Source organism: Nicotiana tabacum, unplaced genomic scaffold, assembly GCF_000715075.1.
Source record: "Nicotiana tabacum cultivar K326 unplaced genomic scaffold, ASM71507v2 Un00080, whole genome shotgun sequence".
Taxonomy (NCBI): domain Eukaryota; kingdom Viridiplantae; phylum Streptophyta; class Magnoliopsida; order Solanales; family Solanaceae; genus Nicotiana; species Nicotiana tabacum.
The window spans coordinates 155,336-227,424 of record NW_027438318.1 but is presented as its reverse complement, the minus strand read 5'-3'; the positions used below and the strand labels follow the sequence as shown (position 1 = coordinate 227,424).

At 37.6% G+C, this 72,089-nt stretch overlaps 1 protein-coding gene across 1 annotated transcript; it reads left to right on the top strand.

Moving 5' to 3' along the window:
• The first annotated feature begins 22,771 nt into the window (after positions 1-22,771).
• Positions 22,772-23,656, top strand: LOC107769713 (premnaspirodiene oxygenase-like). The gene has a single exon (XM_075248757.1). It carries the CDS (start codon positions 22,856-22,858, stop codon positions 23,504-23,506), a length of 651 nt encoding a protein of 216 aa, XP_075104858.1. The 5' UTR covers positions 22,772-22,855; the 3' UTR covers positions 23,507-23,656.
• Positions 23,657-72,089: the final 48,433 nt, after the last annotated feature.

Here is a 72,089-nt window from a genome sequence, read left to right as displayed (position 1 = left end):
AATAAAAATGCACAGAATGCGGAGCCCTCACAAAAATATGTGTTAAATACTTAGATTCCGGGACGGACCGTTTAGCGAATTTTACGGCTTTTCCCCAAAATAATAATGCGCTAGTTGCCTTAGGCGCGCCTTTAATAATGTTATCTCCCTAAACTCGGGTGCACATTTATGTGACCCAAATCCAAATCTCAACGAAATCAAAATGTGTCTCTAATCACGGGTACATTGACTGTGACGTGATCTGAGATGCATTTCCATGACATTGCAAATTCATTTTTAAAATAATAAATGGGACGAGCCTCGACAAACAAAAATGCAAATTGCGAGGCCCTCAGTAAATACTTGTTTTAAATTTACTTAGAATTCAGGAGGGCCGCTTAGCGAATTTCGTGGCCTTCCCAAAATAATAACACGATAGTCTCTTTAGGCGAGTGTTTAATAATCTACTTTCTTAAACTTGGGTGTGCATTTCATGCGACCCAAATCCAAATCCCAAAACGTCAAATAAAATATGTTCCGGATTGTGGGTGCATTTCATGTGACGCAGTCCAAAGACATATTTTAAGTGATGTTCACATTCCTTAAAATAATGATAATAAAGCGGTAAAAGATAAAATTTGCACATGGTTCATAATTGTATTTAAAATCAGATAAATAACCCGAATATAACAGTTGAGCGACCGTGCTAGAACTACGGAACTCGGGAATGTCTAACACCTTCTCCCGGGTTAACAGAATTCCTTATCCGGATTTCTGGTACGCGGACTGTAATATGGAGTCATTTGTTTCCTCGATTCGGGATTAAAATTGGTGACTTGGGACACCCTAAATCTCCCAAGTGGCGACTCTGAAATAAATAAACCAATCCCGTCTCGATTGTCCTTTAATTGGAAAAAACTCCCTTGCGCCCTCTCGGGTGCGTAAAAAGGAGGTGTGACAATCAACACTTGGGATCAGTTATTGCCATTTGCGGAGTTTGCTTACAACAATAGCTATCAGTCCATCATTCAGATGGCACCGTATGAGGATTTATATGGTAGACGGTGTAGATCCCTGGTGGGTTGGTTTAAGCCAGGTGAGGCCAGATTATTCGGCACAGACTTGGTTCAAGATGCTTTGGAGAAGGTCAAGGTAATTCAGGATAGACTCCGTACAACCCAGTCCAGACAGAAGATTTATGTGAATAGGAAGGTTCCTGATGTTTCTTATATGGTTGGAGAGCGGGTTCTGCTTCGGGGTTTGCCTATGAAAGGCGTTATGAGATTTGGGAAGAAAGGGAAGTTGAGTTCGAGGTTTATTGGCCCTTTTGAGATATTGAGGCGTGTCGAGGAGGTTGCTTATGAGCTTTCCTTACTTCCTAGCTTGGCAGGAGTTCATCTGGTATTTCAAATTTCGATGCTCCATAGGTATCACGGTGACCCGGCAGTGGCAAGCTCAGTCCAGTTGGACAAGGATCTATCTTATGTTGAAGAGCTAGTGGCAATATTGGACAGGCAGTTTAAAAAGCTGAGGTCAAAGAACATTGCATCCGGAAAGTTTTAATGGCGGGATCAGCCGGGCGAGGAGGCGACTTGGGAGACCAAGCAGGATATATACAGTCGTTACCCTCATCTTTTCACTACTTCAGGTATGTCTCTATGCTCATTGGAGGACAAACGAATGTTTAAGTGTAGGAGGATGTGACGACCCAGCTGGTCGTTTTAAGAATTTACGTCCCGATCCCGCATTAACTGATTTTCCCAAGTTTATTTCTACTATTTTGATTTGCCGAAATGTTTAGTTTTGAGTTTCGGAGACTTTTGGGACACTTTGTGATGACCCAGCCCATCATCACGTGAGCTACTGCCCCGTTTCCCCCATTTTATGCTTCTTCATGTTCCGTTATCGGTATTCGGTGTATTAGAGTTGAATCGGATTGGTTTTGATAGGAAATGAGGCACTTAGTCTCTTTAATGGAGGCTTATTTTTGAAAAAGTCAACCAGGTGTTGACTATTGAGTTAGAGGGCTCGGATATGATTTCCGGTGATTTGGTTAGCTTCGGGGGTTGACATGTGGCTTAGGAGTGTGATCGAAATCGATTTTGGAGGTCCGGAGTGGAATTAGGCTTGAATTGGCAAAGTTAGTATTTTGGCGACATCCGAATGGTAGGTGAGATTTTGATACGGGGGTCGGAATGAAATTCCAAAGGTTGCAGTAGCTTCGTTAGATGATTTTGGATGTATGTGCAAAAATTCAGATCATTCGGAAGTGTTTAGTCGGGTTTTTGATCAAATGCGTATTTCGAAAGTTTTAAGAAATTTAGGCTTAAATACGATGTAATTTGATAGTTTTGGTGTTGTTTGTGGTGTTTTGGTGATTGGAACAAGTTTTAATGATATTTTAGGATGGGTTGGCACTTTTGGTTGAGGTCCCGGGGGTCTCGGGGTGATTTCGGATGGCTAACGGGAATTTTTGAAGTTGGAAAATGCTGCAGAAATGCAGCAGTCAGTGCAGAGCAATTTTGCTCTATGCGATCGCATAGCAAGGGCTGCGATCGCATAGAAGGATTTTTAGGGGCTGTTTGGTTGTTCAATAGGATCGCATGAAGGGGTTGCGATCACACAGTGTTGTCTGGTAAGGCAATGCGATCGCATAGGGCCTGTTTGCGATCGCATAGGGTAATTTGAGACCATGGAATTTTTGGACTATGCGATCGCAGAGGTATGGATGCGATCACATAGAAGAAATCTGGGCTGGACAAAAGGGTTTTTAATAGTGTTTTACCCGCGAGCCTAAGTCTATTTCCTCCATTTTTGAACATCCTTGAGAGCTTTTGGACGAGGATTAAAGAGGGTTTCGACTGGGAATGATTGGAGGTGAGTCTTATGACCTAAAAACATCATTTAACTGTAGATTTAACATCTAAATTCATGGAAATTTGATTAAAAATGGAAGGATTAGGTCTTGACTCTTGAAATAGAAATGTGGGGTTTGAGGGAGCATTTGAGCTCAGATTTTGATAAATTTGATATGTATAGACTCATGGAGAGATAAGGAATCCGGTGATGCGAATTTTGTGATTTTTCGAGAAGTGGGCCCGCGGCTCGGATTTTGCCAACTTCGTGATTTTCGAGTATTTTCGATTGGGTTGTACTCCCTTAGCCTATTGTAACGTATTGCTTGTGGTTTTGATTAGATTCGACGCTCGAGGAGGTTGATTTTCGAGGCAAAGGAGTAGCGAGCTTGGATTTCGGCCTACTTGAGGTGAGTAATGGTTATAAATGATGTTCTGAGGGTTTGAAACCCCGGATTTGCACAATGTGGTGCTATTTTAAGATGAGACACACGCTGTATGATGAGCGTGGGGTCTATTACTACTGGGGGTTTGGACTCGGTCCATCCCGTTTGATGACTCTATTGTACTTTTGACTAAGACTTAATTAATATCATTATATTACGGGCTAGTTGCCATGTTTGGGGCATTGTGCCGATCTGTAGAACCCTTAGGGGGAATTTGTATTGGTTGACCTCACTTTTCTTGTCGAAATCATACCCTCAGTCATGTTCTTAACTGATAAACATAATATGAACTAGCTTAGAAATTGTTAAATCCTAGTGAGAGTAACGTATGGGTTGAGAAACCCGTCCTATCTTAGTGTGCCCGAGAGGCCAAGTCTATATTAACTGAGAGGGGTCGAGAACCCCATTGTGAGGGTATTTGATTATATTGATCAGACTGCACGCCGCAGTAGTATATTATATGGATCGGACTGCACGCCGCAGTAGTATATTATATGGATCGGACTGCACGCCGCAGTAGTATATTATATGGATCGAACTACACGCCGCAGTAGTATATTATATGGGTCGGACTGCACGCCGCAGTAGTTTAGCGCTTGGGCTGAAGGAGACCCTCCGGAGTCTGCACACCCCCAGTGAGCGCAGTCGACTATTCTTGGATCGGGCTGCACGTCGCAACAATGTATATATATATATATATATATATGGATCGGGCTGCACACCGCAGCAGTATATATATTTATCCGGATCGGGCTGCACGCCGCAGCAGTATATATATATGGATTGGGCAGCGCACCGCAGCAGTATACTATGTGGATCGGCTGCACGCCGCAGCAGTACAAATATGAAATTCAGTTATCGTGAGGAGTAAATGAAATGAATACTGGTTTTAAGGATTTTTAACTAACTTCTTCATTTTGTTGCTGTTTTTGATATTCTCACCGTTTAAATATAGAACTGCGTAGTGTTTTTACAAGTTTTCTTTCCGTCAGTCATTATTTATTGTCATTACTCACTGAGTTGGAGTACTCACTTTACTCCATGCACCATGTGTGCAGATACAGGTATCCCGGAGGCATAGTTTGGGCTTTTTGCTGTTGTTCAGCTTATTCCGGAGTCATCGAGGTGGCTGCATGGCGTCCGCAGGACCCAATTTCTCCTCTTACCCTCTTTATTTTCTGCATTCTAGACAACTCTATGTATAAGTTTCTACACAAAATAGTAATAGAGGCTCTAGACTCGTGACACCATATCGGTGGGATTTATAGTGATAATTTTTGGAGTTTTCCGTACTGTTTATCTATTGCTACAGAGTTATAATCATGTTAATTTGGCATTTAATCTTGTTAATTGGTAATGAATTCTACTTAATGAATTGTGAGTGATGAATTGGTCGGGCTTGCCTAGCATCGTGTTGGGCGCCATCACGACCGGGGATTGGGGTCGTGACAAGTTGGTATCAGAGCCTAGGTTACTAGGTCTCGTGAGTCTTGAGCCGGATTAGTAGAGTCTCGCGGATCTGTACGGAGACGTCTACACTTATCCTTGGAAGGCTGCAGAACCTGTTAGGAAAATTCCACATTCTTGAAACTCCTATCGTGAGAACTTGTTGATCCGAATGTTAAACTTCTGTTATTCAATTCTCTCGCAGATGGCGAGGACTCGCGCTACCGGACGAGGTGGACGACCACCAGTGCCACCCATTGAGGCCACCAGAGGTTGTGCAAGTGGTCGTGGATGTGGCAGAGGCAGAGCAGCGAGGGCAGCACCTATTGACCCACCAGCTGCCCCGGCTCCGGATCAGGCTCCAGTTATGGATGCTCCAGCAGCACCAGTTCAGGCACCAGCTGTGCCTATCGTGGTTCCAGGTCTTTAGGAGGCCTTGGCACAGATCTTATCAGTTTGCACAGGCCTGGCTCAGGCAGTTTCAGCCACCACAGTAGTAGCTACTTTGCAGGCCGGGGGAGGCAATCAGACCCCCGCTGCTCTCACACCTGAGCAGGTAGTGCAGGGATTACAGACTCTAGAGGCACCTCCAGCTCAGCCAGTGGTGCTAGTTCAGGAGTTCGTAGTACCAGCTATGTCGGATGATGAGCAGCGTCGTGTCGAGAGGTTCAGTAGACTTCAGCCTTCTTCTTTCAGTGGTGCTCAGGGCGAGGATGCCCAGGGTTTTCTCGACAAGTGTAAGCGTATGCTTCAGACAACAGGGATTCTTGAGCCCAGTGGTATGGCTTTTACTACATTTTAGTTTACTGGAGCGACCTTCACTTGGTGGGAGGTGTATGAGCAGTGTAGGCCGGCGGGTGCAGCACCTTTGACGTGGCAGGAGCTCTCCACTCTCTTCTTGGAGAAGTGGATACCGCAGTCTCAGAGGGAGGAGCTACGTAGACAGTTTGAGTGGATTTACTAGGGAGATATGACTGTGTCTCAGTATGAGGCGGGATTCTCTAAGTTGGCTCGTTATGCCTCATGGATAATTCTAACTGATCGGGAGAGGATTAAGAGGTTCGTGGATGGTCTTAATTGTCACCTACATATCTTGATGACTTGAGAGAGAGTTCTGGGTATTTCCTTCAAGGATGCAGTCGATATTACTCGTGATATTGAGACGGCTCGCCATCAGGAGAGAGAGGAGAGAGAGGCCAAGAGGCCCCGAGGTTTTGGCAGTTTTAGTGGCTCTCCTTCGAGGGGCCAGTTCCAGCAGGGTCGGGGTCGTTCTTTCAGGACTGCTCAGTCAACTTGACCTGCGTACCGAGGTAGATCTTCTAGTCGTGGTTATCAGGGTTCTCAGCAGAGTCATCTATCTCTCAATGCTCTTCCAGCACAGAGTTCATCTTGTGCTCTATCTACTCAAGGTTCTTCCAGTCCGAGTGCGTTAGCTGGCCACTCTGGCACGAGGGGTTCCCTTTAGTACCAGTTCCCATCACCCGGGAGTTGCTATGAGTGTGGAGAGTTCGGGAGTATGCGGTGAGAGTGTCCTCGCCGTGCTGCTAGCTCATCTCTGCAGAGGGGTCATCCCTCGACTTCTGCTCCAGTTACTTCACCACCCGCCCAGCTAGCTAGGGGTGGAGGTCAGGAAGGCAGGGGTCTCCCTAGAGGGGGAGGTCGATCAGGGGGCGGTCAGGACCATTTCTATGCACTTCCTGGCAGGCCAGATGCTATTGCTTCAGATGCTGTCATTACAGGTATTGTTTCAATCGGCCACAGAGATGCCTCTGTATTATTTGATCCCGGTTCCACCTTTTCTTATGTGTCATCATACTTTGCTAGTTATTTGGGTACACCCCATGAGTTTATTGATTTACATGTTCATGTATCTACCCTAGTGGGCGATACTGTTGTTGTAGACCGTGTGTACCGGTCATGTGTGTTGACTATTGGGGGTCGGAAGACCCGAGTGGATCTATTGCTATTGAGCATGGTGGATTTTGATGTCATCTTGGGCATGGATTGGCTATCTCCATGCCGTGATATTCTAGACTGTCATGTTAAGACAGTCACTTTAGCTATACCGGGTGTTCCAAGGATTGAGTGGCATGGCGTGACTGACTATGTGCCTAGCAGGGTGATTTCTTTTCTAAAGGCCCAGCGTATGGTTGGGAAAGGTTGTCTATCATATTTGGCTCTTGTGAGGGATGTTGGAGCTGAGACTCCTAGCATTGATTCGGTTCCAGTTGTGAGGGAGTTTCATGATGTGTTTCCTGCAGACCTGTCGGGCATGCCACCGGATAGAGACAATGATTTTGGTATTGACCTGGTGCCAGGAACTCAGCCCATTTCCATTCCTCCATATCGTATGGCACCAGCAGAGTTGAAAGAACTAAAGGATCAGCTTCAGGAACTCCTGGATAAGGGGTTCATTCGGCCTAGTATGTCACTGTGGGGTGCACCGGTTCTATTTGTAAAAAAGAAGGATGGCACAATGAGAATGTGCATTGACTACAGGCAATTGAACAAAGTAACAGTGAAGAACAAGTATCCCCTACCCCGTATCGATGATTTATTTGACCAGCTTCAGGGGGCAAGGGTATTTTCCAAGATCTATCTTCGTTCAGGCTATCACCAATTGAAGATCAGGGATTCAGATATTATGAAGACTGCTTTCAGGACTAGATATGGGCATTATGAGTTTCTTGTTATGTCCTTTGGGCTGACTAATGCCCCAGCCACGTTCATGCATTTGATGAATTGTGTATTTCGGCCATATCTGGATTTATTTGTGATCGTTTTTATTGATGATATATTGGTGTACTCGCGTAGCCAAGAGGAGCACGCACAGCATTTGTGAGTGGTATTACAGAGATTGAGGAAGGAGAAGCTATATGCAAAGTTCTCCAAGTGTGCGTTTTGGCTTGGGTCAGTGGCTTTCTTGGGGCACGTGGTGTCCAGCGAGGGTATTCAGGTTGATCCAAAGAAGATAGAGGCGGTTCAAAGTTGGCCCAGACCATCGTCAACCACAGAGATTCGTAGTTTTCTTGGATTAGCATGCTATTATTGTCGGTTTATTCAGGGATTTTCATCCATTGCATCACCCTTGACCAAGTTGACGCATACGGGTGTTCCGTTCGTATGGTCGGACTAGTGTGAGAAGAGCTTTCAGAAGCTCAAGACAGCTTTGACCACAGTTTTGGTATTGGTGTTACCATGAGCTTCAGGTTCTTATACCATCTATTATGACACTTCGAGAGCTGGGATTGGCTGTGTGTTGATGCAGGAGGGTAGAGTGATTGCATATGCTTCTCATAAATTGAATCCTCACGAGAAGAACTACCTTGTTCATGACTTATAGTTGGCTGCCATAGTTCATGCTTTGAAGATTTGGAGGCACTATTTATATGGCGTATCTTGTGAGGTATTCACCAATCATCGTAGTCTTCAACATTTGTTCAAGCAAAAGGATCTTAATTTGAGGCAGCGGAGGTGGCTTGAGTTGCTCAAGAATTATTATATTACCATTTTGTATCACCCCGGGAAGGTCAATGTGGTGGCCGATGTATTGAGACGGAAGGCGGTTAGCATGGGGAGTTTGGCGTACATTCCATTTGGGGAGAGGCCCTTTGCAGTTTATGTTCAGGCTTTGGCCAATCGGATGGTGAGATTAGACATTTCAGAGCCTAGTCGGGTGTTGGCTTGTGTGGTTTCTCAGTCTTCCTTGTATGACCGCATCAGAGAGCGCCAGTATGATGATCCACATTTGCTTGTCCTTAAGGACAGGGTTCAACATGATGATGCCAGAGATGTGTCCATTGATGGTGATGGCGTGTTGAGGATGCAGGGTCGGATTTGCGTGCCCAATGTGGATGGGCTTTGGGAGTTGATATTGGAGGAGGCCCACAGCTCATGGTATTCCATCCATCCAGGTGCCGCGAATATGTATCAGGATTTGAGGCAGCACCACTGGTGGAGAAGGATGAAAAAGGATATAGTAGGGTATGTGGCTCGGTGTCTCAACTGTCAGCAGGTAAAGTACGAGCATCAAAGACCGGTTGGCGTACTTCAGTGGATGATTATTCCGGAATGTAAGTGGGAGAGAGTTACTATGGATTTTGTGAGTGGTCTTCCTTGGACTTTGAAGATGTTTGATTCAATTTGGGTGATTGTGGATAGGCTGACCAAGTCCGCGCACTTCATTCCACAATGCACTACCTATTCTTCGGAGCGGCTGGCAGGGATCTTTATCCGGGAGATTGTCCGATTGCATGGGGTTCCAGTGTCTATTATCTCAGATAGGGGTACTCAGTTTACTTCGCAGTTTTGTAGAGCCGTGCAGATAGAGTTGGGTACTCAGGTAGAGTTGAGCACAGCATTTCATCCTCAGATGGACGGACAATCCGAGCGCACCATTGAGATATTGGAGGACATGTTGCATGTCTGTGTTATTGATTTCGGAGGTTCTTGGGATGAGTTTCTACCGCTTACATAGTTTGCCTACAACAACAGGTATCAGTCCAGCATTCAGATGGCACCATATGAGGCCTTGTATGGGAGACGGTGTAGATCTCCGGTTGGTTGGTTTGAGCCTGGCGAGGCTAGGATGTTGGGAACAAATTTGGTTCAGGATGCCTTAGAGAAAGTGAAGGTGATTCAGGAAAGACTTTGTACGGCTCAATCACGTCAGAAGAGTTATGCGGATCAGAAGGTTCGAGATGTATCCTACATGATTGGTGAGAAGGTCTTTCTAAAGGTTTCGCCCATGAAGGGTGTTATGAGGTTTGGGAAGAAAGGCAAGTTGAGTCCTCGGTACATTGGAACTTTTGAGGTGCTTCGGAGGATTGGGGAGGTGACTTATGAGCTTGCTTTGCTACCCAGCCTGTCGAGTGTGCATCCGGTATTCCATGTTTCTATGCTCCGGAAGTATGTTGGGGACCCGTCTCATGTTTTAGACTTCAGCATGGTCCAGTTGGATGATGATTTGACCTACGATGTGGAGCCAATGGCTCTTTTGGGTTGTCAGGTTCGGAGATTGAGATCAAAGGATATCGCTTCGGTAAAGGTGCAGTGGAGAGGTCGGCCCGTGGAGGAGGCTACTTGGGAGACCTAGCGGGAGATGCGGAGCAGATATCCTCATATGTTTGAGGCTCCAGGTATGTTTCTTGACCCGCTCGAGGACGAACCTTTGTTTTAGTTGGGGAGGATGTGACGACCCGGCCCGTCGTCACGTGAGTTACTGCCTCGTTTCCCCCATTTTATGCTTCTTCGTGTTTCGTTATCGGTATTCGGTGTGTTACAGTTGAATCGGATTGGTTTTAATAGGAAATGAGGCACTTAGTCTCTTTAAGGGGGGCTTGTTTTGGAAAAAGTCAATCGGATGTTGACTATTGAGTTAGAGGGTTCAGATGCGATTTCCGGTAATTTGCTTAGCTTCGGGGGTTGACATGTGGCTTAGGAGTGTGATCAGAATCGACTTTGGAGGTTTGGAGTGGAATTAGGCTTGAATTTGCGAAGTTAGTATTTTGGCAAATCCCGTTTGTAGGTGAGATTTTGATACGGAGGTCGGAATGGAATTTCGAGAGTTGCAGCAGTTTCGTTAGATGATTTTGGATGTGTGTGCAAAAATTCAGATCATTCAGAAGTTTTTTGTTCGGTTTTTTGATCAAATGCGTATTTCGGAAGTTTTAAGAAATTTAGGCTTGAATCCGATGTAATTTGATGGTTTTGGTGTTGTTTGTGGTGTTTTGGTGATTGAAACAAGTTTGAATGATGTTTTAGGTTGGTTTGGCACTTTTGGTTGAGGTCTCGGGGGCCTCGGGGTGATTTCGGATGGCTAACGGGAATTTTTGAAGTTGGAAAATGCTGCAGAAATGCAGCAGTCAGTGCAGAGCAATTTTGCTCTATGCGATCGCATAGCAAGAGCTGCGATCGCATAGAAGGATTTTTAGGGGCTGTTTGGTTGTTCAATGCGATCGCATGAAGGGGTTGCGATCGCACAGTGTTTTCTGGTAAGGCAATGCGATTAGATAAGGCCTGTTGCGATCGCATAGGGTAATTTGAGAGCATGGAATTTTTGGTCTATGCGATCGCATAGAAGAAATCTGGGCTGGACAGAAGGTTTTTTAATAGCATTTTTACCCGCGAGCCTAAGTCTATTTCCTCCATTTTTGAACATCCTTGAGAGATTTTGGTCGAGGATTAAAGAGGGTTTCGACTAGGATTGATTGGAGGTGAGTCTTATGACCTAAAAATATCATTTAATTGTAGATTTAACATCTAAATTCATGGAAATTTGATTAAAAGGGAACAATTAGGGCTTGACTCTTGAAATAGAAATGTAGGGTTTGAGGGAGCATTTGAGCTCAGATTTTGGTAAATTTGATATGTATAGACTCTTTGCGAGAAAAGGAATCCGGTTATGCGAATTTTATGATTTTTCGAGAAGTGGGCCCGGTGCTCGGGTTTTCCCAACTTCGTGATTTTCGATATTTTTTGAGTCTTTTCAATTGGGTTGTACTCCCTTAGCCTATTGTAACGTATTGCTTGTGGTTTTGATTAGATTCGATGCTCGAGGAGGTTGATTTGAGAGGCAAGGGAGTAGCGAGCTAGGATTTCGGCCTGCTTGAGGTGAGTAATGGTTATACATGATGTTCTGAGGGTTTGAAACCCCGGATTTGCACAACGTGGTGCTATTTTGAGATGAGACACACACTGTATTATAAGTGTGGGGTCTATTAGTACTGGGGGTTTGGACTCGGTCCATCCCGTTTGATGACTCTACTGTACTTTTGACTGAGACTTAATTAATATCATTATATTATGGGCTAGTTGCCATGTTTGGGGCCTTGTGCCGTTCTGTAGAACTGTATTGGTTGACCTCACTTTTCTTGTCGAAATCATACCCTCAGTCATGTTCTTAACTGATAAACATAATATAAACTAGCTTAGAAATTGCTAAATCCTAATGAGAGTAACGTGTGGGTTGAGAACCCCGTCCTATCTTAGTGTGCCCGAGAGGCCAAGTCTATATTGACTAAGAGGGGTCGAGAACCCCATTGTAAGGGTATTTGATTATATGGATCGGATTGCACGCGGCAGTAGTATATTATATGGATCGGACTGCACGCCGCAGTAGTATATTATATGGATCGGACTACACGCCGCAGTAGTATATTATATGGATCGGACTGCACGCCGCAGTAGTATATTATATGGATCGGACTACACGCCGCAGTAGTTTAGCGCTTGGGATGAAGGAGCCCCTCCGGAGTCTGCACACCCCTAGTGAGTACATGTACCTATTGAGTCGGGCTACACGCCGCAGTAGTATTATATATATATATATATATATATATATATATATATGGATCGGGATGCACGCCGCAGCAGTATATATATTTATGCGGATCGGGCTTCACACCGCAGCAGTATATATATATATATATATATATATATATATGTGGATCGGGCTGCGCGCCGCAGCAGTATACCATGTGGATCGGCTGCACGCCGCAGCAGTACAAATATAAAATTTGGTTATCGTGAGGAGTAAATGAAATGAATACCGGTTTAAAGGACTTTTAACTGACTTTTCCATTCAATTGTTGTTTTTGATATTCTCACCGTTTAAATATAGAACTGCATAGTGTTTTTACGATTTTTCTTTCCGTCAGTCATTATTTATTGCTATTACTCACTAATTTGGAGTACTCACTTCACTCCCTGCACCATGTGTGCAGATACAGGTATCTCGGAGGCATAGTTTGGGCTTTCTGCTACTGTTCAGCTTATTTCGGAGTCATCGAGGTGGCTGCATGGCGTTTGCAGGACCCGATTTCTCCCCCTTACCCTATTTATTTTCCGCATTCTAGACAACTCTATGTATAGGTTTCTACATAGACTAGTAATAAAGGCTCTCGGCTCGTGACACCAGATTGGTGGGATTTATAGTGATATTTTATGGAGTTTTCTGCTCTATTTATCTATTGCTACAGAGTTATAATCATGTTAATTTGGCATTTAATCCTATTAATTGGTAATGAATTCTACTTAAGGAATTGTGAGTGACGAATTGTTCGGTCTTGCCTAGCATCGTGTTGGGCGCCATCACGACCGGGGATTGGGGTCGTGACACACTTAGTCCCTAAATGAGAGCTTAAGTGTTGAAAGTTGACTGTAGTCAGAACAATATGAAGACAACCACGTAATGGAAATCCGATTGTTCCGTTAGCTCCGTTGGGTGATTTAGAGCTTAGGGGCGTGTTCAGATTGTGTTTTGGAAGTCCACAGCTAATTTAGGCGAAAGTTGAATTTTTGAAGTTTCCGGTTCGATAGTGAGATTTTGATCAGAGGGTCGGAATGGAATTCTGGAAGTTGGAGTAGCTCTTTAGTGATTAATGTGACATGTGTGCAAAATTTCAGGCCATTCGGACAAGGTTTGATAGACTTTCTGATCGAAAGCGTATTTTTAGAGTTTTTGGAATTCTTAGGCTTGAATCCGATGAAAAATAGGTGTTTTGATGTTGTTTTGAGCATTCCGAAGATTGGAACAAGTTTGAACTATGTTTTAGGATTGGTTGGAAAGTTTGGTTGAGGTCCCCGTGGCCCCGGGTTCGGGTGGTCAATCGGACCATTTCATGATGTTTGAAGTTCCAGAAAGCTGCTATGTGTGTTGCAGACCAGTTTTTCTTTGCGTTCGCGAGTGGACTCTCGCGTTCGCTAAGGGTCAGGATGTGGAGCTGAAGGTTTGGCCTTCGCGTTTGCGAGGGAGGTCCGGCGTTCGCGAAGGGCTGGGTCTTTGAAGTACGCGTTAGCGGGAAGGGAGTCGTGTTCACTATAGACTGGGAAGCTGAGCCTTTGCGTTCGCGAATAAGAGGACGCGTTCGCGAAGAAGGAAAAATGGTCAATGCCAATTTGTTCTTCGGGAAAGCGAGACTTTGACCGTGTTCGCAAAGAAGGATTTATCTGGGCAGATTATAAAATTTCAAAGTCGAGGGTTTAGCCAGTTTTATCAATACTAGAGTTTGAGAGCTCGGATTTGAGCGAGATTTTGAATGATTTTCAGAGATATCAATTAGGTAATGATTCCTTACTCTTTTTTTCTTGTAAACCATTAATCTAAACATGAATTTATCATTTAATTTCGGATTGGAGATTAAAATTGGGGAAAAATTGAAAGAAAGTTTTTAGACCTAGAATTCGACTTTTGATTGGGAATTTAACCTTGGATTTGGATAATTTTTGTGTGCATGAACTCGTGAGAGTGTGAGGATTCTAAAAATAAAAATTTTATCCGATTTTGAGACGTGGAGCCGAGGGGCGTTTTGGTAATTTTACCTACTTTCGCGTATTAGCTTAGAATTTCTTTGTAGAATCAGTTACTTGAAGTGTTATATACATTATGAAATTGAATTGAATAGATTTGTTCTATTTGGAGTCGAGTACTCGTGGCAAGAGCGTGGTTTCCAGTTTATTTTGAACCTGTTCGAGGTAAGTGGCTTGTCTAACATTGTGTGGGGACCTTCCCCTTAGGATTTGGTATATTTGATAATTGAAATGTCTTGTATGTGAGGTGATGAGTGTGTACTTGTGCTAATTGTTTGAAATCCGGTTTTCATTAAGTAATCACTAGTATGTTTCCTTTCATGTTTTTATTATTTGCACTATTAAGCATGTTGTTAGCTTAGGAAAGCATATCTAAGTGACTTAATTGCTTTATTTGCTCAACCTGCCTTACCTAAATTCTATGCAGCATGTTAGGCTAGAATCACTTGTTGCCTTAATATGAAATTTTACCATTTCCGTATATTTTTCTGTTGTTGATGTGTAATTATTTTGGGTCTACAGATGTGGGATTTCAGTAGCTCCCCCTTATCTGTTTATTTTGGGACTACGGATGTGGGATTCCGGTAGATCCCCCTGCACAATTATATGAAACTACAGGAATGCACCTGGTAGATTCCCCCAGCACTAGGTATTTACATTTAGGACTACGGAACTGGATTCCGATAGATCCCCGCGCACTATGAGTTGGACTACGGGATAGGATCCCGTGAGATCCATTGGATATGTACATATGGGACTACAGGACGGTATCCTAGTAGATCCCCGTTTGTTAATTTGGGTCTAAGTCGCATTTCTTTCCGTGTTTTGCCTTGTCTCTGTAATAGTTATTGTTGCCCTTTTTATATCTTGTGTTACTTTTACTGCTGTATTTATTTATACTGTTCTGTTCTACATTGTCAAACTTTATACTTTATTTAACCTCAGTAGGGCCCTAACCTTCCTCGTCACTACCCGACCGAGGTTAGGCTTGGCACTTACTAAGTACCGCTGTGGTGTACTCATGCCCTTTCTGCGCATGTTTTTCATGTGCAGATCCAAGTATTGCGACTCAATCCTATCACCCGTGAGGCGAGGCGACTGCTCTAGAGACTTCGAGGAACATCTGTCGCGTCCGCAGACCGAGGAGTCCCTTTCTATTCTAGCTTTTAAATATTTGCCCTTCTGTATTTCTTTTCCTTGTTAGATATTCTGGAGTTAGAGTACTATGTAGTGATCCTTAGCTTGTGATTCATGAGTTTTTGGGTCTTGGAGATATGTATTGGTTCTGAGAGTTAAATGTTGTGTATGCCGAGCGGCACTTTTAAACACTATATTATTACTTTAATTCTGTTTTAAATTGTTTTACTTCCGAAAATTAGTTTATCTTCCGCAATTTAAGCTTACCTAGTCGTAGGAACTAGGTGCCATCACGATGGTTCACGGAGGACGAACGGGGGTCATGACATTAATCAAGACACTCTAGCATCAGATCAATTTCCAAGTTGAAAATGACAAAAAAACACCAGTGAGGATAATGACTGTAGCAATAATGTTGATTGGGATGTAGAAGGTCAAGATACTATAAACACAACTTTATAGATCCAAGCATTGAGGTGCAAGAGCCTAACCTATTTTCACTATATGATCCACAGGGTATATAACTAGAAGTTGAACTATCAAAATGGTTTAACATTAAGCAAAATCACATCATGGTGCCTTCCTCGGATGTGAATGACCCAGATGAATAAGCAGTCAGCACTTCTCAAATGCATGTAGTTCATACTTCTTTAATAGCAGAAAAGGAAACAATGAGCATGGAATAAAGAACTGTGAGCCAGGCACTTAGCATTCCATAGGGATATGCAGCAATGCAGGAAGAATGATGCATTACATACGAACCAGACATGATTTCTAGTTCCTATAACTGCAGATATGAATATAGATGGTTCAAAATGAGTTTTCAAAACTAAACTAAAGTCTGATGGCATTATAGACATGTTCAAAGCCGCTTGTTGCTGAGGGATACTCTCAATAAGAAGAATTAACTTTGAAAAAACATTTAGCCTATCAGAGAGCTTGATGCTAAAAATACATTTTTACATCGACACTTACTTTAACCAGGCCTGACATATCACATGTTGTGAACCTGGAAAATCAATTTATACAAAATCCAAATATCGAACATCTTCAAGTTGTGAAAAGAATATGTAAAGGGGAGTACTCAATATGGGCTCAGATTTCTTGCAAAGTCACCTCTCAGATTATATGCATTCTTAGATGCAGATTGGCGAGGATGAACCACAACAAGCATATCAACTACACAATTTATCTAGGTGCAAATTGTATATCTTGCACATCTAACTAAGAAACAGGGTAAATTTCACAAATGGTCGTATAACTATGACTTTTTTTCATCGAAGTCATATAGCTTTGTTTTTTCGCACAAAAATTATAAAACTTTCACTAAGTCACACAAAAATCATAGTGGTTATAATTAAAATAAATTTTCCGGTAGCATTTTCTTATTTTACGTTTTTTTATTTTTTATTTCAGTCTAATAAATAACTACCCAATTAAAATAGAAGAAATATAAGTATATTTTAGCCTCTTCTAAATATAATAGCCGATATATATATATATATGTGTGTGTGTGTGTGTGTGTGTGTATGTGTGTGTGTGTGTGTGTGTGTATTATATACATACACATTCTATATATATTTCGGCTAGCAAATGCAATCAGTTTCAGTCGGCCGGTTAATTTTATATTTTTTCCTTAAAATAAGAATGACCCAACTCAGCCTGACATAATACCCATATACGTAAGTTAAAATAATACTAAAAGTGAATTCTTCCCCCATAAAAAAATTAGTTCCGGATGCATGAGATTCTGGCAAAAAAATAAAGAAATAAAAGGTATAATTAGAAAGCCCTTGAAATAAAAATGCTATCAATTTGAATAAAAATCTTGAAAAGAAAAATAAAAGACAGAAGTATCATGTTTTGAAGGATTTACTGTTTACTGTTAGTATTTTTTAGTTTATATATATGATTATTGGGTCGAGTGGCTAGGTCAGGTTGAGTAATTTCTATTTTAGTTGGATTATTACTTATTAGACTGAAAATAAGAAATATAAACCAACAAAATAAAAAAAATACTACTAAAAAAATTATATTTTTCGATCAGTATGATTTTTGTGCGAGTTAATAAAAGTTTGTGTGAGAAAATATAGTTATGTGACTGTGATGAAAAAAAGTCATAGTTATATGATTTTTGTGTGAGAAAACAAGGCTATATGACTTTAGTGGAAAAAAAAGGTTATTGTTATATGCCCATTTGTGAAATTTATCCTTAAGAAAATACACACAACGACAAGGTTAAGTGTAGAGGCTGAATACAGAGCACTAGCCTCAACAACAGCTGAAGATGTCAAGCCTAGTATATCGAGTAGTTAGAGGATAACCTTTTCTATCTATAAGGATCAAATTAGTTAGATTAATTAGGACTACGCTCTATGTAACTCTACGGCGCCAGTCCTACATTTTATCTTTGTGGATCGAGGAGAAAAGGGGCTCAGCGAGAAGAAGAGTGTACCATAAGCATCTCACGGTAGCATGCTCCAATCCCCTTGCGATATAAAATAGCACACAAGTGTGCAGATGAATATACAAGAAGTCGCCTTCTCACCTCGACTCTTACTGTGTTTGTCTACAATCCTCAAAGTTAACAATATTCTTATCTAAGATTTCCTATCTTGCACAGCCCAAAATAATCTTTAAACAATTTAATTCTTTTTTAGAACTCAGAATTAGTAACTCAACGATGTAAAAAATATAGCATCAGTAGGGCATCACGTTTTGTGCTCCTTAGCTTCAATGAATGACACGGCCAAAACAAATTTCACCTTATTGATCATATTCATCATATCAAGTCTAACTAGTTAGTAATTATTCAATACCATTTTCAGCTTTAAATATTTAAACACAGAAAATTAAATAGCAGCCATACATGATAACGAAAATTGGGTTTCAAGTCTATGAAGAGCGTTTGAAATAATATTTGTCAGTTGTAATCATAAACAATAGTAGCCAAAGATCATATTATCTTGCTATGAATCTTTTTCGTAGAAAATAGTTGTACGTATCACTTAGCTAAAAAATTTTAAGCCGTCACCATTTAAACATTGTATGTTTGGTGATAAAACTTTGTTGTCACTAAGTCACATATTGATTAGAAATAACAAAACGATTGTCGTAATTGTTTATATTACCGGTGAGAAAATTTAGGTTCCCAATAAATGTAAATTTTTGATAAGTTTTCTAATGGGTCAATTAGAACTTTATATTTAATCGGCATAATACATACTTTACCCTCTCGGTTACACAAAAATCTCTATTATATAAATAGGGGCGGCTCAAGCGCAAGTGTGGTCTAAATCCAAATTTTAATATGAGGCCTAATATTATTTAAAATAAAGTTCTGATATATATGTTTATTTGAAGTTTATTCTTCTAGCTTTCTGAGATACAAAGTTGTTAATAATTGTTTTGATTGATTTTTTCTAATAACTAATTGATAATATGATTAACCCGTTAATTAATCTTTCTTGAGATACTATTGATCTTAAGTAAGATTTTATCAATGTTAATTTTGAAAAACTTCTTTTGGTTGAGGCAACTATATATATTATAGGAACTGTTAACATTATTCTATAAGCAAAATAAGCATTTGAAAAATCAAAACTGTTTATTATAATTGAGTATATCCATTAATCTATTATCTTCTACTGGTACTATTTTTCTTAAGTCTAAACCATAAATATGAGCTTGACTATTATGTTTTAAGGAACATTCAAAGTTAAGGCACTACTTTTTCATATTTTGGCCATCTAATGATCTCCTTTTGTTTACCTTCTAATATGAAATCAAAAATATCTTCATATATTTCAAATTGTTCAAATCTATTTTTAGTGAAAAATGGCTTGATCTACTATATATAGGAAGTAATCAACTCTAAAAGATTTTTTAAAAAACTTTGTGATTTCATCATCAACGTTCTCATTTTAATTTTTTTCTACGAATTACATGTTTATTAAGAAATTCAAGTTCTATATTTATCTTAAATGTAATTTTCTTGCGAAAATCATTACAGTTGTAAATCTCTCTTCTCTATTATTTCTTTCATAATCTACTTTTATACTAAAAATATTAAATATTATTTCTAAAAATGCCTCCCTCCCCCCACCCCTCCCATATTTAGGGACCTAAGGCACAAAGCCTTATTACCATAAGGTTAGAGCCGGCATGTACTACACATCCAGACTTATCACTTCGTAGCTAAAACTTCTTATGTGGACAATATGGTTGTGCAACAGGATGGGACGGGACGGGACGACATTTAAGAGGGACGGTAGCGGGATGGGACGAAACGGGATGGGACAAAACGTTCGTCCCATTCCGTCCTGCTAACAAACGGGATGGGACGGGACGGGACGGGTTCGTAGGCCTTAAGTGTATTTTTTTTAAAATGTCTAGTTTTTTGAAAATTACTATGTTTTTAAAGTTTGCAACGGCTAGATTTTTGACTTATTTAATAAACTTAAATGTTACTATGTTAAAATGAAAATTAGAAAACTAAGTAAAGAATTATAAAATATTAAAACAAAAGACTTGTAATGAAATATTCTAGTAATTATAAATTTATAATAGAGTTATAATTTATTTAATATAATTTCAAAGTATTAACTATTAAGTAACTAAGACAATTCATAAATAAAATTCAACACTTAGGGCCTTTTATTTTATTAATAGAACTTTCAAATCTCAAATACAAATATAATTCTTTTGAAGAACACCTAATCGATGTAGCCACCTTTTAGGAAGGGTTCTGTTTGAACTAGGCCTCTTAGTAGCCAATTACAAATTATCATACTAATATTTGTAAGCCCCTATACAGCTTCTTTGTAACTTATTAATAATATCTCTCGGACATTCTGCTGGAATTGGCAATGTTGATTGATGTTCCATGAGCTCCATGTCGTCATCGCTCCCAGTGGTTAGTATCTCATTGTATTCTTCTTTTTCCCTAGTGGTTAATTTTTCAAAACCAAGATTTCTTCTTTCCGAATTAATCCAATATCTTAATAATACGGAAATTTCTAGACTGTCATCCGCTAATGAATGTCTATGATCTCCAATTTGAAATCCTACCACGCTAAAAGCACTCTCCGATGTTACTGATGATGCTTGAATAGCCAGGATATCTCGGGCCATAATTGAAAGTGTTGGAAAACTATTGCTACGCTCCCTCCACCATGACAACAGTTGTTCCTTGCCTTCTTCGTCTTTAATATTTTCTAATCCTTGATTAAGATAAGAATCAAGTTCATCATCAATAGAGGAATCAAAACCTATTATATCATTCATATCTTCCCATAAAACTTCTGCTCTAGACTTAGAAGTAGAGGGAGCAGTTTCACAACCAGTTGTATCCATAGATTTATATTTATCAAATATTGATCTAGCATAAGAATATATGCTAGCTCGGAAACTCGCCTGGACCGCGCACGCAATTTGTGGAGGAATAAAATGAGGTTTTAAGGACTTCGGAACGCAGAATCGAGTTCTAAAATATAAGATGACCTTTTGGGTAATCACTCAAATGCGATATAACCTTTTAGTTAACATAAATATAACCAAAGACCGGTAAAAAGGGAGAATAAGCACATTTACTGTGTATTCTTCTAATCTTTTCTTTTTTGGGTAACATTCACTGTGTATACCTAGTCGTTTACAAACTAGGAATAAATGTAGCTAGAGATAAGTGCATAGAGAAAAGTCTTTGGCACTTGAAGCAAAACAATAGAAAGACTTGTAAACTTAATTTGGAGGCTGATATGGAGAAACAAGTTAGGTATGCCTAACTCACATAGCTAATACTTGATAATAGCCATAAAAATTAAAATTCTATGACTATTTGCAAAACTATAAAATTTCTTTGCTACAAAAATTAAGTAGATAAAGGTAATTCCTCATATTAGCTACAATTGCTAGTAATCGTGGCAATAAATACCTAAATAGCTATAAATTTATTGCTACAAATAAAATATGGTAGCTAATCATAATTGTTTTTGCCACGAATCAATAGTTACTGTAGCAATAGTTACCTCTTAGCCACAATAAATTATTTAAAATAAAATATTGTAGCTAAATAAATATTTTTGCTTTAAGTTCTAAAACGTTGTGGCAATAGTTAAATGATATAGTCACAGATTTATTGGTATAATTGAATTATGTAGCTAATTCTTAGTTTTTTTCTACGAGTTGAAAATTACTATAGATATAGTAACTTTTTAGCCACAATAAAATTTTTGAAAGAAAATATTGTAGCTAAGTGAATATTTTTGCTTCAAGTTATTAAAAGTTGTGGCAATATAGGTTATATTAGCCACATGTTTCTCGCTTTAATAGAATTTAGTAGCTAATCATTAATTTTTACAACGAGTTGAAACTTAATATAACAACAATAACCTTTTAGCCACAATAAACCATTTAAATCAAATATTACCAAATAAATAACTTTGCTTCAAGTTCTAAAAAGTCATGGCAATAGTCATCACGATAAAATGATATAACCACGAATTTATTGCTACGATAAATTGTGTAACTAATCATTAGTGTTTGCCACAAGGTAAATTTTCCATCACAGTAGCAATCTTCTAGCCACATTAAACATTTGAAACAAAATTTTGTAGTCAAATAAATATTTATCTTCTTATTTTAAGAAAATAAAATAGTTAGATAATAGTTACTACTATTTGCCATGAAAAAATCAATAAATACAAATTTAAAGAGACGATAAGTTTACAAGTACTATACTTTAGTCGTACAGCTATGATTGTCATTGCAATAATAGTATTTTAACCACAATAAGTTATATGTACAAAATTTCATAAGTGAATAACTTTTTTTCAATGACAAAAATAAGAGTTGCTCAAACAATATCAAGTTATAAAAATTTAATTTTAACTATAAAAGTTATATTTTTTCCGAAATAACATAAACATCAATGAGCACAAGAAGACTTCAAAGAGCGATGGTGAATCCGGATGTGAAGGTATAATTGGTGTACTGCTAAGACTTATGAAAGAGGGAGGCCTTCAATTTCCAATCACTAACGACAACATCAAAGATATCATTTATGTACGTACTATATACTGCATATTTCTATCTTCATTATTAGTACTCTTTCAATTCTATTTTTTGTGGAGCTTGTTTTTATTCTATTCCATAAAGAATGACGTATTTTTATATAAGAAATAATTTAGCTTTAAACTTCCTATTTTACCTTTAATGATATGTTTTTATAGCCACATGAATTTCATGATATATTTAATACCACAAGTTTAAAAATTATTTTTGTCTTTCTTAAAGTTTGTATCTAGTTATATCGTGCCATATAAAGTGAAATTGATGAAGTATTATGATTTATCTTTAATACTAACGTTCTCAAATTGCATAATTAATTTTTGTACTTAAAGAGTCACTTTAGTTAGCTTTCAATTAGGACAACTAATCTTACTTTCGTCATAAAATTTACACATTTGAAAATTACAACAAATGTTATTTCAATCACCACAACTTGGCATTAGGATAGCGAAACAAGTAGCAAAATAACATGATAATTTTTTTTTTTGGCGGGGGTTTTGGCATTGAAAATTTAAAAGCTCCTTTTGGTGTAGAATAAAGGTAGTAGCACAAACGTAGTACAAATATGTTATTTGAATATTTCAGTAGAAATTTGTCAATAAGTTTGTAAGAGAAATGAATATTGTAACTTGCTCGAAAATGAAGGACATCTTTGGTGCGGGAACAGATACTTCATCAACAACAATTAACTGGGCCATGGTGGAAATGATGAAGAATCCAAGTGTATTTTTCAAAGATCAAGCAGAGGTAAGAAAAATCTTGAGAGGGAAAGAAACTTTTGGTGAAATTAATGTCGAGGAGTTTAAATTCCTAAAGATGGTCATTAAAGAAACTTTTAGACTCCATCCTCCACTACCTCTTTTGCTTCCAAGAGAATGTAGAGAAGAAACAGACTTAAACGGCTACACTATTCCATTGAAAACAAAAGTCGTGGTTAATGTTTGGGCAATGGGAAGAGATCCAAAATATTGGGATGACGTAGAAAGCTTTAAACCTGAGAGATTTGAACACAACTCTATGAATTATATTGGTAATAATTATGAATATATTCCCTTTGGCATCGGAAGGAGAATTTGCCCTGGAATATCATTTGGTTTAGCAAATGTTTATTTTCCACTGGCTCAACTGTTGTATCACTTTGACTGGAAACTCCCTACTGGAATCAATCCAAGTGAACTAGACTTGATTGAGGCGGCTGGAGCAGCATGTGCTAGAAAGAATGACCTACACTTGATCGCTACTCCTTATCAACATTGTCACGAGTGATCTCATGGCGTCAAACCTTTTCTCAAAAGAAGAATCTTGCATTTGAATTTCCTTGTCAACCCTACCATTGTACTTTCTCCCGTTGGTGTTTACTTATTTATAATATTTGTGTCCTTTTTCATATATAGATATATCATTATAGCTTTACACACAAGCTGTCAAATAAGATTTTCTGTTGTTTTTATATTTTGTAATGCAGTGACATGCTATCCGTGTGAACTAAATATACTTACTTACATCCCTCCATTATAAAGAAGAGATACTAGAGGGATGCCACAGGTCCAACACTCCTATAGGGAGGGTAATGGCATTGCGGGAGCTTTGGCATGTTGTAGTTTTTGATAACCCTCCACCCTTTTTATTACCGCGCTTACTTTTGGACTCGCAGGGGATTGTAACTCTACGTTCAGCCCTCTCTTTGTAATCCTTTATTCCCGCTTCAATAAATAAAATGCCTCGTTTTAGTAACCAAAAAAATATAATATGATGATTAGGTTTTAGTAACCAACAAAACGATAATATGATGGAATCATCATATTTTGTTTTGTGTATTGTTGATCTTGAGCTATGTGAGTTTTGATGAATAACAACGAAAAGTTCTTGTCAGTTACTGTTGCCCAAGTAAAGGTGAAGTTTAAGGAACTCAGATATGGACCAGGTCCATCTTGTGAAACACAGTTATGATACATGTGAGATGCACGTGAAGGAGACAAACCTAACTTATCAGAAGTGATATCTCCTGATCATGATCGAAAATGTTGCATATTGGATAATGAGAAAGACTCCATACACAAAGAGAACACGATTTAGGAAAAGGATAGAGTTAGAGTATGAGATGAACTAGAACTCTTCCACCGTGGAAGAGTAGCATCAGTATCCTAGTCAATCTCTAATTGCTAACTTCTTAAATATTAATGTTATTCTCTTTTACAGGTAATGCACATAAGCAGAAGTTAAACGTGAATTGAGAGCAAAATAGCAAGGAAATTTTGCAAGTAATTTATATGTGATTCAAGCGTGCAAACCTGAAGCTACTTGAACCAGATAGAAGAATCAGTTCCAAGTGTCTATCTTTTATTCTAGTTCAATTGTAGTAGGTGATTTTACATTGTACCTTTCAGCTTATTTAGAATCAATTGTATTAGGTACTTAGAGTTTTCAAGTTAGAGTTAACCTTAAGTTGTCGCAACAGTTGAGGTTGTGTGACACAATGGGATTAGAGTTAATCCTATGTTTACAAAAGAGTTTTTTGTAAATGCAGTTTTTGGCTCAGTGATTTTAGTGGAGAGTTTGGGAAAATTCTACTGGAAGGTAGGTTGTGGTTTTTCACCTTTTGAGCAAGGTGTTTTCCACATAAAATCTCTATGTTCTTTATTTTTTGTATTTATTATTCCGTAACAATGGCAGTTGTAACACATAGAAGAACTAGGTCCTTCTATAATCAAGTTAAGCAAAAACTGGGTACCACATAAATCACCTCCCCTCCCCCCTCTTGTGTGATATTGAAGTATAAAACATCAACTGGTATCAGAGCAGATTTTCCTTGAAGATGTTAACACCTTAGGAATAGATCAAGAGAAGTGCACTACCTGGAAACTGGGAATGATAATCTACTGCTAGGCCTCCACTCTTTAATGGCCAGTACTATTCCTGGTGGAAGAACAAGATGATAGACCACATCATAAGAGAAGACTATGAACTTTGGGACATTGTTACTGATGGTCCCTTGGCTATCACAAAGAAGAATGATGAAGGAGTGGACGTGTCAAAGACGAGAGCTGACTGTAATGCTGAAGATTTGAAGAAATGGCAAAATAATGCCAAGGCCAAGAAATGGCTTGTGTGTGGACTATGTCCATACGAGTATAGCAAAATTCAAAGATGTACTACTGCTAAGGAGATCTGGGACACTCTACAAGCGGCCCATGAATGAACTCCTCAAGTAAAGAGATCAAGAGGAACACTACTGTATTCTCAATATGAGAATTTCACCACGAAGAAAGGTGAAACCATCCAAGTGATGCACACAAGATTCACAACACTAACAAATGAACTTAAGTCTCTTGGATGAATTATCCTTGAAGAAGACTAGGTTGAGAAAATCTTGTCAAGGGTCTTGCTAGTAACTTGGGAAAGCAAAATCACTGCTATTCAGGAATCAAGGAACATTGTTATTCTCAAGTTGGATGAGCTGATTGGAAATCTCACTGCCTATGGACTGAGAAGGCAAACCATGAAGATGGATGCACCCAAGAAGGAAAGAAGTATGGCTCTTAGAATAGCTGAAGGTGCAAACTTAGAGGATGATGAAATGGCTATGATCACAGGTGATTTCAAGAAGTACCTAATCAGAGGAAAGGATTCTTCAAGAGGTGCAACCTTCAACAAACCAAGGGCCCTTAAAAAACAGACCAGCGAAGGCTGCCACAAATGTGGTAAGACTAACCACATGATCAAGAATTGTCCTCAGTGGGAAATTGAATGGAAGAAATAAAGGGTTGAACGAAGAAACAGGAAGAAGGAACAGGTTCAACCCAAGAAGAACAAAGGATCAACAAAGGCTATGGTTGCTGCTTGGGGAGAAAGCTCAGATGATGATTCAGAAGATGAATCTGGAGACGAACAAGCACTTATGGCCATTGGAGAATTAGATGATGAACAAGAGGTAAGTGTGATTCATCTCAAAGACAAGATTAAATTTTTGTCTAAAGAAAAGCTATCTGAATTACTATTAGACTTCATTGATGAGTCTAAGGTCATAAACAATGAGAAGGAACAGCTTTCTAGGGAATGTGAGATCCAAAAAGCTAAGTGCAAAAATTTGGAACTCAGGACTAGTGAAAGTGACAGTAAAAATACTGAGTTGAAGAACTAGGTTCTTGAACTTGACACCACTGTCTTAGAACTTAGATCTAAAAATTTAAAACTGAAATTAGGAACAGGCACAAGGAAAGCTGATTACACACACCTAACCTTAGAAGAAAATCTAGAAAAAATGAAGGATGAGTTGTACAAGAGATATGAGTAGATAAGAGTCCTAAATGAAGATTTAGGCAAGGTGAAACATGAACTAAATAGAACTTGCAAATAGAATAAGTCTTCTGATACACTATCCTGGCTACAAAAGCATCATAGTAGCAATGAGAGAGGACTTGGTTATGGGACCCCAGCACCTAAGTGGGATCCCAAAAGCAAGTACATCACACTTCCTGAGAACAAAATCTGCACACACTATAGCAAGACTTGTCATTACAAAAGTGAATATAATGCAAAAGAAAAGGCCAGTTAAAAGAACAAAATCTTTGTTCAAGAGAAAAATAGGTTGCCTGGATGGGCTAAAAAGAATTTAATTCACTCATTTGCCTATAGAAAGGGACCCAAACTAGTTTGAGTTCCTAAGACTAAGCCTTGATTTTATTTTACAGGTCCAAGTGAAGGTAAGTAGCCAAATATGGTACATGGATAGTGGCTGCTCAAAGCATATGACTGAAAGTATGACCCAATTCCTTTCTTTTGAGGACCTAAAATGAGGTAATGTCTCCTTTGTAAATGGTAAGAAAGGTGAGATCATTGGGGTTGGAAAGGTAGGTAAGACAGACTAACATTCCATTGAGAATGTCTACTTGATAGATGTCTTGAAATATAGCCTAGTCAGTGTATCACAACTATGTGATAAAGGTAACCTGGTAGCATTCACCTCTACCAAATGTTTTGCGATTAATCTTACCACTAGCAAGATTGTTTTGCAGGGAAAAAGAGTTAACAATATTTACATTGTAGATTTGTCCACTCTTTCAGAAAACAAACTCAATTTCTTAAGTGTGTTGGACAAAATCCCCTCTTATGGTGATAGGGTTATCTAACATCAAGTTCAAGGATGACAAAGTTTGTGAGGTCAGTGCAAGGGGGAAGCAGGTAATATCCTTTTTTAAAAGCAAGAAAGTGGTAAGCACGACCAGGTCGATGGAACTGGTTCATATGGATCTCTATGGTCCAACGAGAACATTGAAAAGAGGTGGGAAGAAATATGTGATGGTGCTTGTTGATGATTACTCTAGGTTTACTTGGGTATTGTTTTTAACATCTAAGGATGAAACATTTGACATGTTTACTATCTTTGTTAGAAAAACTCGAAAATAACTAGGTAATCAACTTGCATCAATTAGGTCTGATCATGGAACTGAATTTGAAAATGCTAAGTTTGCTGAATTTTGTGATGAGCATGGTATAAATCATAATTTCTCTACCCCTATGACTCTTCAACGAAATGGAGTAGTTGAAAGAAAGAATATGACTCTTGAAGATATGGCTAGGACTATGCCTCTTTCTAGTAAACTGCCCCATAGCTTCTGGGCAGAAGATGTAAATACTGCCTGTTACATCATTAATAGGTGCATGACTAGACCGCTTATAGAGAAGACTCCATATGAGTTACTTAAAGGGAGAAAACCAAATATATCCCATCTTAGGGCATTTGGATGCAAGTGCTTTGTGCACAATAATGGAAAGGACTCCCTAGGTAAGTTTGATCCCAGAAGTGATGAGGGAGTATTCTTGGGATATTCTTCACATAACAAAGTTTATAAAGTGTACAACAAAAGAGCTTTGTGTGTAGAAGAAAGTGTATATGTAGTTTTTGATGAAACTAACATTCTTTCTGAGAGACAGGAACATGAAGATGAAGCAATTGGGTGGGTAAAACAATTGAGTGAAGTCACAGCTCAAACTGAAGCTGCATCAAAAGAAGGAACAGATGATGGAACAGGTTCTTCCATCTAGGGCAACCTGACAAGGGGAACTGTACAAAGAAAAAGTGAATCTAATTTCCAAATGGAACATGTCCATGATCTTGTTCCTTAGTAACAGAACATGAGAGAAACTTCAAACAGAAATCAGTTGGTGGTGAAACCTTACAAGTATCAAAGTTCTCATCCCATTGAGAACATCCTTACTGACCTAACTTCTGGAGTTAAAACCAGATCACAATTAAAGAATATGTGTGCTTTTGATGCATTCTTATCTCTTATTGAACCTAAAAATATTGCTAAAATTTTGCAGGATTCAGACTGGGTAAATGCAATGCAAGATGAACTCAATAAGTTTGAAAGAAGTCAAGTGGCATTTGGTCACAAGACCCAAGGATAGATCGGTAATTGGTACTAAATGGGTCGTCGGAAACAAACTTGATGAAGATGGAACGGTTACAAGGAACAAGGAAAGGTTGGGGGTCCAAGGATATAACCAAGAGGAGGGCATAGACTATGATGAGACCTTTGCTCTAGTTGCAAGACTTGAGGCTATAAGACTCCTCATAGCTTTTGCAGCACACATGGAATTTACCCTTCACCAAATGGATGTGAAGAGTGCCTTCCCAAATGGATACTTAAAGGAATAAGTCTTTGTCAAACAACCTCCAGGGTTTGAAAGTAAGGAGTGTCCAGATCATGTATACAAACTGGACAAGGCCTTATATGGACTCAAGCAGGATCCTAGAGCATGGTATGAACGCCTATCCAAATTCCTGCTTGAACATGGATACAAAAGAGGTAAGATTGACAGCACTTTATTCTTGAGGGAAAAGGTAAGGATCTACTAGTATTACAACTATATGTTGATGACATAATTTTTTGGGCAACCACTGAAAACCTGAGTAAGGAATTTGCTAAATTAATTGGGAGTGAATTTGAAATGAGTATGATGGGTGAGCTTAACTTCTTCTTAGGCTTACAGATCAAACAAAACCAAATGGAACCATGATCCATCAGCACAAATATGCAAAAGTGTTGATTAAGAAGTTTAAAATGGATGAATCAAAAGAAATAGACATACCCATTGCAATACCTACTAAATTAGACATAGATGAACCTGGTTTATCTGTTGATCAGAAGTTGTATAGGGGTATGATTGGTTCACTTTTGTATCTTACTGCTAGCAGATCTGACATTATTTTCAGTGTAGGGCTTTGTGCTCGTTTTCAAGAAAATCCTAAGGAATCCCACTTGACTGTTATCAATAGGATACTGAGATATTTGAAAGGTGCTATTGACCTTTGCCTCTGGTACCCTAAAGGTAGTAACTTTAATCTAGTAGAATATGTTGATGTTGACTATGCATGTATGACACATTTTCTCGGTTCATGTCTGGTATCATGGGCCACTAAAAAGCAGAATTCAGTGGCCTTATCCACTGATGAGGCTGAGTATGTTGTTGCTGCCTCTTGTTGTGCTCAACTGCTGTGGATCAGACAACAACTGATGGATTTTGGCATTGAAGTTGGTTTCATCCCTATTTTTTGTGATAACAGTAGTGCTATTAGTATGACTAAGAACTCAGTTCATCATAAGAAGACTAAGCACATAGATGTTAGACATCACTTCTTAAGGGACAACTATGAGAAATGATTAATTACTATAGAATTTTGTGCTACTGATAAACAGATTGTTGATATATTTACTAAAGCACAAAGTAGAGAAATATTTGAAAGGAACAAGTTAAAATTAGGGATGATTAAGATAACCTAATAGGACCAGATCAGAATGCATAATGAAAAAATGAAAAAAAAATGGCTAGAAAATCTAAAACTTGTGTAAATATCTAGATTAATTTTTATTCAGTTTCATACTGTAAATAGTATACTCCTGTGACATGTGTTGATATGAATCACTAATCTCTAACAAAATTTTCTCTATTTTTGTAAATTGAGGCATGATCAAGAGGATTCTAAATGAAGAACCTGGTTCATCAGTATTGGTTTATCTGAATAACGAGGTATGTTTTTTATACTCTACACAATTAGAAATATAAATATTTAAATCATGAGCAAAGTCCTACATATGTTCAAAAATATCAAAAAATCCTATTTGATTATTTTTTGAACCAGTTCCGTCTGTACTAGAATTCTTACCACAAAAATTGCCTAAAATCTAGAAAAGCCTAACCGCCCAATCAACCTGAAATTTTAGGTTGATTGGACTTCTAATTGACCGCAAAAAGCTATCGTTAGATCATTAATTAAGTTTCTCTCTTTAAAACCCATAATCACCTTCTGCCACCCTCATTATTCCAAACCGTCAAAATTTCTTTCAATCTAAATTATTCTCTCTTCCAAAAGCCGAAGTCCATAATTCTCTCATGAAATCAGTCACAATGTCGAACCCTCAAGATAACCCGGACACTCCTCCACAACTTACCTCTTATGATTCCTCCATACCTCCTCAACCCAGTACAACCCCCCAACTTAGGAGGAAACATGTTAAGATGCTCGCTCCTAAAATTGTGTCTATAGGTGCACTGTCAGAAAGATTGAACGCACAATTTAAGGCTAGCCAAGTCCAAGAATCTGAACACTTAGACGATTCCTTCAAGTCTGCAAGTGAGGGGGAGGAACTGGGCCTTCTGATTCTGAGAAGATTCAGAGTTCCCCTTCTGAGGTACGTTCTATTTTGGTTGAAAGTGTAAAAAATAAGTTTGTTCTTGTTAGGTCTGTTAGAGATGTGGAAATGCCCGAGTTGAGAATGAGAGGAGGTAAAAATAAAAATAAAAAAGAAAAATAGAGAGACAGAGAGAGTGCAAGCTGTGATGTGAGAGGAACAGGGGTAGAAGTGGTTGATTCGTCACCCACCTCTGAGATGATTATATTGGAAATTTGTGGGACTAAGGATGAAATTGTAGGAGAAAGTGGCAAGAAAATAGGGGGAAGTGGATCAGGGAGGCTGCTGAGGGTTTGGTAAATTTAAGTTCTCATGTGGATGAACCTAGTTCATCTATTGAAGAAACACTAACAGACCTTCTGAAGAGAGTAGGTACCAGTTATAATCCCAAGAAAAGGAGAACTCCAACACCTAAAGTTCCAAGCACTACAAAGAATACCAAGAAAAGAAAGGCCAATTCTCCAACAACTGTTGAATTTCCCTTGCCAAAGAGGAGAGTCACAAGAAGTATGGTGAAACAGAGTGAGGGTGAATTACAAAGGGTTATGGCTGAAAGCAAGAAGAAGAGGAAAGATAAAGGAAAAGCTAAGGTTGCAGAGACTTCTAAGGCTGTTGATGTTGTGGAGATGGGATAGGTCCATTAGGAGGAACATACATATGTGGAGGTTCAGACCCCCAAGCCTAAAAAGACCAAGACTTCTTCTAAGAAGTCTTCATTAGGGTCTAAGGTTGCTAAATCTTCATTGTACAAGAGGACAAAGTCTGGAATAAAAAACAAACCAGTTAGAATTGTTGAGGATGAGGGATGGAGTGGTGAAGAAGAGAGTAAGTCTGATGGTGAACAAGACAAGCTGGCCAAGTTTGGCAAAAGAAAAATTTTAAAAGGGAGATTGTTGAAAGACTTGGTGGAACCAGGAATGGGTCGATTGGTTGATGCACTAGCTACTCAGGGATGGAAGGACATGGTCCTTCAGATAGATGGAAGGCTAGCTCGGAATGAAATCATTGAATCCATGGCCAATACAGAGGTCAAGGATGGCAGAGTTACCAGCCAAGTGAAAGGGGTTCAAGTGACCTTTGATCCAGAGAAGCTGGGTGAGATTATTGACATCCGAACTGAGGGATATGGTGACTACACTAGGCAAAGATGGCCAAGTTTGGATTCCTTTCCTCCTGCCCTTGAAATCACTAGGAGATTCTGTGATGTATATGAAGAAGTGAATGAGGCTAAGTTTGTGCACAAGAGTGAAATAAAGCCATAACAAAGCCCTATTTGAGTTTGTCAACAAGTGCCTACTGCCCAAGCAAGAAAGAAAGCACATTGCTAACTATATGGACTTAGTTCTGATGGAGTGTCTTGAAAGTGGAAGGCAAATCAACTGGCATGCATTCATCATCAAGCTACTGGACAGGGTTATCAATGGCTCCAAGGCCCATGCCACCTCTTATGAATTTATTCTGACTACTGTTCTGGATCGATCCAAGGTGCCTCTGAAGAAGTGGGAAATAGCGACAGACAAGGACCATTTTGGCATTAATACTTTGATTTCTTATGACTATCTAGTCACCGCCATTCCCAATGAACTTGGTTCATCCAAAAAGACACCTCTCAATAGTAAAGTCAGGGTTCTAGTTCAGGAAAGTGGGGTCATGGATGCTGAGATAGCTAGGCTGAAGGCTCACTTAGTAGAGGTTGAATCTGAGAGGTGTGCTCTCAGAACTGAGCTCACCAAGGAAAAGGAGAAGAATGATGGCATTCTTCAAAATATGCTGAACCTTCTCCAAGCCCAAAACCAACCCTCTAGCTCTCCCAAGCCTTATGACTTCTAGCCTTCATCTCCTGAACCTTTCTAGTACCACCAGTGACCCAGATTAGGGATTTCTCTTTTTGTTTGCTCATATTTTGAATATTTTTGCTTTCTTTTTGTAGATTGTGGCAGCAACATATCTTCTATCAATGAAATCTATTATTTTTGCTCTTGTTGATTGATAACATTTCCTTGATAGTTTGAATGTGTTTGCTTGATTACTGATGATTAATCCATGATTGCACTTGCAGTTGCCCCGGTGGCCATGAGTAATTGTTAAAATTCTGGGAGTCACACTTTGTCTATGCAATTCGATAATGCCAAAATGGGGAAGAGATATTGTGCTTTATATATTCTAAATAAGTGATGTTTATGACCTAATGAACCTGGTCCGTGATGATAAGTAAGTTTTTCTAACTTTGTATTGATGAATAAGCTGAGTTTTGACAGGGCATAAGTGAGTAAAAAACATAGAGTTTGTCATCATCAAAAAGGAGAAATTTATTGGCCCAAGTAAAGGTTATGTTTTGAAGACTGACAAAGGAACTCAGACATGGACCATGTCCATCTTATGAAGTATAGTTATGATCAACTCAAACATGTGAGATGCACGTGAAGGAGACAACCTTATCTTATCAGAAATATCTCTTAATCATGATCGAAAAGGTTGCATATTGGATAAGGAGAAAGATTCCTTACACAAAGAGAACACGATTTAGGAAAAGAATAGAGATAGAGTATGAGATCAACTAGAAATCTTCCACCATGGAAGAGTAGCATCAATATCCTAGTCAATCTCTAATTGCTAACTCCTTATATATTAGTGTTGTTATCTTTTATAGGTAATGCACATAAGCAGAAGTTAAACGTGAATTGAGAGCATAATAGCAAGGCAATTTTCCAAGTAATTTATGTGTGATTCAAGCATGCAAACTTGAAACTACTTGAACCAGATAGAAGAACCAGTTCCAAGTGTCTATCTTTTATTCTAGTTCAATTGTAGTAGGTAATTTTACATTGTACCTTTCAGATTGTATTAGGTATCTAGAGTTTTCAAGTTAGAGTTAACTTGAAGTTGTCGCAACAGTTGAGGTTGTGTACCACAATGGGATTAGAGTTAATCCTAGGTTTACAAAAGTATTTTTTGTAAATGTGGTTTTTGGCTCAGTTATTTTAGTGCAGAGTTTAGAAAAATCATACTGGAAGGTAGGTCGGGGTTTTTTCACCTTTTGAGCCAGGTGTTTTCCACGTAAAATCTCTGTGTTCTTTATTTTCTGTATTTATTATTCCGCAACAATAGTAGTTGGAACACATAGAAGAACTAGTACCTTTTATAATCAAATTAAGCAATAATTGGATACCATACAAATCACCCTGCCTCTTGTGTGGTATTGAAATATAAAACATCAGTTACTTATCGACATAGACCCAAATGAATATAAAATCTGAGTTAATTAATGGGAATTTTACATAAATAGCTGATTGGATTCATTGTTTAATTTTCATAATCAGTATACATAGATTATACACGGTTATGCACATATTTTATATAAATTATTTATATACTATATATCCACCGGCTATCTTTAATTAAAGTGGTTGGACGATTGGCTTTAGGTTAATTCTTCTTAATTAATTGGGTATGATAATTATAGAACATGAAGTGTGAAGTACCAGGAATGTTATGTGTTACATCGTTCCTGTAAGAATAAGAGTGTCAATGTATATTTATAGTTGGTCTAGGACTTGTACTTGCACGTATTAACTCGTTTCTCGACATGTTAGCAGTAGAGAAAACACTATTAGTACTGATCAAACTAACCTTGAAGCTGAAGTAAGAATTTAGTGAAAGTCTAGTCAGTTAGAAAACTGGAAAGGAACGAAAAGCTTCAAGATAGTTTGAACAACATTAATCTACAATACAAAGGACCCACTATCATTTGCTGGGAAATATATCTGGAAATAATGGACCTCTTGTAGGTATGGCAACAAGAAAAAATTCAATTACAACACTATGAGGTACCAAGGGATCTGGATTATCAATGCATGCAATTGCTAAGGTTATACCTAGTGTGGAAAGCCAGGTCCAGTGCCCTATTTACCGCAACAAGATATAAAGACTCAAACATGTACAAAGCTAGAATCAAGTCATGTGGCAAACACCTCCTACGGGCGTACTCAAAGTCAACACTGAAGGTAGCTTCATCAAAGAAACTATATACAAAGATATGACTGTATATAGTTTTATTCTTGAACTCGACTCCCTAATTAGTGCAAATATGACGACCAACAGAATGACCAACAATATGAAGAACAAACAGATTGCAGACAACATCATAAATGAGGCAAACATCAGAGTGTATCATTATTTTAGGGAAGGTACTTAGTGTTGGAAAAACTAATATCCCACTTATTCACGGTATATAACAATGACACAAGAGAATAACAACGATACCAAATATTTTTACGGGATAAATTACAATACCCGAGTGGAGCAATATAATACCACTATAATATTACAACTTGGTAGTGTCAAGAGACTACTACAACTTCAAAAGAAATAACACTCTTTATTTTAAACACCTCAACTACAATATTATTCCCACTCAATATTTATCTCATAGATTATAATCAGTGGATTACTCTCTCTGGCTTCTCTCATTTTCGGTGTACTTGAAATGAAACAGAATGGCTCTATTTATAAGCAAAGGAGTCGTCCAACTGAGCCAATCAAATTCATTCGTTGCAATTTGCAGCAATCTGCAAATTGCCATCTTGTTATCGTCCATTTCAACTTGTTGCATTGCAACATGTTGCCAACTTTTATTTTTCTTTTTCTTTTATTTATTTTTTATTTTAATAGGTCCTATAAATCTCTCCATTAATTTTGATTTTTTCTCTTTATTCCAAGACAAGATCTCAATCTCTCAAAATCTTCAAACTTGAGAGGCTTTGTGAAGATATCTGCAATTTGATCATAAGACTTCACATACTTGAGCTCGACTTCCTTCTTAGCAATGCATTCTTTGATGAAGTGATACCTTGTGTCTATATGCTTGCTTCAATCATGATACACCGGATTCTTCGCGAGTGTTTGTGCAGATTTGTTGTCAATACAAATCTCTATAGCTTCAATTTGTGGAAAATTGAGTTCCTTCAATAATCTTCTTAGCCAAATAGCATGATAGGTACATGATGTTGCTGCTACGTATTCGGCTGCACAAGTCGAGAGTGTAACAATGGATTGTTTCTTTGAACTACAAGAAATAACAAAATCACCCAAGAAAAATACAAAACCAGTTGTACTTTTTCTATCATCAATATCTCCCGCATAATCACTATCACAAAATCTCATAAGGTTGAAGTCATTAGAAGAAGAATAAAATAACCCAAATTCAATCGTACCTTTCAGGTAACGAAGAATTCTTCTAGGGACTATCAAATGAGTGGAGGTAGGAGCTTCTATAAAAAGCTTACTATTCCAACTGCAAAGAGTGTATCTGGCCTTGTACAAGTCAAGTACCTCCAACTTCTCACAAGACTTTTGAAAATGTGGAATCAACTTTAAAACTCGGACAATGTTGTCCCACTCTCCATCGGCGTGTTCACGGGGTTGCAATCGAGCATGTTGAACTTCTTCAATATCTCTTTTGTAAAAAAAATTTGAGAGATAAAAATTCCATCCTCCATCTGCTTCACTTCTAGGCCCAGGTAGTATAACATGAGCCCTACATCTGTCATCTCGAACTCATGGGACATATCCTTCTTAGCTTCAAACAAACATGGGTTATTACCCGTGAAAATAAGATCATCAACATAAAGACAAACAAGAAAGATATCTCCATTAGTATGAAATTTAAGGTAAAGAGCATATTGTCAACTTATCTTGAATCTCAATGCACGAATTAGAAGATAATCTTATTGTCAAGCTTTATCACACGATCAAGAGTGTTGAAAAAGGGTAACATTCCTAAATTCCCATATAGCCTCCAACTTATAGATGTGGTCGACGACACACCGATAAGAAGGACTCTACTAGACACGGCTCTGAGACATCCTAGGACATTTTAAAACCTTAGGCTCTGATACCAAGTTTGTCACGCCCCAAAATCCGAGGAGCGCGACCGGCGCTCAACAGAGTAACCCCGACTGAGCAAGCCTGTTAGGTTTCATACTACCCAATTTTCTCTTTGAATAAAGAGAAAATGTACACCATTAATCAAATTCTATAAATATGTCAATAACAATTCCATTTCATTTACATTATCAACTTCGTTCACAATTTGGAAGATATTACAAGTTTTATACATCATTGCGAATCATCAATATTTTTACTTTAATTCCAATATCCGACACTACCCACAACCTATCTACGGAGCCTCTAAATACAACTGAAGAGTAATATAGAAATGCCGGCAACAAGGCTCCGGCTATACCTCAAATACAATGTACATGATAAACAGATGAAACATGACCCCGAAACGAAGTGGGGCTCACCAAGTCAGCTGAAAAGATGATGTGGCACTAGTTGTGACCAACACTGCCTGCTATGGAATACCTACATCCATTTAAAGACATAGCGCCCCGGCAAAAGGGACGTTAGTGCCATCGAATAGTACTAGTATGTATAACTATACACCATCTCATTAGAAAGAACAACCATACAAAGACAAAGAAATCATAAGGATTAAACAAAAGCTTTAAACAATCACTACATCATCAGATAAAAGGAATCACAATTTTCACATAATTTCCATAGCTTTAGTTTGGGTATTTTAATACTGTTCATCATCATTTACAATACCACCGTTTTCTTGAACGGAGTCTGATCACGGCACGATCGGCTAAGCCGTCTTTCAAGACGTTACCCTTATTTTAGTCTCACTTTCCAGTTTCAATTATCATTGCATTATCACCATGTGTGTATAACATGGCGTCCGATCACGGACCGATTGGCTAAGCCGTCTTACAAGACGTTACCCTTTTCCATTAACCATCTCACTTCAATCTTTGATTTCACATGTATTAGTTCATCGGCACTTGGGGCCATAATTATCACATCATACTTGGCACTAGGCCATATTTCATAACTCTCATTCCACATCAATTTCACTTTCAATATCAACCTTGAAATTTAAGATAATGGGCTCATACAAGAGAAATTCATGTTATAAGCATAGAGGGGAATTCTCATGATTCAGTATAATAATCACAATTTAGCTTGACTTGAAATCTAGGTAATTTAGCATATTGTTCACATTCTTCACATATCCTCAATTACCAAGAATAGCACGTTGAACACATTGAGACACACCTTTCACATATATTCTTGCAACACCAAATCCCTTGAAATAACAAATACTTCATAAATCAAATTCCGGACTTACAACATATGCGAGGACACCATGGGAGCTCAATTTCTAAGAAGAGGGGTTTTTAGCCATACATACCTGAAATTTACGCCTTAATGACACTACAATGATCCAATACACTTAAGCAACTTCAATCTACAATACAACATTCAATAGGGCCAATATTAGTAATAAATTCCATAACTTATGCCTAAAATAACTTATGCCATTTAGGCATATTATCAAACACCTTATAGGTATAGATCTTTACACCTCATAACTATAGTATTGGTTCATCCAACTATCACCATTAACCAATAATTTATTGCACCATCATTCCTACCCAATTTATAACTTCCAACAACATATGTATGACCATCCATTCACTCCCAACCAACAAATCTTATCAAATAATCACCTTTCAATCTCTACAATAATTATATATTTATATTGGAAACTTATGGCTTCCAATTACCACACCAAGAGTACAAATACTTAATTCATACTCATATTCTCATAATATAACTATATATATAAGTAGGATTTACCTTTTGGAAGAAATCTTGCAAACCCTCCTTTGAGTTCTTGAATGAATTTATTGACTATCTATGTGTTTCATGAGTAGATTTCATCAATACTAGTGTAGAAATGATGGAATTTTACACCAAGTAGGGTTGGAGCTTTTGAGAGAGTGGAGGAAGACCCTAAGAGTCGTTCAAAAGAAATGGGAGAAAATGAATCCCGAAATTGTGTTTATAAGCCCAGATTTTGGATGCTGCCTCGGATGTTTCGCATCCCCATTTCACTCCTCTCAGGTGCTTGGATGCTGACCTAGATGCTTTGGCAGCACTTCACTGCCAGCTCCTCTTTTTGGATGCTGCCTCGCATGCTTCGCTTCCACGTAGTCCTCCGCCAGCCTTTGGTAATTTGGTCATAACATCTTGTAGGAAAGTCCAAATGATGAACGGTTTGAAGCGTTAGAAACTAGACTCAAAGGCCTTTCATTTGACAGGCTGCGAATCATCTAATACATTATATATCTTTATATATGCTCGTCCAAAGTATGGTCTTGTGCGTACTTATTTGGAGTTTTAGTCTATCATGCAATTTTTCCAACTTGGCTTAGACTTACACACTTATTAACATATCCAATTGATATCCATTATATCATAAATCCTTATTTGCACAGAAAATAAAATAATTAGCCTATCTTGGCACCACGAAATCTTAAATTACTTAGCAAAATTTTCCGGGACTTTACAACTAGCAGATGCCCTAGCCTGTTGCTGGGTAGCTACCAACTATGCCAACAAATATACCTCCTTCTCAAGTCCTGATCTGATGGAAGCGGAGGGGGAACAGGATGTATGGCCTCCCTAGGAATCTCCTCATGTGGTGAAGGAGCCGGTAATCGCTGGGTAGGGGTCTCTCCATGCGACTCCGATTGGGCCCCAACTGCTGGGGGTACCCTGCTTGTCCCCTCACCTACTGTTGTTTCTCTCCTCTGGCTAGCCGTAGCCTTCCTAGTTACCATCATTTGTGCATGCAAATGTCAATACGTAAGCTTAACTCAAATTTCCTATAACTCAGTGCTATAACACGATTTAGATTTGAAAGAAGGGTAACTAACTCCTAAATGTCTTGTAGTCCCCTTCTTATATAATATGGTGCATCACACATCTATAAACATGACCCTACTAGACATGGCTTGTAGACTCCCTAGGATAGAACTGCTCTGATACCACTTTTGTCATGCGCCTCACCTATCCTTGCATATCACTTGCGACTAAGAGACTTTGAACTTGTAATGTCATATTTTCCCAATGGGACACATTTCAAGATAATGTGCAATGCAAAATATAAAACTAAATAGAGACTAACGCTCACTAAATGTCAACACAAACCTGGGCCGGCAAGGCCGTCATAATTACTACAAATGATAAGCCAACAAAATATACGTACAAGGCCTATAAGCCCAATATACTGCACTAACTGACATGATATATCTACAAGCCTCTACTGATGGATGTACTGTGATCGAAATAGGGCCCCGACCTACCCTTAACCCAGCTACATATATACACAAGATGTACTCCAAATTGCTAGACCCGGCAACTCCGAAAGCCGGGGAGCTTACCTATAAGGCTGAACTCAAGAATACACCTACTGAGGAGGTCTACTCATCTGTATGTCCGAACCTGCAAGCATGAAATGCAGCGCCCCCAGGAAGGGACATCAATACGAAATAATACACTGAGTATGTAAAGTAATATACTGAAGCTGAAACTTAACTAATAAAAGAATAACTGAAAACAACTGGGAGTGAAAGAAAATCTAAAAATATGCTCATCTGCTGATACTGACTCAACTCTCTCAATATAGTCAGTAAAATAGTTGTCCGGCCCTATAAGGCATGGTATCCATATATATATATTCTGCCGTAGTAGGCTCGCTCATAAGCGCTCGGCCATACTAGGCTCTGTATCTCGACCAAATGGGCTCGCTCGTAGGCGCTCGGCCACAGCAGGCTCAGTATATAACTTAACATATGATCTAAGGTTGCCCATAGGGGCCTGCCCATCGATTATAGCTCGATGGTAATGAAAATACTTTTAATACTATTCATATGTAAATTCTCTACTCTCTTGACTGGTAGAAGAAAATACTCAATTGAATATGAAGTCCCAATAAGGAGAATATTGTAACTTACAAAACTAGGAAAATATATGTAAATTTTGGGACATGAATTTTTCTTTATGTCTCGTTATCAAACTTGTGTAATTACGGAATCATGCAAAATGAAGGAAGAGCTTAGCCTTAACATACCTGAAGTAGGAACAACTCCGTATAATTATCCCGTTGGAAATCTTCGTGGATTGAATTTAGAATCCAAAAATCTGATTTAAGTATCTGCGCTTTGGATTTGAACGAATGGATTCTGTTCTTGTTTCTTCAACGTTTTTCTTAAAGACCAAGTGACTTTGAAACCTTTCCAAAAATCAGACTTTTTACATCAAGGTGATTTCTAATATTTTGTTCAAAATAATGGAATCCAACACTCTTATGTCTTTAGTTAAGACTTGAAGAATGTCTTTTGGACAAGACTTTACAAGACTTATTTTAAGACATATCTTCAAGACACCTATACATGAATCATCCTTTCTAATTAGTGACCTTGTGCCACGTGGGAGGGTTATAGAATTTATAATTTTTATCCACTTATTAGTTAATTGAGTAATGTCTTATTACCTGGTAATTAATTAATTACCTGCATAATCTAAAAATTGTCCCAAATTACTTAAAATTCTAATTATTTCTAAAAATACTTCATATATATTTTATATATTATACTACCATAGTCACATGGTATCTTGCATGGTACTAGTTCATAATTATCGGGTATTGTCACTTGACCCGTATTTTATTCCAAATTGTCCACTTTCAACGAAACTCGCTTTCTTTAATCCCTGTACTCATTTATCCTTGATGACACTTATTTATCGCTTGTTATAAATAGCGTAAATATACTAACGTCAAAATTATCTCCCCCCGAGTCTACGTCAATTAACTAAAGACAAAATTTTAACGTAGAAAAAATGTGAGATGTAACAACCATCTATATTTAGCTTATATCAACCAAAATGAGGTCTAATCCAACTGATTGTTAGGTTGATTTTCCTATCCCAATTGGATTCTCTATCTGTTAATAGAATATATTCGATTGATTGGTTAATGATCTTATTAATGGATAGTGGAATGGTAGTATTGTTTATATTGTTATTGTTCCTTGTAAGCCAGATGTTCCAAATTACAAAAGGGAATAAAGTATTCCAAGTCATAATTTGGCTTGGAATTTTAGGATTTTCCTATGTAAGAGATTGGATCCAATTTTGGCATTTTGGTTGGAATTTACTAGTATTAATGCCTAGTTTTTGCCATAGAGTATGGACATGAGGGCAGGTGAAGAAGATGTGCATAATAGATTTTGGTTCTTTACGACAAATTGTGCACTTCATCTATGTTCAAGCTTATTTGGGGTAGATAATTTCTACATGGTAGTCTATTGAGATTACAAAGCCATAAGAAATATTTGATTTTGTTAGGGCAATACAAGTTCCATACCTAGTTTGAGTTTATTTGAGGAGGATTTTTACCTTCAACTAGTTCATAACAAGAATTAGTCATGATGATCCCATTCGCATTGCTATCCCAGGATATGGAATCCTTATTGTTATCACTAGGGATGAAGGTTGAGAGAATATTGCCAGCTATCTCATCCGGGATAACAAAGGTAATTTTTTCCAAGTTTTACCTATTTTCGGATCTAACATCACATATTCTAAGAGAGTCTTCCTCTTTGGTTAGTGGACCAATGACATAGCTTCTTAGGGTATTTGAGTTTGGGATCCATCTATTTTCCCATAGATTAAGAGAGGAGAAATTGTGGATGGACCATGTCATACCTTTTTCACATATTTTCCATCCCTTAATGATATTATTCCAAATGAACGAGCGATTTTCACTTGGCTTATGATAGTACTTTCTAAGGAGGGTAATTTCCCATAAATTGGTGGTGTTGTTAGCTAATCTCTAGGCTAGACTGGCTAATAAGATTAGGTTCTTAGAACGAGCTTTTCTTAACCCTAATCCTCCTTCTTCTTTAGTTCTAGTAACCAAATCCAATAGACAAGGTGAAGCTTCCTTTTATGATCACTTGTACCCCAAAGAACATTTCTTTGAATTTGGTTAATTTTCTTAAGAGTTTTAGGAGGGATAAACGTGTATTGCATGTAATATGCTGGTAGACTGGAGAGAGTTGATGTTATTAAAGTACTTCTACTAACCAGTAATTTATCACATTTTTACCCAGATAGTTTACTTCTCATAGTGCCAATGATGAATTGGTAATCTTTGTGATTGGGGTTATTATTTATAATAGGGAAACCCAGGCATTTACCAAAAGTATTGTATACTTTTATCCCAAGGGAATGTGAGATATTTGAGCTAGTTATTTTGCTACAATTTTTTGAGAAAACTATTCTGGATTTATCGTAGTTTACAGTTTCCCCGGATAGGTCGCATAAGTTCTTAAAGGCAGACTGAATGGATGATGTGGTTATATTGTTGGCTTATCCAATTAAAACCAAGTCATCTACGAAGAAAAGATGAGATAGAGGAGGGCTATCTTTGCCCATCATAGCAAGATCCTATGTCCTAATGTCCACTAGATGGTTTACATAATTTGATAATATTTACATGAACAATATAGGGGGACATTGGGTTACCCTTCCTGCCCCTACATGGGTGGAAAAACTTGGTTTTTCTTCCATTGACTAGAACAGATGAGGATGTTGTAGATATACATGACATAATTAGTTTGGATATTTTTGGGAGGATTTTGAAGTATAAAAGGGTCTTGTATATGAAGGACCATTCTAACTTATCGAATGTCTTTTCAAGGTCAATTTTGACCAGCATTTTGCCATTATTTCCTTTTATTTTTTTTAATTGATGAATAAGTTCTTGCATAATAAGGGCATTGTCACTGGCCCTTCTATTTTTAACGAAGCTAGATTTAGTAGGGCTTATGAGAGTAGTAAGCATTGGCTTTAGCCTGTTTGCAATGATTTTTGTGATAATCTTGTAAATAGTACTGCATAGATTAATTGACCAAAAATTATTGAGGTTGTTTGCATTGGGAAATTTTGGAATTAGGCAGAGATAGGTAGTATTGATCTCTGGAGGGATGGCATGTTCACTAAAAAAATTGTGACAGAAAGCCTTACAGAGATTCCTAAAAAATTTCAGTATTTTTGATTTAAAAAGGGTGTAATGCATCAGGTCCCGGAGATTTAAAAGGCTTGAAGGAAACAATAGCTATATTAATTTCACTATCAAGTAAGGCATTATCTAATGGTGTAAGGTCAACATTATGAAAACTAGTTGAACTATGTAACATGTGGGTCCAATTTGTATATGTATGACTAGTAGTAAATAGAGAGGTAAAGTGTTCAAGGGTATGATTAAGGATATCTTGGTGATTATCTAGCCATGCGCCTTCACTATTCCTAAAGAACCTAATGTGGTTTTGTCTCTTCCTATTAGAGGTACTAATTTGGAAAAACCTAGTGTTAGCATCTCTCTCATTTAGCCAATTAATTATGAACTTTAATTTTCAATAGTCTTCTTCAAGTTTAAGTATGTTATTGTAGTCTTTGAGAAGGTCCTCTTTCAACTCTTGAAGAAAGAAACTATGGTTATAATGAGGGGATTTTTGGATACCGTTTAATCTAGCTAGGAGTATTTTTTTATCCCTAATTTGCCAAAGTGTTCTTTACCCCAAATTTTAATATAGTCAGTAAAGGTTTTGATAGCGTCCATTAAGTCTTAATTCCTCCATTGATTAGCAACAATGTTACCAAAATTTCGATGACTGCACCAAATATTCTCAAGACGAAAAAAATTTGCGCAATGATGATTGTTATTATTTAATCTTACTAGAATTGACTTATGGTCCGAGTGGATTTTTGGGAGATGAGTGATAGTAACATTTGGAAATAATCTTAAACAATCATCATTTTCTAAAACACGATCTAATCTTTCTATAATTAACCCTTTCATTTTCCTATGGTTAGACCACGTGAATTTGCTACCCTTGAAACCAAGGTCGATGAGATTACAACAATCCATATTTTCCCATAGTTTTGAAGCTCTAGATGTTTTCAATGGTCTTCCACCTATTTTTTTATTGCTACTAATAATGTCATTTAAGTCCCCCCCAACATCTAAGGTCCCTTATAATTTTGTGAAAGAGTTTTAAAGTTATCCTACATAATCTCTCTAAGATGGACTTTTATACTAGCATATATAGCTGAAAAAACCATTTAAAATTAAAAGGACGTACCACTAAAGAGCATGGATTTCCTGACCATTTTTTGTGAAGTGTTCCAACGTAACCACATTGTGATTATAAAGGATGATCATGTCTCCTGATTGGCCATCTGCAGGAACCTCTATGAGCTCAGAGAATTTGAATTCATTTAGAAGGGGGGCATGCAACAACATCCTAGTCTCAAGAAAGGCTACCATGTAGGGTTTATGAGTGTCAATTAATTCCCTAAAATTACGACGAAAGTCATCATTATTGGCACCTCTAACGTTCCAAAATATTATAGTAGTGGCTCTATTCATTTGAGATGTTTGTTGTTGGTTGACAATGGACTCCCTCTCCACTGAGTTGTGTCTCCTCCTTCTTGATGGGACTAGGATTATTGCCTGCTTTCCTACTGTGGGATCTCGTGGTGGTCGAACATGCATTGAGCACTTGTACAAGATGTTGGGGCAGCTGAATATGTATTTCTTGCTCCATAATTCTAGGAAGAGTAGTATTTTTACCTCGTTTAGGTTTGAAAATTCCACACTCGGTTGAGTACATTGTGGAAGGGGTTCTTCTTCTTCCTCTACTGGATGTTGTGGTGGATCGTGTCCTAGCAAATTGACTTAGATGTCGTGTTCCAGATTTACTGGGGCCATTTTTGGTAGATTGCTCGATTCCCGGACTGCATGGTGACTCCAAGGCATGAATATCTGGTTGATTGTCATGGTTTCCGCCGATGGGAAGAATGGTAGATTCATTGGAAGATTGATGTATTGGTTGGGCGTTTATGGTAGATTCCACTGTTCCTGCATGGACTAGATTAGTGTGGGATTCATGTGTGGAGCGATTGAGTGTAGGATATTATTGATCCATGCTTGATTGGTATAGTTGTTCATTGGTATATGCATTCCTTTCGATATTAGTTGGGCTATGCAGCGGGTATTCTGGATTATTATTACCATCTCTTGGCCATTGATTTAGATGTTTAAGGTTATGGCATGGCCTGGAATGCGTGCTTCCATCCAAGAGGCTGGTTGGTAATTTTGAGGTTGAAGGGGGGATGTGAAGAATAGTGATTGATTTTGTAACTGTGGTGGCATAGGTGGAAGGTTGTCCATCGGAGGAATTCTGTGGTTGTTTGGGATGTGAACTAGCCGAAACCTTCTCCTGGTTGTGAGTGGAAGTCTCGGCATTCTCTTCTTGTGGGTTATTTATTTGGTTAGTGTTGGTAATAGGATTGGTAGCTTTCCTAGGGTTCTTTATTTCTATGGATTTCTTTGTCTTCATGGGAGATAATTGACTTGTCATGTGGGAATATATAAAAAATTTGGTGGATTTTGTTGTTGCCAGGTGCTCTGAATAATCCGCCATTTGGCTATCCTCCTTTGTGTGCATGTCCATGTGTAATGTTGACAAGGTAGGGTTAATGGCTTGGGTAGTGGTAATACCCATTTTAGGATTAGTTATTTCCTTTAGTTTAGAGATAGCCAAGTAATTACCTATTTTGTTTTTAGTGGAAGGTTCATCTAATGACTGGGGTATTGGTTCCAAGATTTCATTTGTCTTGGACACATGTAAGAGTTTGTCTTTTCTGCTTTGCATGCATTGGGAGCTAGGGATAATAGTCAGATTTTGTGCTAAACCATTTTCGAAAATCATGGGCTTTTCATCCTTACATTGTAGAATCTCAAAAACATTATTGGATTTTTGGCCAACATTTGAGGAAGGGATATTAGTATTAGAGTTTTTGTCCGTGGATTGTCTAACTTTTGAGTTAGTAGTAGGTGCATTGGAGATATTGTTTCCCATATGTTTGAATTTAGGAAAATTAAATTTTTGGGAATTGAAAGACATACTTGTGTCAGTGTCATTGAGTTTTGGACGTGTACCTGGATTGGTTACCTTAGCATTGGGATAGGCTTAACTCGAGTAGTCTTCTTGTTCTTGTTAAAGGTAACAGTCACTCAATCACTTTGAGTGCCTTGTTTTGGGATATCTGATGGACTTCGTTGTTACTTACTTGGATTGGGAAGTGATAAAAAGACTGAACATTTTGATTGGTTGTGGCCTAATTTACCACAACTGGTGCATAAAAAATTTTCACCCTCATAATGTATATGTTGTTTATAGCTTCCAATATAAACAAAAGGCTCGACTGGCTTTTCCATTGATACTTAAACAAATAGTCTAGTATATCTACCTCGAAGAGTAGAGGAAGTGCAAGCATCAATCCCAAGTAATCTGCCAATTGTATTTCTAATTTTTTATAAAATGGTAGAGTCATAATATTCAGTAGGGAATTGGGGAAGACGAACCCAAACTGCTGACTTCAGTTGTTTTGCCTCACCGGCTACAAATTGTGTCTCCCATTTTTGTACTAATAGGTGGTAACCATTAACAAACCAAGGTCCATTACTGAGTGCACTTGACATATTTTTCTCCTTGTTGAACTTTACTATGAAGTAATCAGCCCCTAGATCCATAAGGGTGAAGTTTTCAGTTGGCTTCCACAACTGATGTAGTTTTCTCTTTAGGTATATGTATAATATACGTTTTCCCATTAGTTTAATAATAAGAGAATACCTCCATGGTTGATAAATCCTATGGAGGTCGTCTACTGTGAGTGGGACTTGTAGGTTATCATTACGAACATGGATTGCTTGGGAGCAAATATTTTTGGCTACGCAAATCTTGAATTAGGCAGTCTAGTTGCATATGGGTGTCTTGAGTAGTAATTGGTTCTAGAGGCGGTTGAGAAACATGAATATTGATAGAGTCCAAAAGGAGAATCTCTTTATATGATGATTTGGGGTGGTAGGGTATTTTGTCGAGTGTAGTCGTAGAAGAATTATTTCCTTCACCAGCATGTTGAGATTCCTTACATGGTGTTGATGTAGGTGAATCAATACTTTCTTGCAAATGAAGGATATTCAGAGGTTTAGGAGGGATTTGAGAGGATTGATGAGGGGAGGGTGGGAAATTATTCATTGTTGCCATGGGAATGTTGAAGAAGAGAGTAGTGAGAAGGTAGACCTTCTCTCTCAGCGATCTCACTTAATGAATCCTCAAAATTCACTATTATCACTTCTAGCCATTCAGAAAATACTAATGGCAATCAATAGCAATAAATTACAATATACATTTTATAGCTCAAAACTAATTCTAGTGGCTACCCACTGAAATTGACAAACCCAACTATCACACAAACACAATGGGAGATGGCTTCTAAGATGGCTTTTAATTTATTCAAAGGGAATCATTCATTATTTTTTTCTTTTTTGGCTTCTATGCTATTTAGATATTAATATTTTACACATACTTGTGAAGAATTTAAAATTAAAACTTTTGTCATAAATGTTACTTTTTGTCTTTTCCTATATGTGTTTAATATGTGCCCATACTGTAAGTGAGATAAATAATTAAAATTTTAGTATTATTTTTGGAGTGTTTTGCTTTTTAAAATTTTAATTATTTATCTCATGCAGAGTCTTCACTATAAAAAATATATACAAAATAAACTGTCACTATACAAAAAATATAATTAATAGACTATCACAATACAATTTATATACAATAGACTGTCACTATACAAAATATACTGTCACCATATAAAAATATACAAAATAGACTATCACTGTACAATTTATATACAATAGATGGTTACTATACAAAATATATACAAAATATAATATCATTATACAAAACATATACTAAATATATACAAAATAGACCGTCACTATACAAAAAGTATATTAAGGCTCATTTGTTTGCACTTAATGGAGGTCTGAATCTTAATCATTCAGCTCTCAAACATTAAGTGTGTTTGGTTTTTATAGTCTGAATCTTATTTATTCAGATCTTAATCATTTAGTGTGTTTGTTTTTTTTTACTTCACAACCACTTAATGGGTCTGAATAGGTCTGTATGATTAAGATCTATAACAGAGACTTAATTTCATTAAGATGCTATAACATATTCATTATTGAATGTCGTCACCGCCTATCATTATCAACTACCACCATGCCGCCACTGCCGCCACCATACTCAACCATCACCACCACCACCTCCACCACTACCATGCCACTATCATCCTCAATCATAGCTGCCACCATTATCGACCATCACCATCCACTGTCCCCATCACTCCGACCACCATCATTCTCACACACAATCAACACTCATCCACCTCAACTACCGCAACTGACTATCCCATCACCATCAACAACCACAGCCGGCACTTCCTACCATTATAAACTACCACCACCCACTCTGTTTAAACATTGTTCGGACGATTTTTCTTCTTCTCGTTCGCGGGAATACCTTCTCGTTCGCGAAGAGCAATTCTTCGCGTTGACCAGTCAACCCAAACTTCCTTCTTCGCATTCACGGGACCTCCCTTGCGTTCGCGAAGAACAAAGTTCGCACCAGAAACCAACAATCTTTTCCGACACGGAAATGGGCGTAACTCCCTCATACGACATCGGAATTCGGTAATTCTTGTTGCTATGACTTAATAATTATGATACGAATATAATATTTCAATCCAATCACAAATCAAAGGCCGTTTTCTCAATATGATACCATTTATGTCCAAAGAAACGTCGTTGAAACATCAAATAAGAACGCGATACAACTCAAACACATCTGAAACGCACCCTAGGCCCCTCGAGACCTCAAATCATATCAAATAACATCAAAATTACCAATTGTGGATTCAAGCCTAATGAACTATTGAACTTCTAACTTCCATATCTGATATCGAAACCTCTCAAATCACGTCTGATTACCTTTAAATCTTGTACACAAATCGCATTTGACATAATGAACCTACTCTAACTTCCGGATCAGAATCTGATACCAATATCAAAAAGTCCACTCCCAGTCAAACTTCCAAAAACCTCCAACTTTATCCAAATGACCCTAAAATGACCTATGGACCTGCAAATCCACATCTGGACACGCTCCTAAGACCAGAATCACCATACAGAGCTATTCCTGGGCTCGAAATTCCAAATGGACATCGATAATATTAAAATACACTTCAATCCAAATTTATGAAATTCCTCCAAAATGCCAACTTTCCATAATAGGCGCTCAAATTCTCCCGGGTCATCCAAAACGCGATATGGACATACGCCAAAGTGCAAAATCATCATGCGAAACTGTGGGGAACTTTCAAATATCGATTCTGAGGTCGTTTAAACAAAAGTCAAACCTTAGTCAATTCCTCCAACTTCAGCTTCTGAACTTAGAATTTTCTTTCTAAATTAACTCTGAACTTCTCGAAATTTCATTCCGATCACATGTACAAGTCATTATACCTGAAGTAAAGTTACTCAAGGCCTCAAACCGCCGAACGTAGTGCTAATACTCAAAATGACCGATCGCTTTTGTTACATTCTCGCCCAGTTAAATATATGTTCATCCTCGAACGTGCTAAGAATTGCTTCAGAATTGTCCAAAATCATTGTTTAACACCCCGTGCACCTACCCATGCCACCACAACCTAGTTGAGCACATTAGCTCGAGCTAGACCGAAGATCCTTCCTGCTACCTTAGCTAACAAGATTTAGAGCTAAATTCCAACATCCCGAGTTTCTCCAAGATACCAGATAGAACACACAAACATTGTATTAATCACTAGACACTGAAATCAATATGACCATGCTCCTCATAACTCATTTGCGCACATAAGCACAACCACTGAACTTTCTAATGACCCGAAGCCCTTAGTAAACCTTATAACTTATATATGCCTTGTTCCAACTCTCGTAATACTGCCACGATGGAAAAGATTTATAGAAACTCATAATCATATGTCGAATCACAAATAATGGATTCTCTCCTGCTGACAAGAAGCATTACTTCATTCTGAACTAGACAACGATATTTGCTCTTTAATATACCTTATATAAATCTGATCGCACTGATCACAGGACCAATAATCTCACCTCACCGAGTATAAGTTGCTCAGGCTATACGCTACCTCAGACACTACCAAAAGTCTTATATGATGCCACAATGTATCAACAAGCTACAAACTCGAATGTGATACATAAGGAAAAATAAACTTTGGAAATAACTACTCAACCCACTTAACTAATTAAACAACCGAAAAGATGTTATGAACCTTCCTCAAAAAATGAGAAACAAAACTCACAAGAATAGATATAGGGCTATTGCCCTAATGTGCATCCAAGTGCACGGTTGGGCCTTCAGGTGCGTGGGAGCGCACCCAAGGGTCATTTTTAAAGCCTTACTTCATCCCCCACACCCCAAAACACTAAAACTTTCTCTAGAAAGGGAAGATCTCAAGAACCTAACTATCTAAAGATCCCTCCACCATCCAAGGTAAGATCTAATGGTGATTCTAAGTTAATTTCAATTCCACAATACCTTATTAATATGTGTAAACCCTCCAAATCATTAGATATTCGATTGAGACATCATTTTTGAAAAAATAAACCCTAGAACTCGAATTAAAGAAGATTGAGCGTCAAAATATAATATTGTCACCCTCTAAATGATTATAGCATTGGATTAATGATCATAGGCTCTAAGTTCATGAGATATAAGTTGATGGATTTGATTTAAAAGCATGAAAGATTATATGTTTGGGTTATTTATTGTTGATTATTGGTTAAGAATGTTGTTTATCCTATGAGTGAAGAAGAAGAATATTGATTATAAGAAATTTGAGATTTTAGAATCTATCTAGGAGCAAGAGAATGACTTGTTGGGTGTAGAAACACCATTAATGAGGGATATGAGGCTTTACGCCCATAAGGTGTTTGATAACATGCTTATGTGACCAAAACATGAGTATTATTGCTAATATGGAATCCATTCGACTTGTATTGATAGATATTAAAGTTGAAAGGGTTGGCAGATGTTGTATTACGCTCAAGAGCAGGAAGTTAAGGTATATGAGGCTAACTTTCTATATTTGGAAATGTTAATGATTCTCCTTACACTACCATTTCTTTTACGATGTTACTAATTGCCTCAAAAATATAGTTAATCCTTGTTCTTTGAATAGTTGCAAAACTTTTATTATCTAGCTTCATAAATTATTCATGACTTTCATTCGAAATGTTGTAAGCTCAGTGTGTAATCAATATATACTTGGGTTTGATGCCCATGAGTCTCAGTTTAGATTTCTCAGCATGTCATAAACAATTAGAGTTTCATTTTTCATAATTAGTTCAAGAATACATGTCTCAGTCTAGTCCTATTCAGTATTCCAATATCATTTAACTCAATATAATTAACTATTTCAGCATCAGATATTGCAGTATGATTCTAAGTTCCCGAATTTAGATCCCTGAATGTTGAACACGTGTATTTGGGCATGAGGTTGTAGTTTATATGTTTTATGCATATTTTGGTCTGAGGCTGTAGTTTATGTTTTATGCATGTTTGGACCTGAGGCCGTAGTTGATATTTTATGCATTTTGGTCCTGAGGCTGTAGTTATGTCTATGTAAACTTGGGCCTGAGGCTGTAGCTTGTGCATATATATATTGGGCCCGAGGCCGTAGTTAAATAGGTTGTTCATCATTCAGAAAAAGGAGTATTCATATCCTTACTTTCTTTGTTCTGTTCAGTTATCCGTTTTCAGTTATCATTTCAGTTATTAGTTATCATTCCAGTTATCAATTATCAGCTATTAGTTATCATTTCAGTTTCAGCTTCAACAGTTATCATTTAAGTTATCAATTATCAATTCTCAGTTATCAACTCAGTATTAGTTTCAGCATTTATAGTTCTTTGTTTCAATTCCTTTACATACCAGTGCAATTCAAATGTACGGACATCCCTTTTGTTTGGGGCCTGCATTTCACAATGTAGGTAATGATTTACAGGTTGATGATTTAGAGCACTAGGATTCTCGTATCAACTATTTGGTGATCCCCAGTTCTTTCGAGCATTATCAATACCTTACAGTCTTCAATATTTTTAGACAGTCGGTGTTTTTGGTACTTCATTAGAGGCTTCATAGACTAGAGTAACAGTTAGACAGATTCACAGGCTTTTCTTGTTAAGCAATGTTGGCCACAAATATACTTCAGATTTATGTTAGTGTTTCCGCATATTAATTTATATCATTCAGACTTTCAGTGTATCAACATATGTTAGTTTATCTTCCACTTTCAGTATGTTATGATATGACATGTTGATTTAGCCAGCCAGTTGATTCGCTCGGTCATAGTAGTCAGGCATCGAGTGTTGTGTTATGTCTAGGACCAGGTTCGGGGTGTGACAATAATACCTCGAGCCCGTGGGCAACACCAACACTAGTGTTATAGTCAAAGTAGTCTTGAGAGTTTTGAAGCACTCCTCACACTCATCGGTCCATATGAAAAGAGCACACTTTTTGCGTCAATCTAGTCACAGGTGCAGCAATAGATGAAAAGCCATCTATGAAACAACTATAATAACCGGCCAAATCAAACTCCGGATCTTAGTACCTGAAGAAGGTTTAGGCCAACTCTGCACCGCTTCAGTCTTTTTGCATCGACCTTGATCCCCTCACTCGACACCACATAACCCAAAAATGTCACCGAATTAAGCCAAAATTCACACTTTGAGAACTTTGCATATAACTTCATCTCTCTCAAGGTCTAGAGCACGATGCTCAAGTGTTGCTCATGTTCTTTCTGACTTCGGGAGTACACCAAGATGTCTTCAATAAACACAATAATAAATGAATCAAGATAAGGCTAGAATACATTGTTCATCAGGTCAATAAATGTTGTTGGGGCATTGTTCAGCCCAAATAACATCATGAGGACTCGTAGTGACCATACCGAGTCCTAAAGGCAGTCTTCAAAATATCCAGATCCCGAATCGTTAGTAGATGATAACCTGACTGCAAATCAATCTTGGAGAATACTCTGGCACCCTATAGCTGATCAAATAGGTCATTAATGCGTGGCAATGGATAACTGTTCTTCATTGTAACCTTGTTCAAATGACGATAGTCAATACACATACACGTAGAACCATCTTTCTTCTTCACAAACAAGACTAGAGAACTTTATGGCGACACACTAGGTCAAATGAATTCCTTATCAAACACCTCTTGCAACTGCTCCTTTAACTTCTTCAGCTCTGTTGGGGACATACGATATGGTGGAATAGAAATGGGCTGAGTGCCCGACAACAAGTCAATACTAAAATCGATATCCCTGTCAGGCGGCATTCCAGGAATATCCGTTGGGACCATATTTGGAAAGTGTCTCACTATCGAAACTGACTCAACAGTAGGAGTATTAGCACTGACATCCATCACAAAGGCTAGATAGGCATTACACCCCTTCTCAACCATTCGACGAGCCTTTATAAATGAGACAACCCTGCTAGGAACATAATCTAATGCACCCCTCCACTCTAGTCGTGGTAAACCTAGCATAGCCAACGTCACAGTCTTGGCAAGACAATCAAGAATAGCATGATAGAGCGACAACTAGTCCATGTCCAAGATAACATCAAAGTCTATCATACTATGTAACAATAGATCAATTCTGGTCTCAAACCCATCAATAAAAACTAAACACGACTGATACACATAGCCTACAACAATAGAATCCCCCACAGATGTGACCACATAAAGAGTAGAACTTAAAAAAATCATGAGATACATCCAAATGAAGAGTAAAGGAATATGACACATATGAATAAGTGGATCCTGGATCAAATAAGACTCACGGATCTCTATAGAAAACCGGAACCACACCTGTAATGACTGATTCTGAAGCAACTACCTCTGTCTTACCCGAAAAAGCATAGAATCTGGTCTAGCTTCCTCCTCTAGGGCGACCTCTACCCACTCGTCCCCCACCCCTAGCTAGTTGTGCAGCTGGAGTGGCAACTAGGGCAGCAATCATGGCCTAAGAAGTCTCCGGCCCAAACTGAATATGTGGAGCTTGAGTAATCTAGGAAGGTTCACCCCTCCTGATTTTGGGGCAGTCTCTCACCATGTGGCAGGTATTGCCATACTCAAAGCAAGCTCTTGGTGGGCGTGGCGGTTGGGACTAGCTCGGGCCTGGTCGGTTGGAATAACCGTTGAAGGCACTCCGTAAAAGGTGCACTAGAAAGTGGTTGAGCAAATTGTGCAACTTGAGAACTCGAAACAACCGGAGCACCACTAGAAGCAGGAAGTGCTGAATGAACTCGATGGATCACATAGCCTTTACCATGACGATCTATAGCTGCAGCGTGACCACCACTAAATCATCCAGTACCACAAGGCCTCTTGGCCTCCCTATCATCTCTCTCACGGTCTCGCATACCCTCCAACCTTTGTGGAATCGCAACCACCTCCTGATATAGAGTATCTAACTCTAACTCCCTAGCGATGCTGAATCTAATACCATGGTTGAGCCCCTCGATGAATCGGTGGACTCTCTCTCTAACTATAGCAACCTAGGTAGGTGCATACTTGAACAAATCAGTAAATCGGGCAGCATACTCTGACACTATCATAGCACCCTGGCGCAACTGCTTAAACTCATAGCGTCAAGCATCCCGAAGGGTCTGAGCAACAAACTCTCTTAAGAAAAACTCTGAAAATCGATTCCATGTAAGCGAAGCTGCCTCTACTAGGCTACTTACCTCATACGCTCGCCACCTCTGATATGTTTCTCCCTTTAGCTAGAATATAGTAAAAGAAACCGTACTCGTCTCCACAACACCCATAGTATAGAGGATATGGTGGCACTTCTCAAGAAAACCATGTGCATCTTTTGAAGACAAACCACTGCAAGCACGAGGATTGTACTTCTTGAACCTCTCGATCCTAAGCTGCTCCTCTTCAGATGTTACTGCCCTAACCAAGAGCTGAACTGTAGCAATAAGTTATACATGTATAACCTCTAGAACCTGATCAACCTGGACCCGCTTCTCTAAGTATGGGCCATGGGAGTCTTTGCTCCTCCCACAGCCTGAGATGTGGATGGTGCAAGTGGGATCAAACCCGCCTGTGCTAAGGTATTGAGCATGCTTAGGAATTGTGTGAAGGTCTCCTGAAGTGATGAGGTGGCAATAGGTGCCTCGGATGCCTATCCCCCGACTAGAGATATTGGTGGCTCCTCTGTCGCAGATCGGCTTGGTGCTCTGGCTGCCCCACATGCCCCTCATCGGCCTTCGCCCCGGCCTCTCTGGGCTTTAGCAGGGGTAACGGGTGTCTGATCGACAGATCCAGCGGTGTGTGTCTCACTATCTGTGAGAGAATAGAAAGTCAAATATTTAGTTTTAAAAATCAACCATTTCGAATGACAAGGAATCAAGGAAGTGAAGTTTCCCTAACAGTTTTGTATCTTCTCGAAGATAAGTACAGACGTTTCTGTACTAATCCACAAGACTCAACTAAACCTGTTATGACTCGTAACACCTATAAACCTATAGTTCTGTTACAAACTTATCACGATCCCAATTTTCCTCCGTAGGATATCATGATGGAACCTAGTCTCTACGACTAGGTTAAGACTAACAAATAATAATAACTGAACATATACAATTAACAAGTTACTAAAAATGACTGAATAATAGATAAAACACTTTCGAACGTAGAGTCCCACAATACACACTCCAAAACCGGTGGAACTGAGTCATAAGCTCTATCGAATAATAATTAGGATAGCTACTACATCACTGTATGAAAGGACTACAACAGTAAACAAAAAAAAGGAAGGTGACTCTGAGGCCTGCGGACATGGAACAGTTATACCTTGAAGTCTCCCAAGCAGTAGCTATAACAATCTCTAACGACCAGCGCGAGGAGACATACCTAGATCTGCATAAAAAAAATGCAGAAGCATAGTATGAGTACATCACATTGGTACCCTATAAGTATCAAGCCTAACTTTAGTAGAGTAGTGACGAGGCCAGGTCAAGACACCTACTAGGATATAAAATAGACAGTATGAAAATATAATACGGATGTGTAATGGAAAATAAATGAAACAAAGCCAGGATAATTGCATGACTAGTACCGAAAAACAACAATGGGAATAGCATAATGCGACTAAAGGGCTACAATGAACGAACAACAACTACTAGAACAATAAAGAATGAAGCAACAAGAATATTCTTACCAAAACACTTTGCAACATGAAATAAACAACAAAAATCACAATGAGGTACCACCTCGTGCATAATGAAATGAAAACCGAGGTACCGCCTCGTATAATCAAGAGTCACAATCGAGGTACTGCCTCATATTCACATTTCTCAATTTCAATCATAATGTTTCCTTATATTGCCGCATGAGGCTTACATTTGAAAATAGGTTTTGAAAATATTTTTCCCGAAATAGTTGCACGCACTTTACCCACCTTATGATGCTGCATGGCTTCACGTAGTTCCCCTACAAGTAACACGTATATAAGTCCCCCTTACACCGCCACATAGTCAACCTCAATCCTTATATTGCCGCATGCGCATCAATATCATATCACAATAACAATTCGTATCACAAGTGTCCATATATCACAACTTGACCACAACAACAATGTCAATATTTTTACAGCAGTAGTCCATGTATCCACCACAACGTATACAAGAATATCAACAACAGTAGATGAAAAATGTTAAATAATATAAATGTTTCAACAATAACCAACATTGACTCAACATATTAATGACTTTCAAAACTTCAACACCAAATAACTCAATAGTGAGAGAAATTATGTATAGACACAACATTAGATAAGACTAACTCACAATTAAAGAGATAATATTAAACAATGAGTCTCAAATAATGGAATCAACAAGTAAAGGGATAACATGAACAATTACTTCAAGTAACGAAAATCAAAAAGGAAAGAGATAACACGAATAATAACTTAAAACAATTATAATTAACGATTAAGAGATACCATGTAACAATAAAGGAGGAACAAATTCAACTAAAGCAAGGGAGCAATTTAGCAAGTAGGATGCAGAACAAATACTAAACAAGTCAACTAAAATTTAAGGATAGTCTAACACAATTAAGGATATATTGACTATGAGAATCTAAAACATAATATGGCATTTCAATTAAAGCATGGAAATAGTCTAAGTAGCCTAAACCGATCAAAATACCATGTACAACCCGTGTACCCACTCATCACCTTTCAAATACGGATTTAACTTAGCACAATTGGATCAAACAATATCAATCCTAAGCGATAGTTCCTCCACATGAAGTTAGGCAAGACACTTACCTCAGCTAAGCCAATTCAGTACTCGAAAATAGCTTTTCCCTTAAAATTAGCCTCGGCACGGCTCAAATCTAAACAAAATTGACTCAATATCATCAAACAATGCAAGGCAATTCAACTGCAGTAGATAAAGTAAAGATCTTTACACTTTTTTCAAAGTTAACAAAAGTCAACTTTGAGCTCATTCGGGTCCAATGGTAGATTTTGTCTACCCATGACCCCGCGAGTTCATATATGTGATTAGTTTTAAATTTCTAGTCCAAATCGACTCTCAAAATTTAATTTCGTATTTTTCAAAAACATGACAAAGTTTCACAAATTTCTACTTTGATTCACATGATTTTGATGTCAAAATCTAAGATATGTTGATGGAAAATGATTAGAAATAGATTAGAATCACATACCCCCTCTCCAAATTACCTAATACCGAGTCTAGGGTCCAAAAATAAGAGAATGAGCGATAAATCCCGACTTTCAGCCTTTATGTTCAGCTGCATATATTAGAATTGTGAACCCTCGCAATTGCAAGGAAAGCCTTGAAAATGCGGCATTAATGGCATGGGAAGCTCTTTACAAATACGAATATGGGATCACATTTGCGACCCCTGCTACCCTCGCAATTTGCGACAAAATCATCGCAAATGCGAACCTAAACCAGCCCAGAAATTCTTTGCAAATGCGATCAAGGCTTCTCATTTGCGATACATGCAGTCCCCTGCTATGGTCGCAAATGCGACTCTGGTGTTCGCAATTGCGACACCGGAGGGCACCAAACACCAAGTTTTATTTTCAGTTAAAAAAACATCTGAAACATGTCTGAAATTCATCTGAGCAATTAGGGCTCCAAATCAGCATCCACACAAGTCTAAAAATATTATACGAATTGGCTTGCGCCATCAAAACCCAAAAATAACATTTAAAACTACGAATTTAACTCTAAAACGCATGAATGTCAAATAAATTTTCAAGAACTTCTAGAATTACAACTAGACGTCCAAATCCTATCCAATCAACTTCAAACGACATCAAATTTTGCAGACAAGTTCTAAATACAATAAAGGACCTATTCCAAGTCCAAAATCAAATTCCGAGTTTGATAGCTATAAATCGACCTAAAATCGAACGTTTTAACTTTAAATTGCCAAATTTCGGCAAATCAACACAAATCAAACTACGTATTTCCAAAAAATCAATTTTGGGCATATGTCCAAGTCTGAAATCACGATACGAAGCTATCGGAGCTATACAAATACAGTTTCAGGGTTGTTTTCACAAAAGTCCAAGTTTGGTCAACATTTCAAATTAAAGCTTCTAAGTCAAGAATCAAGGGTCCAAATCAACAGAAAGCTTCCCGGAACGAAACTAACCAGCCCCGCAAGTTATAAAAGCATAAAGACACATGTGAAGCAATAAAAATATGACGGGGTACAATTACACAAACGACGGATCAGATCATTGCAACATCAAAAGAAAAAATGGAGCGAAAATATATAAAACGACCGATCGGATTGTTACACTTAATAACTCTTGAAATTCAATTTTGAAGTAAGGATGATATTGCCTGCAAAGAGGAGATGTGAAAAAGCAAAGGTATTTGGAGAGATTTTTGATAGTAGACTATAACTGGTAGTCAACTACCATATAAGGATAATAAGGAGATTGAGAATCCTCTTGGCGAATTCCTAGAGATGAGCTGGTATTGGTGCCGTAAATCAGGACAAATATATTGTTAGTGGTGACACATGACATTATAAGCGGGCGTTTGGACATAAGAACTATGAAATTTTGGAAAAAAGTAAACTTTTTTAAATGAAAATGGTATTTAAAAATTAGCGTTGTGCTTGAATATGAATATAATTTGAAGCTTTTTAAATTTTTGTGAGTGATTTGAAGTGAAAATTTTGAAAAATAACTTCTTGGAGTTTTAAAATTTTTAAAAAATTCCAAAATTCAACTTCAAGTGGAAGTTAAAATTTTCATGACCAAACATTGATCCCGAAAAAAAACTAAACCTTTTCCAAAAAAGTGAATTTTTTTAATGTGATAATTGGGAAAAAATAATGAATGAAAGTACACTCAAGCATGTCAAATTTGTTTGAAAGAATTACAAGAAAATACACATGACTTCACGCCATAACAAAAAATGGCCCATATTTTTAAGTTTTACCTGACCTAGCCCATATTGTACATATTTTGAAAGCACTAGCGAATTCAAAATTTGTGTTCTTACAACCATTGCTTCTAAAAGCTATGGAGTTAAATCTGTATTCTCACAACCATTGCTTTCACTCTCTCTTCTTCTCACTTCTTCTACATATGCTTCAAGGGGTCGTCCGTCATTGCTGCTTCTCTCCTTGTGTAAACTGATTACAATGTAAAAAATTAAAAACTAGAAATCCACCATTGAAGGCCATTCAAAGCTTTGCTTTCGAAAATAGGATTTTTTGAGTTCGTTAGTTGTTTGGATTGCGTATTGTTCCAATTGATTGAAAATATCAAAAGTAGTTTAAAATTTAAATTTGAAATGATTTGGAGTGAATTTGAGTTAAATTTCAGAAAAGACATAAGGAAGAAGACGAAGTCAATTTTTTGTATAATTATGTATAATCTTGTATAATAGAGTATATGAGAGTATAAACACATCTTATACACTTTTATACATCTTTCTACAAGCGTCCGTGGACGAACTTCTTCCATGATTTTTCAGTTGCAATTCTTTTCAAAATCAGTCCAAAGCTCCATTAAATGACTTCAAATTTTATATACAACCTCCTTATACTATTTCTAACAAACCTAAATAACTCTCACTCCAAATTTTTTATAAAATAAATTTTGTAATTTAAATCCATGTATTTAAGCTTGTTAGAGATATAATTTTCACTATCCAAATGGATTTGGTTTGTTGAACTAATAATTGAGTCACAGTTAATGATTAGAAAATTAACTTAAAAGCTCGAACAATCTATTTAAAAATTAAATAGTAATTTCGAGAAGGTAGAATACATAGGTGACCCCCTAAACTTGACCATATTTTTAATCTAGACACCTAAACTAAGGATAGTTTCTATTAAACACCTAAAATGAAGACAAATTATGTCAATTAGACACAAAATTCACTGCTCCAAACAACAAAGATGTGTGTATATCACTCGCTCCTGATATGACACACTTGGCCAATAATAGTAAAACACGTGAAAATAAAAGTAAAATGGAAAAAATAAGAAAAGAAAACGAAAACGAAAATAATGATGGAAAATTGAAAACCCTCCTCTGTTTAACCTATTCTTCCCCAAAATTCAGTAGATTGTTATACTTTTCTACGCTTTTCTCCCGGTGATAACTTTGATTAAAAATTTATGTGTGCCAACGATGCAAATTCGAGCATAAACAATAAATTATTTAAAATCGTCAAACTTTTCTCAGGGAAATTCTTGTTCATCACCATTAGGACCTTATAACAAAAACACAAAGCTCAAATTTTCAGAGAGAACCCATCTCGCTCTTCATTCTCTTCTTCTTTCTTTTTTTAAATCTAATAATAGTAATGTTTTGGGTTGAAGTATTGGATCTTGTTTTGGTGGTAGAGGTGATGGCAGGTTATTTGAGATTGTAATGATTTTGGTGGTGGAGGTGGAGACCTAGAAGTGATGGTCTCATGGTGGTACTAAGGTGCTAATGCGACAGAGTAGGGAAGGACAATAATAGAAGAAAATGGAAGTAAATCTATTCTGTCGTCTTTTGATTGAATATTAAGGGACAAAATTGACTATAAATTTTTGGTAACTAGAATTGAAATTGAAAGGTAGAGTTGGTAGTATAGTGATAGAGCAACAGTTGTGGTGGGGGAGTTGATGGCAATTGAAAGTAGGAAGAAGTAGATTGAAGAAAAATTGCAAAAAAAAAAAAGGAAAAAAAATCTCACGCGCCTCAACAGTGGTGTGCTGTGCTATGTCAGCACCATGTGTCTAATTGGCATAATCTGTCTTTACTTTAGGTGTTTGATATGAATTAACCTTAGTTTAGGTGTCTAGGTGAAAAATATGGCCAAATTTAGGGGGTCACCTATGTATTGTACCTTTCGAGAACCTATTGGAGTTAAATGTTGAGTATTAGCCTATTATTTTTGGGCTAATCGATTGTAAATTGAAGAGAAACTTTTAGAAACCACTATGTTTTAGTGGTTATTAGCTAGTTGTAGCAATCATTTACTATATTATTTCCTATAGCTATGTTTTCAGTTTTTTTAGAGTGTATTTGATGTATTTAAGCTACTGTATTCATGAATACAATAGCATTTCTAGGCGTGAAACAGGGGATTACAACTAGACAAATTTTTGTATTTGAACTGTATAGGACTGTATTCACGACGTGAAACAGGGGATTACAACTGTTTTTAAACGGAAATTGAATCAATTAACATAATAGACACCTAAATATAACTCAATTAAACTTAATTATAACACACAAATTTTGTATTTCCAGTTATAAAAAAGATTCTCACACGAAAAATACCCCAAAAACATAGCAATCTTCAGAGAGATTATATAATTACATTGAATATAGTTAAATACATAAAAATACATCGAATACATGAAGTATAGTAGGTCATCTATAGTGTAAGAACATATGAATACATACTGCAGATACATTTGAATACATATGTACATCTGAATACATAAATTATATTAATTAAAAAATTATATGAATACATTCATGAAATATAGCAAGACAGTGAATATAATGAGATACATGGAATACAACAAGATACAATGAAATACATGGAAATACAACGAGATACATTGAAATACACTTTAAAAAAAGTAAGAAAAAATCTTCAAATTGCTCAGTCTCAAACTCTATCGTCTTTGTTCAAGAACAATCCTAATGTCGTCTCGTCGAGTTGCAGCCTAACCAAACATCTTTTGCACCACAAATACTGTTTCATCGGCTTCAAATAACCAAAGCCCAAACTAAATAAAACTTGAGTCCAATGTTTGGCAGTAACCTAATTTCCGCCGTAAAAAACCAACGAGTGCCAAACCAAACTTTGCCATTTTCCCTTTTCTTTTAACAAATAATTAGCCGCATCATAAGGAAACAGAATCAATAAGGTAAGCCAATAGAAATTCAACTTTGGCGCTGCAAACATGATGTCCTCAAAATCGCCAAATTCAATACAAGGAACTACCATCGACGGAGGAATTGATGAGAGAGAATCCATGAGTTTGTATTTATGGAGAAAATTGGCATTGAAAGAGAGGGTAGAGAAAAATCTGAAAGAATGAGATATAAAAATAATACAAAGCGTATTTTATGGCTTAAGGGTAGAAGGTGACAATAAATAGATATTTGGTTATAAAAATCAAAATGTAGCTGTGAAATATAATTTTTTAAAATGGTATTTTTCTAAAATAAATAAGGTATCAACCTTCGCTATAGCATATAACAATTTCTAAATTGAAATATAGGCTATAAAATTGAAAAGTAGGGAGCATAGTTGTTCTAATATGAAAATTTTCCAATTTTTTTTCATGTCTAACTTAAAAGCTTGTGTCGGCTTGTTTTGCCATGCATATTCTTGAAATGTGTAAATTATGTAAAAAAGAAAAATCCTCTTTATTATGGCAAAATGGCTTATTGTACATTCTTAGACCGGAACATTTTGGAGACTTCTCTGGATTAGAGGAATTCATCAAAGCTAAAAGAAAGGTGCAAGCAGAAATTTTATTTTGTTTTAAATAACATACATCAAATAAAAAAGTAATGACAATTTTTATTAATAACATATAAAAGAAAATACTAATTTAAACAAAATAAAATCATTATTTGATCAAAATTGAATATTTAAATATATAAATGAAAATCTTATGTTTGATAATTCTTTTAAACTATCTGAACTTCAAATTATATATCAATCGAAACAATTTTTGTAACAAAATCTAATAAAAAAGTTTATTCGACATAAATTTAACTTATAATCAAGATTATCCAAACAAAACATCGACATCAAAACTTGTTCAGATTTGAAATGCACTAAGTATTCGAGTATTTGAACTAATTGCAAAATATCAAATTTTAGCTAAAGTACAAACGTTGAAAAATTATTTCTAATAACTATATATATATATATATATATATATATATATATATATATATATATATATATATATATATATATATATATATATATATATATATATTTTTAATAATTATATATATATTTGAACTCAAGCATTTTTCTTCCTCGCATTAGCTGAAGTGCAAGTTCCACGCGCATACTTCCATTTAGGTGTTCCCTTTTTGGGATTTTATCTCTTTGAAAATCAAAATTATAAATATGAAATAATTTTGTCCGATATCAAATGTCTTGCTTTTAAATCTCCATGAGCACGTTTGAATCTATTTTATTCCTACCCAATCCTATACCCATGCATAAGGAAAGTCAAACCGAAAATTAATCGGAATTGAATGGGAAAACTGAAGGATGAGAGGCTCACAGTTCTCCCACTTTCCTGTAGCCTATCTAAACTTTTAAGTAACATAGGGGGAAAACCTGCCAAACTTTTTAATATTACAAAAAGATAGAAGGCGGAGAGAGGAGTTAGAAAATAAAAGGGAAGAGAAATATGATACAAGATATAAATTTATGATAAATTGATAATTAATAATGTAGTAACCAACACATTAAATTGAGGATTGGTTTCAAATGCAATTGAATTACATGTATTATTAATTTAAATTAATACTTACTTAAGGTAATTATAGTTGTCACGACCCGGACTTCCCACCCTCGGGAGTCGTGATGGCGTCTACTAATGTGAGCTAGGCAAGTCAATCCTTAACGGCTTACTTCATTAACAAATCACATCTTTTAACGATTATCAGTGATAGCATAAAAACAGCGAAATTTAATAAATGTACGGAAGACTTAAATTAAAGAAACTGAACAATAATACGGAAATCAACATATGCCTCTACCCAAGAACCGGTGTCACATTACTCACGAACTTCTAAGAGTACTAAATACAACCGTTTGAAAGAAAAATATAAATTGTTTGTCTCGAATACATGAGATAACAGACTGAAATAAAGATAGAGGAGACGTCGGGCCTGCGGATGCTTGCAAGGCTACCTCGGTGTCTCACTAGACTGAAAGCTGGCTCCCGCGCTACTGTTGTTGTCCAAGACCTGGATCTATGCAAAAAAGCATAAAGTGTAGCATCAGCACAACCGACTCCATGTGCTGTTAAGTGTCTGGCCTAATCCCGGCGAGATAGTGACGAGGCTTGGACCAAACTCCAAATAAATATGTGCAGTTATATACTATATGGCAGAAAAGTAAACAGGTAATAAGCAATCAAAGCTGGGAAAGGGAAAACATGCTCCGGGGGTAGCAGATAAAACAGAATATCAAAGAATAGTAAGGAAACTACAATTTAACTTCTAACACAGATAAAGAGAAATAAGGCAAGTTTCACTTTCAGTGTCATCTTGTTGTAGGCGTGCAACCCGATCTCATTTCTCATATCTTGTGGTAGGCGTACCACCCGCTCCCATTTTAGTATATCTTGTTGCAGGCGTACCAACCGCTCCCATTTCAGTATATCTTGTGGTAGGCGTACCACCTGCTCTCATTTCATTATATCTCGTGGTAGGCGTACCACTAGCTCCCATTTCATTATATCTCGTGTAGGCGTACCACCCGCTCCCATTTCATTATATCTCGTGATAGACGTACCACCCGCTCCTATTTCATTATATCTCGTGGTAGGTGTACCACCCGCTCCCATTTCATTATATCTCGTGGCAGGCGTACCACCCACTCCCATTTTATTATATCTTGTGGTAGGTGTACCACCCGCTACCTTTTACATTTCATCACACAATCGCAAGAAATCCCGGCAAGGGAACATAAATAATATAATAACTTCTCGGCAAGGGAACACGACAATATTATAATTTTTCCGTCAAAGAAACAACAATATTGAATTAGTCATCCCGGCAAGGGAGAATCAACTATAACCAATCTCAACTCAACTTGTACTCAGTTCAAATATATAAAATGCTCAATCAACAAAGATCATTAAGTAAAGCACCCAAGTGTCATTTAAAAACACAACAACTTTCAATTTAAGACTCACTGTCATGCTTGACACCAACGTATAGATACACGTCACCATGCCTGTACGTCGTACTCAACAAGAAGTAAGTAGCAAGTATGACTCAACTCTTAATCCCTCAAGCTAGGGTTAGACCAAACACTTACCTCGATGCCTTAATCACCACTTAAGCCTCAACTATAGCTTTACCCCTTGATTCCACCACCAATCCGCTCAAATCTAGTCACAAGTTACTTAATTACATCAATAAGTGTTAAATGATTCAACCCCAATGCATGAAAATGAGTTTTCTAAAGTTTTACCCAAAAGTCAGAAATCACTCCCCGAGCCCACATGGTCGAAACCTGAGGTTCGGACCAAAACCGATTAACCATTCCCCCACGAATCCAAATATATAATTTTTTTTGAAATCGGACCTCAAATTGAGGTCCAAATCCCCAATTTTAGAAAACCTAGGTTCTACCCAAAACACCCAATTTCCCTCATGAAAATCTTTGATTTGAATTTGAAATCATGTTAAAAGTTGTTAAGGAGCGAAGAAAATGAGTTAGAAATCACCTACCAATGTTTGGAGAAGAAAGGTTGTTTGAAAAATCGCCTCTTATGTTTTGGGGTTTTGAAAAGTGAAAAATAACTGAAATTCCCATTTATTTATACCCCTCTCAGACGCCCAGTGCGGACCGCATCAGGCCGCACAACCTCCACCACGGATCGCACAAAGACGACCGCGGCCGCGTTGTCCCCTCCCTGAAGACCTGCAGATCAGCACTCGGGGCGGACCGCACAAAGGCGACCGCGGCCGCACAACCTCCACCGCGGACCGTACAAAGCGACCACGACCGTGGTCGCACACGATTTCTTGCGGACCGCACTAGAGGGTTCAGAGACTGCAACATCCTGAACCTGTAACATCTGACTTTCTAAACCTAAGGCATTCCGGAGCCCACTTGAAACTCACTCGAGCCCTTGAAACTCCGACCCAAGTATAAACACAACCTCAACAACATCCTACGGACATATTCGTGTAATCAAATTACCAAAATAACATCACGAGCATCGAATTAAACCTCGAGATCAATAAAATTTCTCAAAACTCTTTTAAACATCACATTTTTTCAATTAAGGTCTGGATCATGTCAAACGACGTCCGTTTTTAACCAAATTTCATAAGAATGACTCAAGTCATATATAAGACCTGTATCGGACACCGAAACCAAAATACAGTCCCGATACCATTGCTTTCTAATCAATTTTCACTTCAAATTTTCTTAAACAATTTTTGAAAACAATTTCACTTAAAAATTCATTTCTTGGGCTAGGGACCTCGGATTCCGATTCCAAATATTTTGAATAACGAACCAAAATATTACAAATTACTATAATAAATTATAAATTTTAAGTTGATATCCAATTTTAATAAAAAATGATCCTACATAATGACTTTTATTTTCATAATAAAAAATTATATGATCAATTGAGCCAATCAAGGCCGACCACCAAATTAGGCATGCCTGAGGCTAGACTAAGGCCTCATTTATTTTTATGTTTTTTTAAGATTATGACGTCTGAACTTGAATACACATCTGAATATTAAAATGTTTATAAAGATTAAGGCATATGAATCTGAATACACATATAAATATAAAAATGTGTATTAAGATCCGAATACTAAACGATTAAGACTGTTTGATTTTTAACATCTGAATGTATAAAACTTATCTTTATTGGAAAATTAATAAACATAAAATTCAAATGAAATACTAATTAATCTAATATTTGAAGAATTTTTCACCTTGGCGATTTAGGTAAGTAATTGCTACTCGGTTTAGAATAATTCCATGAATCTATACTTAAATCCATCCTTTAATTTCGAAATTTTGGTGGAAATTGGGGGGAAAAGTTCTTAGACCAAGAAATTGAGTTTTGATTGGGATTTGATATCGGATTGGGATAATTTTGATATGGTTAGACTCGTGAGAGTGTGAAGATTCTGAAAATATAAATTTTACCTGAATCCGAGACATGGGCCTGAGGGGTGTTTTGGTCATTTTACATAATTTCGTGTATTAACTTAGACTTTAATTGTAGAATCAATTACTTGAAGTGTTATTCAGATTATACAATTGAATTGAATAGATTTGGGCCATTTGGAGTCGAGTACTCGTGGCAAGAACGTGGTTTCGGGTTGATTTTGAGTCGGTTCGAAGTAAGTGGCTTATCTAACATTGTGTGGGAGACTTTCCCCTTAGGATTGGTATATTTGGTAATTGAAATGCCTTGTACGTGAGGTGACGAGTGCGTATTTGTTCTAATTGTTCGAAATCCGGTTTTCTTTAAGTAATTACTAGTATGTTTCATTTCCTGTCTTTATTACTTGCACTATTAAGCCTATTGTTAGCTTAGGAAAAGCATGTCCAAGTGACTTAATTGCTTTATTTGTTCAACCTGTTTTACCTGAATTCTATGCAGCATGCTAGGATAGAATTACTAGTTTGCTTTAATAAGAAATTTGCCATTTCTGAATATATTTTCCTGTTGCTACTGTGTATTTATTTTGGGACTACGGATGTGGGATTCAGGTAGCTCCCCCTTGTCTGTTTATTTTGGGACTACGGATGTGGGATTCCAGTAGATCCCCCTGTACAGTTATATAGAACTATGGGAATGCACCCGGTAGATTCCCCCAGTACTGGATATTTACATTTGGGACTACGGAACGGGATTCCGGTAGATCCTCGCGCACTATGAGTTGGACTACGGGACGGGACCCCGGAATATCCATTGGATATGTCCATATGGTACTACAGGTCGGTATCCTAGGAGATCCTCGATTGTTATTATTGGTGCTGAGCTGTAATTCTTTTCTGTGTTTACCTTATTTCTGTATAGTTGTTGATGTCCTGTATATCCTGTGTTATTTTACTGTTGTACTTAATTATACTGTTCTGTTCTATACTGTTGACCTTATAATTTTATTTAACCTTAGTAGGGCCCTGGCCTTTCTCGTCACTACCCAACCGAGGTTAGGCTTGACACTTACTGAATACTGCTGTGGTGTACTCATGCCCTTTCTGCACATGTTTTTCATGTGCAAATCCAAGTACCACTACTCAGGCCTCCCATCCTTGAGGGAGGCGACCATTCTAGAGACTTCGAGGTACATCTACCGCGTCTGCAGACCGAGAAGTCCCTTTCTATTCTAGCTGTTAAACATTGCCCTTCTGTATTTTCTTCCTTGTTAGATATTCTGTATTTAGACTATAGATATTCCAAAGGCTTGTGTTTCCGTGAATTTTCGGGTTTTGGGATAGTGTACTTGGTTTTGAGAATGTTGTGTTGTGTATGCCGAGCAACATTGTAACTATTGTTTCCATTCAGTTATTTTGGTTTTTTGATTATTTATTCTACAAGTTTCATTTATGTTCTGCATTTCTTAGGCTTACCTAGTCATAGAGACTAGGTGCCGTCATGACAGTTCACGGAGAGCGAACTAGGGTCGTAACAAAAATAGACTATCACTATACAAAAATGATACAAATAGGATGGTCTATGTATTATTTATATACAATAGACTGTCACTATACAATAAATATACTAAATAGACTGCCACTATACAAAAAATATACAAAATAAACCGTCGCTACAGAACAAATATACAAAATAGACAAAAAAATATCAATTAAACTCGTCGATAAATGGCTACATCTGCTCCTACTCAACAAAGGTAGTACATTTTTTATAAAGGCGCTAGGGGACGCTGATTAATATTAAGCATTAAAAGTAAAGAGAGTTATTATAGTGCTGGACTGATCTTATCAAAGGAGTCCCTAGTTTGTCTTTGCGGAAACTAGATAAAGAAAATAAAGATGGTTTATTCCAGAAGTGCTCGCCACACTCGGTGTTAGTATGTGAGCCGCAGTTGCTCCCAAACTTTGCTAGTGTGTGCGCCACTTGATTTCCTTCGCGGTAGACATGCCTAACTTCTGGTTGGTTCAGAGCTTCTAACAGGAACCAGCAATCATGTAGAAGATTCCCATTAGCTTTATGTGAGAATTGTCATGCAATGATTGTAGTAATACATGTCTATCTATTTCCACCATAAACAAAATTATTTTTTGTGAACACAAGTTCTAATACTTTTAGAAGGGCGATTATTTCAGCTTGGATAGGGGATGAGGCCATTGTGTGGTAAGAGAAACTATCAATCCATTGACCTTCGTAGTTTCTAATGATTCCTCCTTCTCCTCAGTTGTCAGAGTTTTTTTGGTATGCATCATCTATGTTGAGTTTATAGATGTTGTTTTATCAGTGTTTTGTTATCATAAGATGTTTGAAGTTCTGATTTGTGAGACAGATATATTCCATAGCATACATAATTATTTTCCTAGTATCAATGTGGTGGAATCGTTATTGAAGAGGTTGTGGTTGCGGTTTAGCCAAATATGCCTAAGGATAATAGGGGTTATTATTGCCATTGTTTGGTAGTAGGATGCTTGCATCTGATGTACAATTTTCTTTTATCCAGTTAAGGTGATTTAAGGGTGTTGGCGGCCTGAGCAACACTCTCCATAAGGCCCACTAGACGAACAAAATCATCATGAAGCACTAGGGTGGCTATGAACCCCTCTAGAACCTGAGGTAGTCCGGCAGGAACAGTCTGGGCTAGAAATTCATCATCAAACTCCACCCGAGGCTCTGCTACTCATGTTGTTGCTCGATCTCTGGGCTGAGCCTTGCCCCCGCCTCGGCCTCTGGCATGGCCTCGACTTCGTCCTCTACCCCTCATAGGAGCTGTCACTGGGGGCTCTTGCTGCTGCTCAGCTGAAGATACGGTGCGTGTTCTCGCCATCTGCGAGAGAATATAATAAAAGAGTTCAATTAGCATTGAAAGAACAAAATCGTACGACAAAGAAGAATAGAAGTGAAACTATTCCTAACTCCATAGCCTTTAGAAGATAAGTACAGATGTCTTTGTACCGATCCTCCAGACTCTACTAAGTTTGCTCATGAATTATGAGACCTAGGCAACCTAGTGCTCTGATACCAACTTGTCACGACCTGGAATTCCTACCTTCGGGACCGTGATATCGCCTAACATTTTACTTGCTAGACAAGCCAAAGTTAGAGAGTTCACAAATTAACTTCAACAAACTTTTAATAATAGAATATAATTAAGTCAATCAAAAGCTAAACAGAGTTTGTGGAATATTATAAAACCCAAAGTAACTGAAACTTTTAGGATCAGGAGTCACAACTCATAAGCTACTACGATTTACTACATACAAAATCTGAAAGATATTACAATGTTCTGAAAAAAAACCAGTAAAGAAACAAGTCTAGGAAGAGACTCTAGGATCTGCGGACGCCAGCAGATCTACCTTGGTCTCTCATCGATCAAGTCCAGCTGCTAAACTCGGGGTCAACTCAAGCCAGTACCAAAATCTGCACAGAAAGTACAGCATCAGTACAACCCACCTCATGTACTAGTAAGTGTCGAGCCTAACCTCGACGAAGTAGAGACGAGGCTAGGACAAGACACATACATAAATCTATGCAGTTAAACAATACATGAGCACAATAACAACTAGTAGAAGCTAAACAAATAATAACGGGAGGGGGGAACATGCTAAGGGGTTACAAGATAAAGAATCACAGAAGTTAAGAAATTTAAGTAGCTAGTACACTTTGAACCAGTAATAACAAGTAAACACAGCAATAGAAAATGAACGACATCAACCTTTGTGCTTTTACTCTCAACCTCATCAGATAATCAATAAAAATGGCACAACA

What these genes read in the sequence shown, in the direction of transcription:
- LOC107769713 (XM_075248757.1), top strand. Translation starts at nt 22,856, where the DNA reads ATGAATATTGTAACTTGCTCGAAAATGAAGGACATCTTTGGTGCGGGA.